This window comes from Oncorhynchus gorbuscha, linkage group LG26 (assembly GCF_021184085.1).
Source record: "Oncorhynchus gorbuscha isolate QuinsamMale2020 ecotype Even-year linkage group LG26, OgorEven_v1.0, whole genome shotgun sequence".
Classification (NCBI taxonomy): domain Eukaryota; kingdom Metazoa; phylum Chordata; class Actinopteri; order Salmoniformes; family Salmonidae; genus Oncorhynchus; species Oncorhynchus gorbuscha.
The window spans coordinates 11370665-11442487 of NC_060198.1; the positions used below are offsets into that span (position 1 = coordinate 11370665).

A 71823-nucleotide genomic window follows, 5' to 3' on the forward strand; every position below is an offset into this window, starting at 1 on the left:
CTGGTGCGTTCCATAAACCAAGAAATAAGAATACATTTGTAAACATTCTCATACTGCTTTTTTAAATGTAATTTTGTGTCTGTATAATCACACCCTCCCAACAGACATATCAGAAGCCTGGTGTTACTTTCCGTTTTCCCCAAAACGTATGGAATACTTAAGAAATAAGGCCAGAAGGGGTGTGGTATATGGCCAATATATCACGGCTAAGGACTGTTCTTAGGCACGATGCTCCGCTGAGTTCCTGGATCCAGAGAATGATGAAAGAGGGCTGTATACAGACCTTGGCCGTCGTATATTGCCGTTATTTCTTTAATAAATTGGTTACCAACATAATTAGAGCAGTAAAAAGAAGTGCTTTGTCATTGCTTTGTAGGCCGTCAATGTAAATAAGAATTTGTTCTTAACTGACTTGCTTAGTTAAATAAAGGTTAAAATAAATATATAAATGAAATAAAATAAATATATAAATGAATACCAGTATATAAATGATATATAAATGAAATAAAATAAATATATAAATGAATACCAGTATATAAATGAATACCAGTTGTATATGGTCTGATATACCATGGCCGTCAGCCAATCAGCATTCAGGGCTCAAACCACCCAGTTTATAATATAATCTATAAACCCCCTGCTATTCTCACAGAGGAACACATCCAGGCAGTTCTTTAACCTAAGCTCTCTCCATCTCTCAGGTATGAGAACTAGCTGACCATGCATCAGTCGGTGGAGGCGGACATGCCCGGGCTGAAGAGGCTGCTGGACGAGATGACCATGGCCAGATCTGACCTGGAGATGCAGATCAAGGGGCTGAAGAAGGAGTTCATCTATCTCAAGAAGAACCATGAGTGTTTTCTATCCAATGCTATCAGTTATATGCATATCCTGGCTTCTGGGCCTGAGTAACAGGCAGTTTACTTTGGGCACGTCTGTCAGGTGGCATCTAAGATTTGATACCAGTAACCCTCCGGTTGCCAGCTCACTTCTCGTCGGACCCGGGATTCAAACATGCAACACGTTTGCTGGCTCGCCTCTCTAACCACTAGGCTACCTGCCACCCCGAGGCACATTGGTTACACCATTGGTTTATTAAACTCTTATTCTACCAGGTGATTTGACTGAGAAGAGAACACATTCAAATTAAATCAAATCAAATCTAATTTTATTTGTCACATACACATGGTTAGCAGATGTTAATGCTAGTGTAGCGAAATGCTTGTGCTTCTAGTTCCGACCATGCAGTATATTCTAACAAGTAATCTAACAATTTCACAACAACTACCTTTTACACACAAGTGTATAGGAATGAATAATAATATGTACATAAAAATATGTGGATGAGCGATGGCCGAACGGCATAGGCAAGATGCAGTAAATGGTATAGTGTACAGTATATACATATGAGATGAGTAATGTAGGGTATGTAAACATGATATAAAGTGGCAATGTTTAAGTGGCTAGTGATGCATTTATTACATTCTATTTTTAATTATTAAAGTTGCTAGAGATGAGTCAGTGTGTTGGCAGCAGCTGGCTGTTTAACAGTCTGATGGCCTTGAGATAGAAGCTGTTTTTCAGTCTCTTGGACCCCGCTTCGAGGCACCTGTACTGACCTCCCCTTCTGGATTATAGCGGGGTGAACATGCAGTGGCTCGGTTAGTTGTTGTCCGTGATGATCTTTTTGGTCTTCCTGTGACATCGGGTGGTGTAGGTGTCCTGGAGGGCAGGTAGTTTGCCCCCGGTGATGCGTTGTGCAGACCTCACTACCCTCTGGAGAGCCTTACGGTTGTGGGCGGAGCAGTTGCCGTACCAGGCGGTGATACAGCCCGCCAGGATGCTCTCGATTGTGCATCTGTAGAAGTTTGTGAGTGCTTTTGGTGACAAGACCAATTTCTTCATCCTCCTAAGGTTGAAGAGGCGCTGCTGCGCCTTCTTCACGATGCTGTCTGTGTGGGTGGACCATTTCAGTTTGTCTGTGATGTGTACACCGAGGAACTTCAAACTTTACACCTTCTCGACTACTGTCCCATCGATGTGGATGGGGGGCTGCTCCCTCTGCTGTTTCCTGAACTCCACGATCATCTCCTTTGTTTTGTTGACATTGAGTGTGAGGTTGTTTTCCTGACACCACACTCCGAGGGCCCTCACCTCCTCCCTGTAGGCTGTCTCGTCGTTGTTGGTAATCAAGGCTACCACTGTAGTGTCGTCGGCAAACTTGATGATTGAGTTGGAGGCGTGCATGGCCACTCAGTCATGGGTGAACAGGGAGTACAGGAGAGGGCTGAGAATTCACCCTTGTGGGGATTGTTTTGAGGATCAGCGGGGTGGAGATGTTGCTTCCTAACTTCACCAACTGGGAGCGGCCCGTCAGGAAGTCCAGGACCCAGTTGCACAGGGCGGGGTCGAGACCCAGGTTCTCGAGCTTAATGACGAGTTTGGAGGGTACGATGGTGTTAAATGCTGAGCTGAAGTTGATTCTTACATAGGTATTCCTGATGTCCAGATGGGTTAGGGCAGTGTGCAGTGGGATTGCGATTGCATTGTCTTTGGACCTCTTGGGGCGGTAAGCAAATTGGAGTAGGTCTAGGGTGTCAGGTACGGTGGAGGTGATATGGTCCTTGACTAGTCTCTCAAAGCACTTCATGATGACGGAAGTGAGTGCTACGGGCGATAGTCATTTAGCTCAGTTACCTTAGCTTTCTTGGGAACAGGAACAATGGTGGCCCTCTAGAAGCATGTGGGAACAGCAGACTGGGATAAGGATCGATTGAATATGTCCATAAACACACCAGCCAGCTGGTCTGAGCAGCCTTGCGAGGGTTAACACGTTTAAATGTTTTACTCACATTGGCTGCTGTGAAGGAGCACCCACAGGTTTTGGTAACGGGCCGTGTCAGTGGCACTGTATTGTCCCCAATGCGAGCAAAGAAGTTGTTCAGTTTGTCTGGGAGCAAGACATTGTGGTCCGTGACGGGGCTGGTTTTCTTTTTGTAGTCCGTGACTGACAGTAGACCCTGCCACATACCTCTCGTGTCTGAGCTGTTGAATTGCATCTCTACTTTGTCTCTATACTGACGCTTAGCTTGTTTGATTGCCTTGTGGAGGGAATAGCTACACTGTTTGTATTCGGTCATGTCTCCTGTCGCCTTGCCCTGATTAAATGCAGTGGTTCACGCTTTCAGTTTTGTATGAATGCTGCCATCAATCCACGGTTTCTGGTTGGGAAGGTTTTAATAGACGCTGTGGGTACAACATCACCGATGCACTTGCTAATAAACTCTCTCACCGAATCACCGTATCCATCAATGTTATTGTCCGACGCTATGCGGAACATATCCCAGTCCACGTGATCGAAGCAATCTTGAAGTGTGGAATCCGATTGGTCGGACCAGTGTTGAACAGGCCAGAGCACAGGCATTTCCTGTTTTAGTTTCTGTCTATAGGCTGGGAGCAATGAAATGGAGTCGTGATCAGCTTTTCCAAAAGGAGTGCGGGGGAGGGCTTTGTGTGCGTCGTGGAAGTTAGAATAACAATGATCCAGGGTTTTGCCAGCCCGGATCTCATATTTGATATTTTCATAAAAATTTAGGGAGCCTTGTTTTCAGATTAGCCTTGTTAAAATCCCCAGCTACAATAAATGCAGCCTCAGGATATGTGGTTTCCAGTTTACATAGAGTCCAATGACGTTCTTTCAGGGCCGTCAATGTGTCTGCTTGGGGGGGATATACACGACTGTGATTATAATCAAAGAGAATTATCTTGGTAGATAATGCGGTTGGCATTTGATTGTAAGGAATTCTAGGTCAGGTGAACAAAAGGACTTCCTGTATGATGTATGATGTTATGATGTATGATGTTATGATCACACCACGTCTCGTTAATCATAAGGCATTACCAGAGAGATGTTTGTTTCTGTCAGCGCGATGCGTGGAGAAACCTGTTGGCTGTACTGACTCTGATGACGTATCCTGAGTGAGCTATGTTTCCGTGAAACAAAGAACGTTACAATCTCTGAAGTCTCTCTGGAAGGCAACCCTTGCTTGGATTTCGTCTACTTTGTTTTCAAGAGACTGGACATTGGCGAATAGTATCTTCGGGAGCGGTGTGCGATGTGCCCATCTACGGAGCCTGACCAGAAGACCGCTCCGTCTGCCCCTTCTGCAGTGCCATCGTTTTGGGTCGCCGGCTGGGATCCGATCCATTGTCCTGGGTGTTGGACCAGACAGAGCACCCGCTTCGGGAATGTCATATTCCTGGTCGTAATGTTGGTGAGTTGACGTTGCTCTTATATCCAATAGTTCCTCCCGGCTGTATGTAATACAGTAACACTAAAGATTTCCTGAGGTAACAATGTAAGAAATAACACATAAAAAAAAAATACTGCATAGTTTCCTAGGAACGAGAAGCGAGGCGACCATCAATGTCTTATTTATAGCAACCGCCTACAAATAGTTGCAGTGGAGAGGTGAGGGAATGAAAGATGATCATCCCGGTTGGAGGGCCAGATTTGGGAATTTAGCTACGACACAATCATTGCACACTAGATTGTGTGGTCTGTCATCTTTTTGGAGGGGAGAAGACAGGCAGAGGTCACTTTACATAGTTCATGCTTCATACGCTTTCTCCTTGGGGTTACTGCATGTTCATTCCTATCAAACGTGCACATTCTTTGCTTGTGTCTGATAAGCAGAGTAGCAGCAGCGTGTATAATGATATTGTGTGTGAGTGTATGGGCGTGCGTGTGTGTGTGTGTGTGTGTGTGTGTGTGTGTGTGTGTGTGTGTGTGTGTGTGTGTGTGTGTGTGTGTGTGTGTGTGTGTGTGTGTGTGTGTGTGTGTGTGTGTGTGTGTGTGTGTGTGTGTGTGTGTGTGTGTGTGTGTGTGTGTGTGTGTGTGTGTGTGTGTGTGTGTGTGTGTGTGTGTGTGGTTGTGTGTGTGTATGTGTGGTGTGTGTGTGTGTGTGTGCTTGTTTATCGATGTGAGAGTGCATAGAGTCAGTGCAGAAATAATAAAGAATACATAAAAAGGGTAATGCTTATTGTCCGTGTAGTGATTGTTAGCTTTTCAGTAAAATCTCACAGGCAGATTTTCGTGAATAGATTAAATGGCGAGAATCTGTCAAGGCTCACATAGAATAATGTGATTACAAACTGCAGTAGTTCCTGGTCTGGGGTTTTCATAATTTATTATTTGGATGAATCAGGATTGGGGCAAAGGCGATGCGTAAACTGGTGCAGTGATTTTCAAGCCTGTGTGCGGACAATACATGGTTTCCACTAGATTCCACAGCCACAAAGTCAAACTTGGCTATATAATTTTATTTTGCTTTTTTGTCATGATAAACACTTATCAAGTGTTTATCATGACAGGGAGGGCTTTGGGAGTGCGGGCTTTGGTGGAGAGTGGAGAGTTTCCATTTGCGAGGGAGAAGACTTTGCTTCCTTCCTTTTCACGAAGGTAATCATAATTGTTAATGGAATTTCCTCCAGAAGTAAAACAGGAAATTACAAACTTTCATGAGAAACCTCTGTGATCGAGGGCGGTGCAGTTGCCATACCAAACAGTGATGCAGCCAGTCATGATGCTCTCAATGGTACAGCTGTATAACTTTTTGAGGACTTGAGGGCCCATTCAACGGAGGAAGAAGGGCCCATCCTGAGGAGGAAGAAGAGGAAGATGTGCTGTCACGCCTTCTAAGAACACTAAGGTAACCTGCCTTAATGACTACCGACCCATAGCACTCATGTCTGTAGCCATGAAGTGATTTGAAAGGCTGGTCATGGCTCACATCAACCCCATTATCCCAGAAACTCTAGACCCAATCCAATTTGCATACTGCCCCGACAGATCCACACATGATGCAATCTCAATTACACTCCACACTGCCCTTTCCCATCTCAACAAAATAAACACCTATGTGAGAATGCTATTCATTGACTACAGCTCAGCGTTCAACACCATAGTACCCTCAAAGCTCATCACTAAGCTAAGGACCCTGGGACTAAACATCTCCCTCTGCAACTGGATCCTGGACTTCCTGACGGGCCGCACCAGGTCATAAGGGTAGGTAACAACACATCCGCTACGCTGATCCTCAACACGGGGGCCCCTCAGGGGGGCGTGCTCAGTCCTCTTCTGTATTCCCTGTTCACTCATGACTGCATGGCCAGGCACAACACCAACACCATCATCCGATCCTCGTTTGCTAAGTCAAACGACACCGCTGGTTCTGCTCACACTGCCCTACCCTGTGCTCTGACCTCTTTCTCCCCTCTCTCTCCAGATGAAATCTCGCGTCTTGTGACGGCCGGCCGCCCAACAACCTGCCCGCTTGACCCTATCCCCTCCTCTCTTCTCCAGACCATTTCCGGAGACCTTCTCCCTTACCTCACCTCGCTCATCAACTCATCCCTGACCGTTGGCTACGTCCCTTCCGTCTTCAAGAGAGCGAGAGTTGCACCCCTTCTGAAAAAACCTACACTCGATCCCTCCGATGTCAACAATTACAGACCAGTATCCCTTCTTTCTTTTCTCTCCAAAACTCTTGAACGTGCCGTCCTTGGCCAGCTCTCCCGCTATCTCTCTCTGAATGACCTTCTTGATCCAAATCAGTCAGGTTTCAAGACTAGTCATTCAACTGAGACTGCTCTCCTCTGTATCACGGAGGCGCTCCGCACTGCTAAAGCTAACTCTCTCTCCTCTGCTCTCATCCTTCTAGATCTATCGGCTGCCTTCGATACTGTGAACCATCAGATCCTCCTCTCCACCCTCTCCGAGTTGGGCATCTCCGGCGCGGCCCACGCTTGGATTGCGTCCTACCTGACAGGTCGCTCCTACCAGGTGGCGTGGCGAGAATCTGTCTCCTCACCACGCGCTCTCACCACTGGTGTCCCCCAGGGCTCTGTTCTTGGCCCTCTCCTATTCTCGCTATACACCAAGTCACTTGGCTCTGTCATAACCTCACATGGTCTCTCTTATCATTGCTATGCAGACGACACACAATTAATCTTCTCCTTTCCCCCTTCTGATGACCAGGTGGCGAATCGCATCTCTGCATGTCTGGCAGACATATCAGTGTGGATGACGGATCACCACCTCAAGCTGAACCTCGGCAAGACGGAGCTGCTCTTCCTCCCGGGGAAGGACTGCCCGTTCCATGATCTCGCCATCACGGTCGACAACTCCATTGTGTCCTCCTCCCAGAGCGCCAAGAACCTTGGCGTGATCCTGGACAACACCCTGTCGTTCTCAACTAACATCAAGGCGGTGGCCCGTTCCTGTAGGTTCATGCTCTACAACATCCGCAGAGTACGACCCTGCCTCACACAGGAAGCGGCGCAGGTCCTAATCCAGGCACTTGTCATCTCCCGTCTGGATTACTGCAACTCGCTGTTGGCTGGGCTCCCTGCCTGTGCCATTAAACCCTTCAACTCATCCAGAACGCCGCAGCCCGTCTGGTGTTCAACCTTCCCAAGTTCTCTCACGTCACCCCGCTCCTCCGTTCTCTCCACTGGCTTCCAGTTGAAGCTCGCATCCGCTACAAGACCATGGTGCTTGCCTACGGAGCTGTGAGGGGAACGGCACCTCAGTACCTCCAGGCTCTGATCAGGCCCTACACCCAAACAAGGGCACTGCGTTCATCCACCTCTGGCCTGCTCGCCTCCCTACCACTGAGGAAGTACAGCTCCCGCTCAGCCCAGTCAAAACTGTTCGCTGCCCTGGCCCCCCAATGGTGGAACAAACTCCCTCACGACGCCAGGACAGCGGAGTCAATCACCACCTTCCGGAGACACCTGAAACCCCACCTCTTTAAGGAATACCTAGGATAGGTTAAGTAATCCCTCTCACCCCACCCCCCCTAAGTTTTAGATGCACTATTGTTAAGTGACTGTCCCACTGGATGTCATAAGGTGAATGCACCAATTTGTAAGTCGCTCTGGATAAGAGCGTCTGCTAAATGACTTAAATGTAAAATGTAAATCATCAAGTTTGCCAATGACACAACAGTGTCTGATCACCAACAATGATGAGACAGCCTATAGGGAAGTCAGAGACCTGGCCGTGTGGTGCCAGGACAACAACCTCGCCCTAAACGTGATCAAGACAAAGGACAAAGGAGATGATTGTGGACTCCTGGAAAAGGAGGACCGAGCATGCCCCCATTCTCATCGACGGAGCTGTAGTGGAGCAGGTTGAGAGCTTCAAGTTCCTTGGTGTCCACATCACCAACAAACTATCATGGTCCAAACACACTAAGACAGTCGTGAAGAGGGCACGACAAAGCCTATTCCTCCTAAGGAGTCTGAAAAGATTCGGCATGGGTCCTCAGATCTTCAAAAGATTTTACAGATGCACCATCGAGAGCATCCTAACTGTTTGCATCACTGCCTGGTATGGCAACTGCAACTGCTCCTCCGACCGCGAGGCACTACAGAGGGTAGTGCATACGGCCCAGTACATCACTCGGGCCAAGCTTCCTGCCATCCAAGACCTCTATGCCAGGCGGTTTCAGAGGAAGGCCCTAAAAATTGTCAGACTCCAGCCACCCTAGTTTAAGACTGTTCTCTCTGCTATAGCACGGCAAGCGGTACCAGAGCGCCAATTCTAGGTCCAAAACACTCCTGAACAGCTAATCAAATGGCTACCCAGACCTCTCTTTTACACTGCAGCTACTCTGTTTATTATCTTCACATGGTCACTTTAACTACCTACTTGTACATATTGCTATAGTGATTTTAATGCTGCTGTTTAATTATTTGTTCATTTTATTTTTTATTTTCAATTTTTTTACTTTACACTTATTTTTCTTAACTTCTTAATAAGATCCAACACTTTTTTCAATTTTTGCCTAAAATGACATACCCAAATCTAACTGCCTGTAGCCCAGGACCTGAAGCAAGGATATGCATATTCTTGATACTTGAAAATATTGATATTTGAAAGGAAACACTTTGAAGTTTGTGGAAATGTGAAATGAATGTAGGAGTATATAACACATTAGATTTGGTAAAAGATAACACAAAGAAAAAACATGCATTTTTTTGTATTTTATATGTACCATTTCTTTGAAATGCAAGAGAAAGTCCATAATGTATTATTCCAACCCAGGCGCAATTTAGATTTTGGTCACTCGATGGCAGCAGTGCATGTGCAAAGTTTTTGACTGATCAAATTAACCATTGCATTTCTTTTCAAATTGTTGTTTCAAGACTTCCCAAATGTGCCTAATTTGTTCATTAATAACAAAATTGTGCACTCTCCTCAAACAATAGCATGGCATTATTACACTGTAATAGCTACTGTAAATTAGACAGTGCAGTTGTATTAACAATAATTTAAGCTTTCTGCCAATATCAGATATGTCTACATCCTGGGAAATGTTATTTTTTTTCTTACAATCTCATGCTAATTGCATTAGCCTATGTTAGCTCAACACTAACACTAATTAGACATTACGATCAAATATTTTTGTATGATCATGACCAAGCTTACAAAATATAGTGCTGGGTGAAACAGACAATGTTTTTTCACAGCAGAACATATGCTACTCTGTGATAATGGTAGAATAATATGATCATGTGGGTTCAAATATCTATGCCTAAAATGTAATCCCATGGCTACAGACAGTACAGTCAGTACATTGGCACAATGCATAAAGAGTTGTTTATTTAAAATTTGATCTGTTCTTTTCATTGCACTATATCAACAGAGATAGAGTGCTTCTTTTGTCTGGCCCTCCATCCTTCATCACCTATCCACACCCAAACAATAAATCTCTATGGCCACACCTTACTACAAGTCAACCTGTGGAAGGGACACCGATCTCAGGACAAAAATTGATAATACATATAGGCCTAGGTTTTCAAATTTAATAATGAATGTATTGGTTTTACTTCTCCATCTCAACCATTAATCTATAGTACTGAGCCAGTGGCACAAATTAAACTAGACAAGTCGGTCTTGACTGTTAAGTCTTTACTGAAGACTCATCTCTTCAGTGGGTCATATGATTGAGTGTAGTCTGGCCCAGGAGTGTGAAGGTGAACGGAAAGGCTCTGGAGCAACGAACCTCCCTTGCTGTCTCTGCCTTGCCGTTTCCCCTCTTTCCACTGGGATTCTCTGCCTTTAACCCTATTACAGGGGCTGAGTCACTGGCTTACTGGTGCTCTTCCATGCCGTCCCGAGGGGTGCGTCACTTGAGTGGGTTGAGTCACTGATGTGATCTTCCTGTCTGGGATGGCGCCCCCCCTTGGGTTGTGCCATGGTGGAGATCTTTGTGGGCTATACTCTGCCTTGTCTCAAGATGGTAAGTTGGTGGTTGAAGATATCTCTCTAGTGGTGTGGGGGCTGTGCTTTGGCAAAGTGGGTGGGGTTATATCCTGCCTGTTTGGCCCTGTCCGGGGGTATCATCTGATGGGGCCACAGTGTCTCCTGACCCCTCCCATCTCAACCTCCAGTATTTATGCTGCAGTAGTTTGTGTCGGGGGGCTAGGGTCAGTCTGTTATATCTGGAGTACTTCGCATGTCTTATCTGGTGTCCTGTGTGAATTTAAGTATGCTCTCTAATTATCTCTTTCTCTCTTTCTTTCTCTCTCTCGGAGGACCTGAGCCCTAGGACCATGCCTCAGGACTACATGGCATGATGACTCCTTGCTGTCCCCAGTCCACCTGGCCATGCTGCTGCTCCAGTTTCAACTGTTCTGCTTGCGGCTATGGAACCCTGACTTGTTCACCGGACGTGCTATCTGTCCCAGACCTGCTGTTTATAACTCTCTAGAGACAGCAGGAGCGGCAGAGATACTCTTAATGATCGGCTATGAAAAGTCAACTGACATTTACTCCTGAGGTGTTGACTTGTTGCACCCTCGACAACTACTGTGATTATTATTTGACCCTGCTGGCCATTTATGAATATTTGAACATCTTGGCCATGTTCTGTTATAATCTCCACCCGGCACAGCCAGAAGAGTACTGGCCAACCCTCATAGCCTGGTTCCTCTCTAGGTTTCTTCCTAGGTTTTGGCCTTTCTAGGGACTTTTTCCTAGCCACCGTGCTTTTACACCTGCATTGCTTGCTGTTTGGGGTTTTAGGCTGGGTTTCTGTACAGCACTTTGATATATCAGCTGAATGAAGAAGGGCTATATAAATCGACTTGATTTGATTATCACAATCTATGCATGCAACCACTCACTTACATTACTGACTACACACACCATTGTTACTTGTTTATAGTTTACTTTAGCTAACTTTTTATGGCTGCAGGGGCAGTATTGAGTAGCTTGGATGAAAAGGTGCCCATTGTAAACGGCCAGCTCCTCAGTCTCAGTTGCTAATATATACATATTATTAGTAGTATTGGATAGAAAACACTCTAACGTTACCAAAACTGTCAAAATATTGTCTGTGAGTATAACAGAACTGATATTGCAGGCGAAACCCTGAGGAAAATCAAAACAGGAAGTGACCTCTATTTTGAAAACTCCATGTTCCATAGCCTCCCTTTGCTGGATTTAAAGGGATATGAACCAGATTCCTTTTCCTATCGCTTCCTCAATGTGTCAACAGTCTTCAGACATAGTTTCAGGCTTTTATTTTGAAAAATGAGCCAGAACGATAACATCGCGTCAAGTGGTCACATGAGTTTTTCTCACGCAACGGAATTTGGTTAGGTATTGCCCTCTCCTACTGTGAGAGACATTTGCGGTTGATATATTATCCATTATATATTTTAAATACAACCTGAGGATTGATTATAAAAAACGATTGACATGTTTCTGTGGACATTATAGAAACTATTTGGAATTTTCGTATGCGTTGTCGTGACCGCTCTTTCCTGTGGATTTCTGAACATAAAGCGACAAACAAACTGAGGTATTTTGGATATAAAAAAGCTCAGCTCAGCTGGGATCATAAGTTTGGTTCCTAGACATTTCGGCATATAGGATTTTGTGGCATTATGATGGATTAATGGTCGGTATTCACTGTCTAGTCTTATAAGTGTTCGGTATAGTGCCTTAGAGACGTATCAGTGATTTTGGTTGTCCAATGAGGTCGTCAAACAGGTGCGTTTCATGGAGAAGTATGCCATTAGGCTTAATACTAGTGTCGTTAAGCTAACTGGTAAGTGTATTTTGTTTGTGAGAACGTGGAGTTCGTGTTTTGATAGTCTTTTGTTCGTTTTTTTGAGTTGCGCTGTTTGTTAGGCCCAGTGTTGGTAGACTTTTGTTTGGTAAACTTGCAACTGCAGTGGATAGTTGCTTGTGTATTGAGTTGGAGAGTAACATTGGTTAGTTTCCAGGCCCCTGCCTAGACTGGAAACTCCTGCTCTACTCACTGTTGGGATATCGGTCGGAGGTGAGGACAATCTGCTGTGTACCTCCGTGGGAGATTTGGGTAGGGTATGCTATTTGCTACCCAGAGCTACAGTTGAAGTCAGAAGTTTACATCCACTTAGGTTGGAGTAATTAAAACTCGTTTTTCAACCAAAAATTTCTTGTTAACAGACTATAGTTTTGGCAAGTCGGTTAGGACATCTACTTTGACAAGTAATTTTTCCAACAATTGTTTACAGACAGATTATTTCACTTATAATTCACTGTATCACAATTCCAGTTGGGTTAGAAGTTTACGTACACCAAGTTGACTGTGCCTTTAAACAGCTTGGAAAATTCCAGAAAATGATGTCATGGCGTTAGAAGCTTCTGATAAGGCTAATGGCAAGGAAGAAGCCACTGCTCCAAAAACACCATACAAAAGCCAGACTACGATTTGCAACTGCACATGGGATAAAGATTGTACTTTTTGGAGAAATGTCCTCTGGTCTGATGAAAGAAAAATAGAACTGTTTGGCCATAATGACCATCGTTATGTTTGGAGGAAAAAGGGGGAGGCTTGCAAGCCGAAGAACACCATCCAAACCATGAAGCACGGGGGTGGCAGCATCATGTTGTGGGGGTGCTTTGCTGCAGGAGGGACTGGTGCACTTCACAAAATAGATGGCATCATGAGGCAGGAAAATTATTTGGATATATTGAAGCAACATCTCAAAACATCAGTCAGAAAGGTAAAGCTGGGTCGCAAATGTGTCTTCCAAATGGACAATGACCCCAAGCATACTTCCAAAGTCATGGCAACATGGCTTAAGGACAACAAAGTCAAGCTATTGGAGTGACCATCATGAAGTCCTGACCCTCAATCCTATAGAAAATATGTGGGTAGATCTGAAAAAGCATGTGCGAGCAAGGAGGCCTACAAACCTGACTCAGTTACACCTGCTCTGTCAGGAGGAATGGGCCAAAATTCACCCAACTTATTGTGGGAAGCTTGTGGGAGGCTATCCGAAACGTTTGACCCAAATTCAACAATTTAAAGGTTATGCTACCAAATACAAATTGAGTGTATGTAAACTTCTGACCCACTGGGAATGTGATGAAAGAAATAAAAGCTGAAATAAATCATTCTCTCTACTATTATTCTGACATTTCACTTTCTTAAAATAAAGTGGTGATCTTGACCTATGACAGGGGATTTTAACCAGGATTAAATGTCAGGAATTGTGAAAAACTGAGTTGAAATGTATTTGTCTGAGGTGTATGTAAACTTCCCGACTTCAACTGTATCTCCTTTCTTTTCCCCTGTCAGGCTTAGCGACGTGTTCCACTTTGGAATACGTTGGGCATTGTTATTTTTGTGTGGTGTCCGTGGACGGAGCAGTTGTCTCAGGGGCACATCTGTGGCTTGTGGGGAGTCTTCCAGCATGCTGGGGGGGTTTTCCATGCCAGAGGGCTACAGTGTGTAATTACCCACTGCAAATCTGCACAAAGACTAGGGTTGAGTTATTGTAGGATTTGGGGAAGCTCCTTTTATATCTCATCTCCTGTGGTGCCCAGTGTGATGGGCGTTTCTCTTGTTGTTGTCTGGTGTGCTCAGAAGAGGGGAAGGGCAAGATTATTTTGAGTTCCTTGTGACTATGGGTTCTAATGTACACAAGTTCATTTGCGTTCCATCAGAGGAACTGTTAGAATGATGTACTAAAGAACAGCTGTTGATGATCGCTGAACACTCCCAGGTTGAAATGAGTGATAAATGTTAAGTTGATATTGAAGACTAATCTGATTTGAGAGGGGTATACTTGAAGTTGCCACTGGGGCAGCCTCTGCCGAGGACTCGCCACCTCCCCAGCCGTCTCCCCATTTCATTACAATAGCCTGTTAGCCATAGCAGTCTTCTTTTGAATAGCAGAAAGATTTGCTTCTGTTACGGCTCGAGCATGATCGTGTAGAGCATGAAAATGAATTGGAATTGAAACAGGATTTGGAGCATGCTGAAATCAAGCCCCAACCCTTCGAGGTGTATGTCTGGTCAGGTGTAGTACAACACCTATTGTGGTCTACACCGACCATAACCCTCTCACCTTCTTGAGGTCTATGACTTGTCCTAACCGGTGAGATGAGATGGTGTTTGTTTTTACAGGCATTTAATCTCGATGTGCAGCACATCAGGGGCACTGATAATGTTGTTGCTGACGCTCTCTCTCGTGCACCCTGTTCCTGAACACTTCTGGTCCTATTGATGGGTGGACACACGTTTTCTCGAGCATGTTGGGGGGGGGGGGGGGGACCTCCCACTCTGTCTACCAAATTCTTTCTTTGCTCTTGTATTCTTTAATAGGAAGTCGGTGGGCGGAGCCGGGAGCTTGTGTGGGTCCCAGGGAAAAAGACACCTTTCCCTGTAAATCGTGGATACCCTTTCCAAACAGACATTGTTGATTTTTGTTTGTGCCATTTTGTCTTGTTAGTTTTGGCACCTCTCAACGCTAATCATCTATGCCTGCAACCACTCACTTACACTACTGACTACACACACACCATTGTTACTTGTTTATAGTTTACTTTAGATAATAAATTATTTTGTTATTCCTTGTTCTCTGCTTGGCACCCTTTTTGTTCCTGGCGATGAGCTGGTTTGTGACATAAGCAGCAGATACGTTTCCTTCAAATGTTGCTATTTTGTGTAGAAAACCAAACACAATTCAATATTATTGTTGTAATACAACAGCCTAAAGTGAAGGCTCTTACAAACCTTTGTAACAGTTCAACCTTAAAATGAGTAAAACATCCATAGCAGTTGTTTTCGCGCTGCCAGAGGTGGAACTGCATTTGCTCTGTCAAAGCCAAAGCAGCTCTTGGCATTATACCTAAAGCAGACATTGACTTTGGCTACAGGGAGTCCCAGTAATATAAATCCCATGCAACCTTGTTTACAAGTTCAATAGCTGGAATATGAGCAGGGCCAGCTCCAGTTTTCCTGTTCACCTCATGGCTAAATGTGTAGAACTGCATGAAATGTTTGATAAAATTGCCATTGTTCTCTATGCCACATGGCAAAATGTGTAGAACTGCAGAAAATGTTTCTCTCCACTGTCAAGAAGGGGGCCACTAAATGTTTTGCCCGCTTGATGGGAGGCCCCCCAACCAAATCTCGCTTTGAGCCTCTAAATCTACACCTCGAAAATCTTCATTTTGTTGAATGATTTTTCAATTTGAGCATAATTCTTTCTATATAGCCTACACTTTCTCGTTCTGAACTACTAACAAGAGTGAGGCTTGGCTCTGTGAAAATGCCCGAAAGAGCAGCTGCTCACCGATTTGACAGCGCCCAAATCAGTTCCACCTCCAACACTGCCAAAACATCTGGTGTCTGGTTTTGCCGGTTAACGCCTGATCTGATTGAATATAGGCATTGAACAAATTCAATAAAACGATGCATAACAACTACCTCTGCGATGCTTTAGGTTGTATGATATTCAGAGGCTGAGATTTTGCAAGTCAGAAATGTTTTTTGGACTTTACTTTAAATGGGAAATCTGTCTCCGTCAATTGAGCTATTCACTTACTGAAACCTGCACAAAAACCATAATGCATTTGGCTGTCTTGATAGTCACAGGTGTTCTGAATAAGAAATTATAATTGCTCCTTTTACAATATTACAAACTATTTGGTAGGAAGAATTACATCAAATATGGGTTGGACTAGATTTTTTAAATAATTATTATCATGAAATTGCATACCCAAAATTATATGTCATGTTAAACTAAGTAGAAGTGTAGGAACATAGCTTTAAAACAGAAATGTCAGGGCCAAATTTCTGGTCCTAGTCCGCCCCTGCTTGCACAATGTACTTTTAATGAAATCTCAACTGCAATTCAGCTCATTTGGTTGTACTATTCATTAGATGAAGCACAATGATAACACATACAATTGTGCAGAAAAACACAATATCTGTCATTGTTTTCTCATTTGAACTTTGTGCTAAATGGTTGAAAGTGCAGTTATATATATAATTCATTTAGGTGACAACCAAGTTCCATTGGAATTCCATTGGAATTTGGTTGTGTTTTTGGATGGTTGAAAGCATAGTGATAACACATTGGGAATTCAACAAACTTTTGGATGTCTTTTTGAATGGGTGAATGTCGGTTAAATTCTCATTGATCAACATCTCAACCAAAAATCCCCAATTGTCCATGTTGAAATGACGTGGTGTGCCCAGTGTGATGTCACTGCAACATATATGTTAATGGTATGTTAGCTATGGTCACAATTTACCTACAAAGGTTAAATATGACTTTTTTATTACGTTTTCCACCAATGCCACTATAATCCACTTTACCACAAATTATTAACATGTGGACATAAATGATGCAATGTTCTTTGGCTTTAACCAAATACAAAGAAACTTTTTCACATACTAAATGTGAGACTCAAATGGTAACCTCTGGAGTATAATTATGAAAAGGAAATGCTCTGGTGAAATGGCAATATACAAACAAGCGACAGCTTGTTCTTGCACGCTGCAGATGCCAAGTTCCCTGCCAAGGTGTTAAGGGAAAAGAACAGTACTATAATCCCATCTGAGGTGAGTTTTCCTGGGGTAAGATGCCCGGAGTAATGACTCATCCCATAGGGGCTATAAAGTGGTACTTTTGTCGGTCCTTCAAACTCTTACAAGAGATTGAACATAAAGTTGAGTGAAACTTAAAACAATGGTACCTGAGTCTGTGCATAAAATCCGAAAAACTACCAAGGAACAATGGACTGTTTAATGAAAAGGACAGGAGATGTTCTTGCAAGATATCAGTGTGTGGGACAAAGACAAGTCTGTTCAGGGAGAATGTTGTCTGGGTGTCAAGCAAAATATCATCTTGTACGATGAAGTTTCTTTGCAACTTGTTGTCTTAGTAACATAACAGGTTCAGGTAAATAGCCATTCTGTGTGTCATGGCAAAGCTCACCTGTCAAATTTAAACTGTGTGTTGACTGACTGACTGACCTACCTGGGGAGAATAGAAGCAGGTTTGTCTATGCTTTCAACCAGACGCTATTATGGCGGAGGAAATCCATCTGTTTATGGTTGTGTGCAATTTTATATGTTTGTGCAGGCAGACACCATCTATGGAGTGAGATGGGGGGGGGGTGGAGTTGCACGACAATGGTATATTTCCAATATTCACACAAAGTACATATCTATCTATCCTCATCCATCTCCTTCTGCATGCTAGCATCTGCCCGCAGGGTGTCAAAGTGGGTGGAGGAGCCCTGCCCTGCCCTGCATACCTCCCTGTATTCCTCCCTTCTCTACTCCTCCCTTCTGCCTCCCCCACCGGTGTCCTCCTCCCAACCTAAATCCCAACCTTAAGCCCTGTGCAGCATATAAAGGGAACAGTGGCTGGGCCAGGCACCACATTCTCTCTCCTCTTCATCCCAGGCAGGCAGACTCCTTCTCAGCAGCCATGTCCTTCTCCAGATCTAGCATGTCCTACAGCAGCAGCGGTGGTGGAGGTGGTACCATGTCCATGAGGTCTGGAGGTGGAGGTGGAATGGGTATGGGCTCCTCACGCTTCTCCTCGATGGGTGGTGGTGGTGGTGGAGGAGGCCGCGTCACTGCCATGAGGGCCGGCAGTGTGTATGGAGGTGCAGGAGGCTCTGGGGTGCGCATCTCTAGCTCCTCGTTTGGTTCCGGCGGCGGAGGAGGTGGTGGTGGTTATGGTTTCGGCATGGGAGGGGGAAGTGGTGGCGGTGGAGCCGATCTCCATGTGTCTGCCAACGAGAAGGCCACAATGCAGAACCTGAACGACCGCCTGTCCAACTACTTGGAGAAGGTGCGCTCTCTGGAGGCGGCCAACGCCGAGCTGGAGCTGAAGATCCGTCAGTTCATGGAGAGCAAGACGTCCCCCAGCGCTCGTGACTACTCTCGCTTCTACGCTACTATTGTCGACCTGCAGGACAAGGTACGAGACATGTGTCCTTGATAGCAAAATAACTAAATAATGACATCTCAGCATGTCAAAACATGGTAAATTCTGCAGAGTGGCAATGTTATGCTTTGTTAGAGAGTACAGATACATGTTACACATGTCATCAGCTTGTATTCCAACAAGTTGCTAAGAATGATATGAATATGATTTGCTAAATGATACACATTTGTTATAATTGATTCAATCAAGCTATTGCACCAAAGATAGATGCAAAGACAGTATGCATATTTGCAGCTGAAACATTGAAAATATAGCAGACCATTGAAACCAATCCTTCCTGTCTCTTAAGAGCCCCTAGGCGATTGCAATTGGTTCAAAATGTTTCTTTGTGTCATGCTTTACAATGTTCACAAAGACAACAGGTTCCCTGTAATGCTTCTATGGGCTATCATTTACAGTGCAGCTGAAACTCAGAACTCAATGATTACAGTGTGGTATCACAGTTTGTGCGTACTGCATTAGTGTGAAATTCCATGCATGCCCCATCCTGAAATGTTTTGCCATCCTCCCTCCACCTCTCAGATCCAGGCTGCCACTTGCTTGAATGGAGGCATCTATCTGAGCATCGACAATGCAAAGCTCGCTGCAGACGACTTCAGAACCAAGTAAGTATATCAAACACCATCCACAGATACAGTACACTGCTGGTACATTCCATATACCAAATGGAATAACCCCAAATCTGTAAAAATCCTCATACTGCATTTTACAGAATGTTGTGTTGAATCTATAAAAAAGGAAGCTAAATGACATTACCCTTCACCTCCACAATAACCACACCTTCCCAACAGACATATCAGAAGCCTGGTGTTACTTTCTGTTATTTTCCCAAAACTAAATGGAATACTAGAATCTATAACCCCCTGCTATTCCCACAGAGAAACACATTCAGGCAGTTCTTTGACCTAAGCTCTCTCCATATCTCAGGTATGAGAACGAGCTGGCCATGCGTCAGTCAGTGGAGGCGGACATCGCCGGGATGAAGAGGATGCTGGACGAGATGACCATGGCCAGATCTGACCTGGAGATGCAGATCGAGGGGCTGAAGGAGGAGCTCATCTATCTCAAGAAGAACCATGAGGAGGTGGGTGTGGGCTGATGGAACATATCCATACAGTCCCTTAATGTATTACATCTATTGACCATGTCAACCTGCTATGGGTCTCCACTAGAGTCTCCACTAGAACACCACTGCTGGCTTTCAAGCACATCTGTATCAAGCAATGGTGTTCAAATGTATAATGAAGACAGAGGGCAGGTCAAGTTGTTACCATCAGGCAGAGGTTAGTCACTTCTTCATTCTTTAAACTAACCCCGATGTGTTTCTCCACAGGAGCTGCTGGCCATGAGGTCACAGATGACTGGACAGATCAACGTGGAGGTGGACGCAGCACCACAGGAGGACCTGTCCAGAGTCATGGCTGAGATCCGTGAGCAGTACGAGTCCGTTAGTGCCAAGAACCAGCGCGACCTGGAGTCCTGGTTCCAGACCAAGGTAGAACCTCTACAACCTCTAAACTATGTTCATGGTGTATATGTTACTTCACTTCTAGTTGGTAACGTTGTCACATTCTATCATGAGCTGAAATGTTGGTTTGTTCCTGTGATGATTGACCACTGATTTACAGACAGAGACATTGAACAAGGAGGTGGCAACCAGCACAGAGGTTCTCCAGACCTCCAAGTCAGAGATCTCAGAGATCCGTCGCACACTGCAGGGCCTGGAAATCGAACTGCAGTCCCAGCTCAGCATGGTGAGACGTAATTACAAACATCTGACCAAGGACCAGAGTTTAGGGGACATTACCAACACAACTTTCTGCAACTTTCTTCAATAATCAACAATTGACTCTCACCATTTTCTACCATCCCTCAAGTATCTCACTTTCACCTGGTCTCTAATACTGTCCTTCAAGTTGCTATAGCCAGGCACCACTCCATTACTATAGCTAACCTCTACCTGCCTGCACATTCAATTACTAGAGCTAACTTTTTCAGTATGACTTTAAACATTTCAAAATCCCAACCAACTCCCACAGTTTTTGACCCATCATCTCTATCCTTCCCGGCCAATAGAAAGGCTCCCTGGAGAACACGCTGGCGGAGACGGAGGGCCGTTACTCCATGCAGCTGGGACGCCTCCAGAACCAAGTGACCAGTCTGGAGGAGCAGCTAGTGTCTCTCCGCAGCGACATGGAACGCCAGGGCCAGGAGTACAAGATGCTGCTGGACATCAAGACACGCCTGGAGATGGAGATCGCTGAGTACAGGAGGCTGCTGGACGGAGAAGCTAGCGGGTACGGCAGGATGGGAAGAGGGGTGACAAGGGTCCTTGAAACAAGTGAAAATGAATGAATGTTTCCTTCAACATTTGACTTTATAAACAATGTTCTTTTGAAGTTGACCTTAATATGAGCCATTGTTACTTTTGACATGAATCTATTGGTGTTTGACCTTTAATAGATACTTATTATGATCATAGATCATAGATGCTAACTATGCTAACCTTGGGTTTCCTTTCCTCACAGCCTCGGCCTCAGCTCCTCAAAATCTGTCCACAGCTCCTCCAGCTCCGGCCCCAGGTCCTCCACCAAAGGCAAGGTGGTGATCGTCACAGAGGAAATGGTGGACGGCAAGGTTGTTTCCTCAAGTGGAACCAAACACACCACATAAGGTCCCACACACGCAGCGAGCACTGCAACAAGCAACGGGTTAACCCCATAGAAATATAATTACTAGAATGGGTATATGAAATGAGAGGCCAGCACATAGAATATTGCTGTTCCCCAGTGCTTAATTCATACAACCTAAAATACAACGTTTCAACTTATAAAAAGTATTTGTCAGATAAATAACATTGTTTGTTGAGGCCAGCTCTGGTTAACTCTAGTTTAAGATGTGCATACCATCCTCATATTCTTTCTAGAATGGCTAAAACCCCTCGGATCATTGACTTGAATGGGGATTTATTTTTTGCTAATTCTATTTCTATGGTTAAAACCTCCAGAACATCATATTCTACTACATATGGATGTCTGACCCCATTGTCAATGTAATAAAGATGCTCTGACCTGCTGACACCATCATTCTGTCTTCTGTGTCTTTCAACTTGATTTATCTGATCTGGCGTGCTCCCATACATCTGACTATCATATGAGGCCAAATCTATGGTCTTGAGAAAGTACATGTGTCATTATGATCTTGAATAGTGTAATAATGACAATCAATTCTACTGAGTTTAATACTTAGCATTAAATGTATGAACGCTGAATTAAAGTTGTCAGCAAAATTATACAATTCAATCTCAATTAATCAAACTCCAAACATGTTAAGCATTAGGTTCAGAGGTATGTACTGTATGGGGGTGTTTGTGGAGTCAGCTGTAGAGCTGTACACCATGTTTTGGTTGAATGATGAAAACAATTCATTTGAAATGAGAACACCAAATGTACCTGCTATGACATCCATACTCAGACATTCTTATAGTCTGTCTATGATAAAGCATGAATATCTCTGAAACAAGTAAAACCACACAGTCCATTCTCATTCAACCACATAATCTTTATTGACGGTTGTCTTGACAAATTATTACTTGACATTCTGGGTTGTCTCTGTCATAACTACCATGTAGGTCTATGTAGAGGGGTCAGGAGTCAGATCCTAATAATAAATAACTAAACCAGATCTGGGCAAATTCTTCCATGGAGGGCCACATTCGTATATATTTTTGCCTTTGCGGGCCAGAATCATATTACAGGATTATACATCATGTCTATGACTCTGTTGACAGATATATCTACTGTAAATCACGTCCAGATATGCTACTTATTTTACTTTTTTAACATGCACAGAAATAAACCACAACCATGTTCTCCTATTGGTAGGTATTTCCATTATTAAACATGCAATGAACTACAGGGAAGAAAAAGTACACTGTGCATTCAGCACCACGGACAGAACTCTTGTTAAAGGGTATGCACAAAAACAAAAGAAAGAGAGCTCAACATTACCTTTAAACTACTCAATCAGTGTGAGGAGTGAAGTCTCTGATGGGCATTGACTAGAGCAGGGAAGTCAGGTATAGTTTCTGACGTCGCTATGCGTAGAATTGCTGAGAGGTGAGAGTCAGCAAGAGAGGATCTGTGCCTTGATTTGTTGTATTTTTTCACTGAAAATGTCTGGTCACCTACACTACTGTTGAAAAGTTTGGGGTCACTTAGAAATGTCCTTGTTTTTGAAAGAAAAGCTATTTTTTTGTCCATTAAATAACATCAAATTGAGCTAACATAATTGCAAAAGGGTTTACTGATGATCAATTAGCCTGTAAAAATGATAAACTTGGATTAGCTAACACAACGTGCCATTGGAACACAGGAGTGATGGTTGCTGATAATGAGCCTCTGTACGCCTATGTAGATATTCCATAAAAAATCTGCCATTTCCATCTACACTTGTCATTTACAACATTAACAATGTCTATACTGTATTTCTGATGAATTTGATGTTATTTTAATGGACAGAAAATGTGCTTTTCTTTCAAAAACAAGGACATTTCTAAGTGACCCCAAACTTTTGAACAGTAGTGTACTGCTGACCCAAACAGTACAAACATCTTCTGAGTATGACTCCTAATCTTTGGAAAGTTTTGTTCATCAAGAGATGCATAGAACCTCGTCAGTGACATTGTTTTGAATAGTTCTCCAATCTCTGCATCAGACTGAAGATCGATGAGGTCAAGTTGCAGGTCAGTGGGAGCGTTATCCACATTGAAGGTGAAAGGAGAGGAAACCAACAGCATGTCATTTTCCAACACTTTGAAATCCTCAAAATTACAAGAAAACACCATTCAAAGCAGGCAGCAGTGGTGTATACTTCTCCCACTTGTCATCTGATAGGGAACAGACTAGTAGTGTCGGAAGGTGGGTGAGATTGTTGGCTTCTACTTGACGGGTCAGGAGGAGTAATTATCCCTTGAAGGCTTTAACAAGGCTGTACATCTAATGTGCAAAAAGACCCTTCCTTCCCTTGTAGTTTGGAATTCAGTTCATTCATGAGGGCCATGATGTCCACAGTGAAGGCAAAATTAGCCACCCTTTCTTTATCTTGCAGTTGATGTCACATCTGCTCCTGCAATGCCCTCTGCTGCTCATCCTGTGTCTCCTTGACCTGCCGCCACTCCCCCAGTACTCTCTCTCTCTCTGTGTGTGTGTGATTGTGTGGGTGGAGACAGGTGTGCTGGAGTCAGAGCAGATCCCACCAGCTGCAACCTGTTCTATAATCAAGACCTCTACAAATACTCAGCCCTGCCACTTCCACGCTGATAGATCGTAATCTCTGCTCAGTCAGTCTACGGTTCTAGCCGTTTGTTTCTATTTAGATCCTGTTGTGCCTGTTTTCCATGCCTGATGCTGTTTTGTTCTCCGCTACAGTTCCGCCAGCTCTGACTCTGGTCCCTGTCTCCAGTCCAATGTCTCATCATCCTGCTACTCTGTCCTGGATTCCCCTCCGGACCTGCTTACCCTGTCCCAACCCCTCTCGCTCCAGCCTCAGTCTCTACTCAGCCTCTACACCTGGTTTCCTGCAACCCGTCCAAGCTTCCCCTGACCTGCACTCCATCTTCCCCCTGTGTTTCAATAAATACCTTGGTTACTTCATCCCAGTCTCCTCATCTGAGTCTGCTCTTGGGTTTCCCTGTTCCACATATTTTCCTTTCATTTGCTAAAACCCAGCAATCTCCGACTTCAGGTCCCACACCCTTTTAAGTACCTTCCCCAAACTCAGCCATCTCACATGTGTGTGGTAGGGTAGATCTGCATGACCCGACTCTGTCTCTTCCAACAATGAGACAAACTATTGATGTTTACCACTTTAGTGACTGTTTAGGCACCCATCAGTGGTCACACGGGTAACTTTTCAAAAATCAGTCCCTGCTTTGCCACACACTTATCCTCCTCCAATAAATATGTCTCTGTGGTTGTGCTCTTCATTGACTGCACTGAAGCAAGCCCCTCTGTAATTTCAAAGTCTGGGGTTATGGCTCGTAAGAATATCAACAACTGCAACTGAGTCAAGTAAACATTATTTCATGAATTTGCCCTCAGCAAAAGGCTTGATTTGTTTATTAATTTTGTGGGAGCTTTTTGTAGCTCTTGCAATTCCGTCATTTGCTGAATGCAGTTTTGTGAAAAGTCCTTGCTGCTTTTGCAACTGAGAAAGAAACTCTCTTGCCTTCTGCTCTGAAGACATATTCCTATTTTTCTGCATGCTTCGTCTTGAAGTGTCGGGACAAGTTGTAGTCTTTCAAGACACACTAAGCACACAGCTTTCCCTGATACCTCAATAAATAAATATTTTGATGTTCACTCTTTCTGGAACACCCTACAATCATTGTCTACTTGATGCACCTGTACTGACCTCTCCTTCTGGATAGTAATGGTGTGAACAGGTCATGGCTCGGGTGGTTGATTTAAAAAATGTTTGACCTTCCTGTGACATTGGGTGCTATAGGTGTCATGGAGGGCAGGTAGTTTGCCCCGGGGACCCTCTGGAGATCCTTGCGGTTGAGGGAAGTGCAGTTGCCGTACCAGGCTGTGATACAGCCCAACAGGATGCTCTCGATTGTGCACCTGTAAACGTTTGTCAGGGTTTTGGGTGACAAGCCAAATTTCTTCAGCCTTCTGAGGTTGAAGAGGCACTGTTGCGCCTTTTTCACCACTCTGTCTGTGTGGGTGGACCATTTCAGTTTGTCTGTGATGTGTATGCAGAGGAACTTAAAACTTTCCACCTTCTCCACTACTGTCCCTTCGATGTGGATGTGGAGGTGCGCCCTCTGCTGTTTCCTGAAGTCCACGATCATCTCCTTTGTTTTATTGAAGTTGAGGGAGAGGTTGTTTTCCTGACACCACACTCCGAGTGCCCTCACCTCCTCCCTGTAGGCTGTCTCATTGTTGTTGGTAATCAAGCCCACTACTGTTGTGTCGTCTGCAAACTTGATGATTGAGTTGGAGGCATGCATGACCACGCAGTTGTGAGTGAACAGAGAGTACAGGAGAGGGCTGAGCACGCACCCTTGTGGGGCCCCAGTGTTGAGGGTCAGCGAAATGGTGATGTTGTTTCTTATCTTCACCACCTGGGGGCAGCCAGTCAGAAAGTCCAGGACCCAATACCACAGGGCGGGTTTGAGACCCAGGGACTCCAACTTGATGATGAGCTTGGAGGGTACTATGGTGTTGAATGCTGAGCTGTAGTCAATAAACAGCATTCCTACATAGGTATTCCTTTTGTCCAGATGGGATAGGGAAGTGTGCAGTGTGATGGCAATTGCATTGACTGTTGACCTGTTGGGGCGATATGCAAACTGAAGTGGGTCTAGGGTAGCCGGTAAGGTGGAGGTGATATGATCCTTGGCTAGTCTCTCAAAGCACTTCATGATGACAGAAGTGAGTGCTACGGGGTGGGATTCATTTAGTTTAGTTATCTTTTCCTTCTTGGGTAAAGGAACAATGGTAGCCATCTTGAAGAATATGGGGACAACAGACTGAGATAGGGAGTGATTGAATATGTCCGTAAACACACCAGCCAGCTGGTCTGTGCATGCTTTGAGGATGCGGCTAGGGATGCCATCTGGGCTTGCAGCTTGAGAGGGTTAACACAATGAAATGTTTTACTTACATCAGCCACGAAGGAGGGGGGGACGCAGTCCTTGATATCGGGCCACAATGGTGGCACTGTATTATCCTCAAAGTGGGCAAAGAAGGTGTTTAGTTTGTCTGGAAGCATAACGTCGGTGTCCAAGACGTGGCTGGAATTATTTTTTGTAGTCCGTTATTTCCTGTAGACCCTGCCACATACGTCTCGTGTCTGAACCGCTGAATTGAATTGCGAATCCACCTTGTCACTGTACTGGCATTTCGCTTGTTTGACTGCCTTGCAGAGGGAATAGCTACACTGTATATATTCAGACATATTCCCAGACCTCTTTCCATTGTTAAATGTGGTGGATTGCTCTTTCAGTTTTGTGCAAATTCCGCCATCCATCCACGGTTTCTGGTTAGGGTAGGTTTTGATTGTCACAGTGGGTACCACATCTCCAATGCACTTCTTTATAAACTCACTCACCGAGTCAGCGTATAGGTCAATGTTGTTATCTGAGGCTGACCAGAACATATTCCAGTCCGCGTGATCAAAACAATCTTGAAGCGTGGCATCCAATTGGTCCGAACAGCATTGAATGGTTCTCGTCACTGGTACATCCTGTTTGAGTTTCTGCCTATAAGGCAGAAGGAGCAAGATGGTGTCGTGGTCGGATTTGCCGAAGGGAGAGAGGGGGAGGGATTTGTATGCATTGCGGAAGTTAGAGTAGCAGTGGTCGAGGGTATTGCGCATGCGCGTAGCAAATCAATATGCTGGAAGAATTTAGGTAGACTTGTCCTCAAATTTGCTTTGTTAAAATCCCCAGCTACAATAAATGCAGCATCAGGATATATGGATTCCAGTTTGCATATAGTCCAGTGTCTGTTTGAGGGGGAACGTACACAGCTGTGATTTTAACTGATGAGAATTATCTTGGTAGGTAAAATGGCCGGCACTTGATAGTAGGGTGAGCTGAAGGACTTGAGATCCTGTATGTTGCTATGATTACACCATGAGTCGTTAATCATAAAGCACACACCTCCGCCCTTCCTTTTCCCAGAGAGGTGTTTATCTCTGTTGGCGCGATGCATGGAGAAGCCTGGTGGCTGAACCGATTCCAACAACATATCCCAAGAGAGCCATGTTTCCGTGAAACAGAGAATGTTACAATCTCTGATGTCTCTCTGGAAGACAACCCTCGAATTTCATCTACCTTGTTGTCAAGAGACTGGAAATTGGTTAGTAGTGTACTCTGGAGCTGTGTGCGATGTGCACGTCTACGGAGCCTCGCCAGGTAACCGCTTCGTCTGCCCCTTCCGCGAAGTCGATGTTTTGGATTGCCGACTGGAATTAGCTCCATTGTCCTGGGTGGTGGACCGAACAGAGGATCCGCTTCGGGAAGTCGTATTCCTGGTCGTAATGTCAGTAAGTTGACGTTGCTCTTATATCCAGTAGTTCTTCCCAGCTGTATGTAATAAGACTTACGATTTCCTGGGGTAACAATGTAAGAAATAATACATAAAAAAAACAAAATATTGCATAGTTTCCTAAGAACTCAAAGTGAGGCAATCATCTCTGTCGGTGCCATGCCGTAAGTACTATTTACAAGTGTGTGTCAAAGGCGAGTTTTCAATAAGCTTTTAATTTGAATAACAAATACGATTTAAAAATGTTACTATCGAAAATTCTTTATGTGATTCTCATCAACGGAGCTGTAGTGGAGCAGGTTGAGAGCTTCAAGTTCCTTGGTGTCCACATCACCAACAAACTATCATGGTCCAAACATACTAAGACAGTCGTGAAGAGGGCACGGCAAAACCTATTCCTCCTCAGGAGACTGAACAGATTCGGCATGGGTCCTCAGATCCTCAACAGGTTCTACAGCTGCACCAACTGAGGCAACTGCTTTGCCTCAGACCTCAAGGCACTACAGAGGGTAGTGCATACGGCCCAGTACATCACTGGGGCCAAGCTTCCTGCCATCCAGGACGTCTATGCCAGGCGGGATCAGAGGAAGGTCCTAAAAATGGTCATACTCCAGCCACCCTAGTTATAGTGTTCTCTCTGCTATAGCACGGCAAGCGGTACCAGAGCGCCAATTCTAGGTCCAAAAGCATCTTAACAGCTTTTACCTGCAAGCCATAACACTCCTGAACAGCTAATCAAATGGCTACCCAGACCTCTCTTTTATGCTGCAGCTACTCTCTGTTTATAATCTTTCCATGGTCACTTTAACACTATCTACTTGTACATGTTAATTTTATTTTTTTATTTTCAATTTTTTATTTATTTTTCTTAACTTCTTAATAAGGATCCAACCCTCAACACATTAGATTTGGTAAAAGATAACACAAAGAAAAAACATGATTTCTTTTGTATTTTATATGTACCATTTCTTTGAAATGCAAGAGAAAGTCCATAATGTATTATTTCAGCCCAGGCGCAATTTAGCTTTTGGCGACTAGATGGCAACAGTGCATTTGCAATGTTTTTGACTGGCCCAATGAACCATTACATTTCTGTTCAAAATGTTGTATCAAGACTGCCCAAATATGCATAATTTGTTTATTAATAACTTTTCATGTTAAAAATTGTGCCCTCTCCTCAATCAATAGCATGGTATTCTTTCACTGTAATAGCTCATGTAAATTGGACAGTGCAGTTAGAATGACAAGAATTTAAGCTTTCTGCCAATATCAGATATGTCTATGTCCTGGGAAATATTTTTACTTCCAACCTTATGCTAATCGCATTAGCCTATGTTAGCTCAACAATTTAGTGGACGGGACACCGATCCTGAATCAGTTTTATCGCCAATTAGACATTAAGATAAAATATTTTTGTATGATCATGACCAAGCTTACAAAATATAGTGCTGGGTGAAACAGACAATGTTTTTCACAGCAGAACATATGCTACTCTGTGATAATGGTAGAATAATATGATCATGTGGGTGTACATATCTATGCCTAAAATGTTATCCCAGGGCTACAGACAGTACAGTCAGTACATTGGCACAAAGCATAAGGAGATGTTTAATTAAAATTTGATCTGTTCTTTTCATTGCACTGTATAAACAGAGACAGAGTGCTTCTGTTGTCTGGCCCTCCATCCTTCATTACCTATCCACACCCAACAATAAATCTCTATGGCCACACCCTACTACAAGTCAACTTTTGGAAAGGACACCGATCCCAGGACAAAAATGTATAATACATAAAGGCCTAGGGTTTCAAGCTTTTAATTCCCGTTTGTGGACAACTTAATAATGAATGTGTTGGATTCACATCTCCATCTCAACCAAAATAATAAGACTAAGCCATTTGGATCAGCTCTCCTTCAAATGTTGATATTTGGTTGCACTGACCAAACATAGTTCAGTATCACTTTTTGCATGACAGTAAATAGCCTAATAACTTGTCGATAACAAGTATGTTGGATTTACTTCTCCATCTCAACCGTTAATCTATAGGACTGAGCCGGTGGCACAAATGAAACTAGCTCAGTGTGACGACCCTCCCACTCGGTCTGCCGAATTCTTTCTCTTTCCTCTTGATTTCCATATGGATGTCGGTGGGCGGTGCTTGTAGGGTCGTCAGCGAAATTGGACACACCATGGACACACCATTGTTACTTGTTTATAGTTTACTTTGGTTAATAAATGTTTTTGTTATTCCTTGTTCTCTGCGTTGGCACCCTTTTTGTTACTGGCGATGAGCTGGTTTCTTGACATAAGCAGCAGGTACATTTCCTTCAAATTTAGCTATTTTGTGTCGACGTCCAAACACAATTCAATATTATTTTTGTAATACAACAGCCTAAAGTGAAGGCTCTTACAAACCTTTGTAACAGTTCAACCTTAAAATGAGTAAAACATCCATAGCAGTTGTTTTCGCGCTGCCAGAGGTGGAACTGCGTTTGCTCTGTCAAAGCCAAAGCGGCTCTTGGCATTATACCTAAAGCAGACATTGACTTTGGCTACAGGGAGTCCCAGTAATAGAAATCCCATGCAGCCTTGTTTACAAGTTCAATAGCTGGAATATGAGCAGGGCCAGCTCCAGGCATAAGCGACGTAAGCCATCATTTGGGGCACCCTGACCAACTGTGAAAATTTGTGTTTTCCTGTTCACCTCATGGCTAAATGTGTAGAACTGCATGAAATGTTTGATAAAATTGCACATTGTTCTCTATGCCACATGGCAAAATGTGTAGAACTGCAGAAAATGTTTCTCTCCACTATCAAGAAGGGGGCCACTAAACGTTTTGCCCGCTTGATGGGAGGCCCCCCAACCAAATCTCGCTTAGAGCCAACTCTGAATGTGAGATGTAATCTACACCTCGATAAGGATGATAAAAATCTTAATTTTGTTGAATGATTTTTCAATTTGAGCATAATTATTTCTATATAGCCTATTTTTGGGACTTCAATTGAGCTATTCACTTAGTGAAAACTGCACAAAAACCATAACACATTTGGCTATTTTGATAGTCACAGGCGTTCTGAATAAGAAATTATAATTGCTCATTTTACAAGATTACAACATATTTGGTAGGAAGAATAACATCAAATATGGGTTGGACTAGATTTTTTAAATAATTATTATCATGAAATTGCATACCCAAAATTATATGTCATGTTAAACTAAGTAGAAGTGTAGGAACTTAGCTTTAAAACAGAAATGTCAGGGCCAAATTTCTGGTCCTAGTCCGCCCCTGCTTGCACAATGTACTTTTAATGAAATCTTAACTGCAATTCAGCTCATTTGGTTGTACTATTCATTAGAGGAAGCACAATGATAACACATACCGTTGTGCAGAAAAACACAATATCTGTCATTGTTTTCTCATTTGAACTTGAGCTAAATGGTTGAAAGTGCAGTTATAATTAATTTAGGTGACAACCAAGTTCCATTGGAATTCCATTGGAATTTGGTTGTGTTTTTGGATGGTTGAAAGCATAGTGATAACACATTGGGAATTCAACAAACTTTTGGATGTCTTTTTGAATGGGTGAATGTCGGTTAAATTCTCATTGATCAACATCTCAACCAAAAATCCCCCAAATGTCCATGTTGAAATGACGTGGTGTGCCCAGTGTGATGTCACTGCAACATACATGTTAATGGTATGTTAGCTATGGTCACAATTTACCTACAAAGGTTAAATATGACTTTTTTATTACGTTTTCCACCAATGCCACTATAATCCACTTTACCACAAATTATTAACATGTGGACATAAATGATGCAATGCTCTTTGGCTTTAACCAAATACAAAGAAACTTTTTCACATACTAAATGTGAGACTCAAATGGTAACCTCTGGAGTATAATTATGAAAAGGAAATGCTCTGGTGAAATGGCAATATACAAACAAGCGACAGCTTGTTCTTGCACACTGCAGATGCCAAGTTCCCTGCCAAGGTGTTAAGGGAAAAGAACAGCACTATAATCCCATCTGAGGTGAGTTTTCCTGGGGTAAGATGCCCGGAGTAATGACTCATCCCATAGGGGCTATAAAGTGGTACTTTTGTCGGTCCTTCAAACTCTTACAAGAGATTGAACATAAGGTTGAGTGAAACTTAAAACAATGGTACCTGAGTCTGCGCATAAAATCCGAAAAACTACCAAGGAACAATGGACTGTTTAATGAAAAGGACAGGAGATGTTCTTGCAAGATATCAGTGTGTGGGACAAAGACAGGTCTGTTCAGGGAGAATGTTGTCTGGGTGTCAAGCAAAGATCATCTTGTACGATGAAGTTTCTTTGCAACTTGTTGTCTTAGTAACATAACAGGTTCAGGTAAATAGCCATTCTGTGTGTCATGGCAAAGCTCAATATTCACACCAAGTACATATCTATCTATCCTCTTCCATCTCCTTCTGCATGCTAGCATCTGCCCGCAGGGTGTCAAAGTGGGTGGAGGAGCCCTGCCCTGCCCTGCATGAGGTAATACCTCCCTGTATTCCTCCCTTCTCTACTCCTCCCTTCTGCCTCCCCCACCGGTGTCCTCCTCCCAACCTCCCTCCCACCTTAAGCCCTGTGCAGCATATAAAGGGAACAGTGGCTGGGCCAGGCACCACATTCTCTCTCCTCTTCATCCCAGGCAGGCAGACTCCTTCTCAGCAGCCATGTCCTTCTCCAGATCTAGCATGTCCTACAGCAGCAGCGGTGGTGGAGGTGGCACCATGTCCATGAGGTCTGGAGGTGGAGGTGGAATGGGTATGGGCTCCTCACGCTTCTCCTCGATGGGTGGTGGTGGTGGTGGAGGAGGCCGCGTCACTGCCATGAGGGCCGGCAGTGTGTATGGAGGTGCAGGAGGCTCTGGGGTGCGCATCTCTAGCTCCTCGTTTGGTTCCGGCGGAGGAGGTGGTGGTGGCGGTTATGGTTTCGGAATGGGAGGGGGTGGCGGCGGCAGTGGAGGTTATGGTTTCGGCATGGGAGGGGGTGGTGGTGGCGGTGGAGCCGACCTCCATGTGTCTGCCAATGAGAAGTCCACAATGCAGAACCTGAACGACCGCCTGTCCAACTACTTGGAGAAGGTGCGCTCTCTGGAGGCGGCCAACGCCGAGCTGGAGCTGAAGATCCGTCAGTTCATGGAGAGCAAGACGTCCCCCAGCGCTCGTGACTACTCTCGCTTCTACGCTACTATTGTCGACCTGCAGGACAAGGTACGAGAGCAAAATAACTAAATAATGACATCTCAGCATGTCAAAACATGGTAAATTCTGCAGAGTGGCAATGTTATGCTTTGTTAGAGAGTACAGATACATGTTACACATGTCATCAGCTTGTTTTCCAACAAGTTACTAAGCGTGATATGAATATGATTTGCTAAATGATACACATTTGTTATAATTGATTCAACCAAGATATTGCACCAAAGATAGATGCAAAGACAGTATGCATATTTGCAGCTGAAACATTGAAAATATAGCAGACCATTGAAACCAATCCTTCCTGTCTGTTAAGAGCCTCTAGGCGATTGCAATCGGTGCAATTTGTTTCTTCGTGTCATGCTTTACAATGTTCACAAAGACAACAGGTTCCCTGTAATGCTTCTATGGGCTATCATTTACAGTGCAGCTGAAACTCAGAACTCAATGATTACAGTGTGGTATCACAGTTTGTGCGTACTGCATTAGTGTGAAATTCCATGCATGCCCCATCCTGAAATGTTTTGCCATCCTCCACCTCTCAGATCCAGGCTGCCACTTGCTTGAATGGAGGCATCTATCTGAACATCGACAACGCAAAGCTCGCTGCAGACGACTTCAGAACCAAGTAAGTATATCAAACACCATCCACATAAACAGTACACTGCTGGTGCATTCTATAAACCAAATGGAATAACCCCAAATATGTAAAAACCCTCATACTACTGTTTATTTAATTTTGTGTTGAATTTATAAAAAAGGAAGCCAATGGCCATTACCCTTCACCTCCACAGTGGCGTGCCGTGGGCCTGGGGCCTGGGCCTTCAGTGAGGTCCTACACAGTCCCACCCGAATTAATCCACCTCTTATTGCCATCATTATGATGCCATGGCTCTAGACACTATACATTTAGACAGAAACGCAGTATAACCAGGCGTTGCGTCACCTTGAAATTGACATTTTTCTTCAGAGAATTGCAGGGGAAGAGTACAATACAATACAGTACAATACAGTACAATACAGTACAATACAATACAATACAATACAATACAATACAATACAGTACAATACAGTACAGTTCAACTAATAGGCAAGAACATAGCCAAGTGCAACAGAGTTATATTAATATTCTTCTTCTATCCATTTCTGGTCCACAAACTTTGAGCTTTAAGTCCCCCCCAAAAAAATACAGTTCCTGTTTACCCATGAACATGACACAATCAATGAGTCTTTTCAATATTTCCCTATTTTTCTTCACCTTCTCATTGTGCAGCTCCGTTGCCCTGCGCGCTTGTTCGTTGAGTTGTAGATCCACTCGGGTGTCCCCAAAAGTTTTCAAAAGCACCATTGCTTGTAAGTGGCCAGCCGTACTTTGGTGTCTCGTTGCTGCCTTGGTTAGACAACTCAAGTTTGCAAAGCCAGTTTGGCTTCAAACACCAAATCGATCACTTGCAAATAATAGGCATTCCCAGCAGTACAGTTTTCAGTGCTTCTCGGAGCCTGTGAGCCATTGATAGTGCTCGTAGTTGGAACTTTGAAAGTGGCGAACGAACCCCTTTCCCGCCTGTGACAGGTTTTGTAGCGTCGGCGTCGGGCGACCTCTCCTTACAATGTCTAACTTTTCTTGAAAGGTTTGTCTTGAGAATGGTGTTATAATTGTATCCTCGACCAAATCGATATCTTCTCCTCCTTCCGCCATTGTGGGTTGAAAAACAGCTTAGTAGTACGCGAATTAATTCGTTCATCAAATTAATTTTCCTAGTTCTGAGGTTCTGCATAGACCTGGCCATAGGACCTGCACATCAATATTGGTAATCCAATCAAAAGACGTGCACGCACTATGCCTGCTAGCTGGCTCTTGTGTAACACTGGAGCCAGCAAGCAGGCGTACAATAGCCAACTCTAAAGCTGATTGGTTGACACTAAATATTCATTTCATTTCACTTTAAGCTACAAGCGCCCGCACTGTTGATTCTGAAGGCCTGAGGGCAGATTTTAGACCCCTGGCAACACATGATGGCTGAATATGATTGGATAAAAGATCTAACATGAAGACCAGCCCTCCAAATCTCAACCTGGGGCTGGAAGCAGTGCAACCAAGAGGAAAGCTATGAAATGAAGAGTGTAACTCTTACTCTGGGGAATAATTTAATACATATTTGTGGGGAAATATATTTAAAAATATATATATTCTGATGATGTTTAGGCCAGCAGAGAAGGCCTTGCTGGCCCCTGACGGCCCACCACTGCACCTCCCAACAGACATATCAGAAGCCTGGTGTTACGTTCTGTTATTTTCCCAAAACTTAATGGAATACTAGAATCTATAACCCCCCTGCTATTCCCACAGAGGAACACATTCCGGCAATTCTTTGACCTAAGCTCTCTCTGTCTCTCAGGTATGAGAACGAGCTGGCCATGCGTCAGTCAGTGGAGGCAGACATCGCCGGGATGAAGAGGATGCTGGACGAGATGACCATGGCCAGATCTGACCTGGAGATGCAGATCGAGGGGCTGAAGGAGGAGCTCATCTATCTCAAGAAGAACCATGAGGAGGTGGGTGTGGGCTGATGGAACATATCCATTAATGTATTACATCTATTGACCATGTCAACCTGCTATGGGTCTCCACTAGAGTCTCCACTAGAACACCACTGCTGGCATTCAAGCACATCTGTATCAAGCAATGGTGTTCAAATATATATATATATATGCCATTTAGCCAAAGCGACTTACAGTCATGTGTGCATACATTCTACGTATGGGTGGTCCCGGGGATCAAACCCACTACCCTGGCGTTACAAGCGCCATGCTCTACCAACTGAGCTACAGAAGGACCATGTATAATGAAGACAGAGGGCAGGTCAAGTTGTTACCATCAGGCAGAGGTTAGTCACTTCTTAATTCTTTAAACTAACCCCTATGTGTTTCTCCACAGGAGCTGCTGGCCATGAGGTCACAGATGACTGGACAGATCAACGTGGAGGTGGACGCAGCACCACAGGAGGACCTGTCCAGAGTCATGGCTGAGATCCGTGAGCAGTACGAGTCCGTTAGTGCCAAGAACCAGCGCGATCTGGAGTCCTGGTTCCAGACCAAGGTAGAACCTCTAGAACCACTAAACTGTGTTCATGGTGTAGATGTTCCTTCACTTCTAGTTGGTAACGTTGTCACATTCTATCATGAGCTGAAATGTTGGTTTGTTCCTGTGATGATTGACCACTGATTTACAGACAGAGACGTTGAACAAGGAGGTGGCAACCAGCACAGAGGTTCTCCAGACCTCCAAGTCAGAGATCTCAGAGATCCGTCGCACCCTGCAGGGCCTGGAAATCGAACTGCAGTCCCAGCTCAGCATGGTGAGCCGTAATTACTAACATCTGACGAAGGTCCACAGTTTAGGGGACATTACTACCACAATTTTCTGCAACTTTCTTCAATAATCAACAATTGACTCTCATCATTCTCTACCAACCCTCAATAATCTCACTTTCACCTGGTCTCTAATACTGTCCCTCAGGTTGCTATAGCCAGGCACCACTCCATTATTATAGCTAACCTCTACCTGCCTGCACATTCAATTACTAGAGCTAACTTTTCAGTATGACTGTAAACAATCCAAATTCAAAACCAACTCCCACAGTTTTTGACCCATCATCTCTATCCCTCCCGGCCAATAGAAAGGCTCCCTGGAGAACACACTGGCGGAGACGGAGGGCCGTTACTCCATGCAGCTGGGACACCTCCAGAACCAAGTGACCAGTCTGGAGGAGCAGCTAGTGTCTCTCCGCAGCGACATGGAACGCCAGGGCCAGGAGTACAAGATGCTGCTGGACATCAAGACACGCCTGGAGATGGAGATCGCTGAGTACAGGAGGCTGCTGGACGGAGAGGCTAGCGGGTACGGCAGGATGGGAAGAGGGGTGACAAGGGTCCTTGAAACAAGTGAAAATGAATGAATGTTTCCTTCAACATTTGACTTTATAAACAATGTTCTTTTGAAGTTGACCTTAATATGAACCTTTAATAGATACTTATTATGATCATAGATCATAGATGCTAACTATGCTAACCATGGGTTTCCCTTCCTCACAGCCTCGGCCTCAGCTCCTCGAAATCTGTCCACAGCTCCTCCAGCTCCGGCCCCAGGTCCTCCACCAAAGGCAAGGTGGTGATCGTCACAGAGGAAATGGTGGATGGCAAGGTTGTTTCCTCAAGTGGAACCAAACACACCACATAAGGTCCCACACACGCAGCGAGCACTGCAGCAAGTAATGGGTTAACCCCATAGAAATATAATTACTTGAATGGGTATATGAAATGAGAGGCCAGCACATAGAATATTGTTGTTCCCCAGTGCTTTATTCATGCAACCTAAAATACAATGTTTCAACTTATAAAAAGTTTTTGTCAAATAAATAACATCGTTATTTGTTGAGGCCAGCTCCGGTTAACTCTAGTTTAAGATGTCCATACCATCCTCATATTCTTTCTAGAATGGCTAAAGCCCCTCAGACACCCATCATGGATCATTGACTTGAATGGGGATTTATTTTCTGGTTATTCTATTTCTATGGTTAAAACCTCCAGAATAACATATTCTACTACATCTGGATGGAACACCAACAACAGACCCCATTGTCAATGTAATAAAGATGCTCTGACTTGCTGACACCATCATTCTGTCTTCTGTGTCTTTCAACTTGATTTATCTGATCTGGCGTGCTCCCATACATCTGACTATTATTTCGGCTGTTATCTTTTGCACATGAGGCCAAATCTATGGTCTTGAGAAAGTACAAGTGTCATTATGATCTTGAATATTGTAATTTATGACATTCACTTGTACTGAGTTTCATACCAGGCAAAACAAATTGAAATATTGACAGTAGAAAAATGTCAGCAAAATTATATACATGTATTTCTACCTCTTTTCAGAGTCTACATTGTATGGAGGGTGTTTGTGGAGTCAACTGTAGAGCTGTACACCATGTTTTAGTGGACATATTTAGATTTGAAAACAATACATTTTAAATGAGATGCCAAAATGTATCTGCTATGACATCCGTACTCACATATTCATATATTCAGTCTATGATTTACATTTACATTTAAGTCATTTAGCAGACGCTCTTATCCAGAGCGACTTACAAATTGGTGCATTCACCTTATGACTGACATGATAAAGCGTTAATATCTCTGAAACAAGTGAAACCACACAGTCCATTCTCATTCTACCACATAATCTTTATTGATGGTTCTGTTGACAAATTATTACTTGATCTCATCCACATCCACATCGAGGTTCTATGTGTTCTCCATCATAACTACCATGTAGGTCTATGGAGGTAGCTGAGTTGCATGAGCCTCCTATTCTTTATACTGAAGTCAATATAGCCAGACAAGGACGGAAAATAGCTGTCCTCCGGCTACAGGAAGTACAGTTCCCGCTCAGCCCAGTCAAAACTGTTCGCTGCTCTGGCCCCCCCAATGGTGGAACAAACTCCCTCACGACGCCAGGACAGCGGAATCAATCACCACCTTCCGGAGACACCTGAAACCCCACCTCTTTAAGGAATACCTAGGATAGGATAAAGTAATCCTTCTACCCCCCCCCCCCTTAAAAGATTTAGATGCACTATTGTAAAGTGGCTGTTCCACTGGATGTCATAAGGTGAATGCACCAATTTGTAAGTCGCTCTGGATAAGAGCGTCTGCTAAATGACTTAAATGTAAATGTAAATGTACACCAGTGTGCTACCCTGGAGTGTCCTGTTGAGACTACTTTAGGCCTTCTTTGCGAAAATGTGTTTTAGGTCATCAGGTATTTGGTGATGTGAGTATATTTAGTATAGTTTTACATAAAAAAGCATATCTTTAGAATTTTGAATTATTTATTATTTTTCTGATAATCACTGAGTAGGGTGGGTCCTCCTATTCCTCTTCTGAGGAGCCTCCACTGTTACACAACATCAGTAGGTATTGGAGTTAGAGGATGGTCATTTCGCGTTGACAGATATGACTGTGGGAGACTTAGGAGATTTGGAAAACTCATACAAAGATTTGGAAAGTAGAGTGTTCTACTCACAGTGGTGGACAGCCATAAATCAAGATGCAGACCACATATACACTACATGGCCAAAAGTATTTGGACACTCGTCACTTGCTCGTCAAACACCGCATTCCAAAATCATGGGCATTAATATGGAGTTGGTCCACCCTTTGCTACTATAACAGCCGACACTCTTCTGGGAAGGCTTTCCACTAGATGTTGGAACATTGCTGCATTTACTTGGTTCCATTCTGCCACAAGAGCATTAGTGAGGTCGGGCACTGATATTTGGTGATTAGGCCTGTGATTCATCACTTCAGAGAACACGTTTCCACTGCTCCAGAGTCCAATGGCGGCGAGCTTTACACCACTCTATCAGAAGCTTGGCAATGCTCATGGGGGTCTTAGGCTTTTGTGCGGCTGCTCAGCCATGGAAACCTATTTCATAAAGCTCCCGGCTAACTGTGTATGTGCTGACCTTGCTTCCAGAGGCAGTTGGAACTTGGTAGTGGGTGTTGCAATCGAGGGCAGACTATTTTTATGCGCTTCAGCACTCGGCGGTCCCGTTCTGTGAGCTTGTGTGGCCTACCACTTTGCGGCTGAGCCGTTGTTGCTCCTAGACATTTCCACTTCATAATAACAGCACTTACAGTTGTCCGGTGCAGCACCAGCAGAAATTTGACAAACTGACTTGTTGGAAAGGTGGCATCCTATGGTGGTGCCACATTGAAAGTCACTGAGGTCTTCAGTAAGGCCAATCTACTGAATTGTTTGTTTATGGAGATTGCATAGCTGTGTGCTTGATTTTATACACATGTCAGCAACGGGTGTGGCTGAAATAACCACTAATTTGAAGGGGTGTCCACATATTTTGGCCATGTAGTGTATGATAGATGATATAGTGTTTCAGATGAATTTATTATATATAATTTAATTGCATTGGCCTGGCACCTTGTTTGTGTGAACACGCCAATGCAAACTCACTGACTGACTGCACCCTTCTGATTTAGCATTTCTCAGAAAAGTCCATCATTTCACAAATGTAATAAGACACATGCGACAGCACTTGGGATTTGAATGGGGTTGGGGGTTGAGACAGGGGTTGAGTTCTGGGTGAATCTAGTGACTGGCAGTGGCTCTATGTGTTGTTGTGCTTGGCTCGGATCTATGTGACTGGGTTGTAATTCAGCCACAAACAACCAGGAAATATGTTATGAATAATTAAAGGGTGAGGCTAAGGTGAGGAGGTATATTTTTGTTTTTACAAACTTTAGACAAGTCTTAGGGCAACATTTATCTATTGTTTTTGGACTGAGGCTGGAGCACTCAAGAATACTCAACTCCACTTGGAAAGTCATTCTGGCATGTCTTTGGCATTAATATATGTGTAATTCTCCCGCTGATAAATAAAAAGTTTAACCTGGGCTTCGCTCCTTTCATATTTATTTTGATCCTGACAAATTCCCCAGTTCCTGCCGGTGACAAGCATACCCATAACATGATGCTGCCATCACAAAGCTTGAAAATACAAAGGGTTTCACCCTGTGTTGTGTATTCAGGATCAAAATATATAATGGAGCAATGCCCAGGTAAAATGTTAGAGGTAAATGGTAACCTCTGGAGTGTGACAAAAAAGATACAGTGGGGAGAACAAGTATTCGATACACTGCCGATTTTGCAGGTTTTCCTACTTACAAAGCATGTATAGGTCTGTAATTTTATCATAGGTACACTTCAACTGTGAGAGACGGAATCTGAAACAAAAATCCAGAAAATCACATTGTATGATTTTTAAGTAATTCATTTGCATTTTATTGCATGACATAAGTATTTGATCATCTACCAACCAGTAAGAATTCCGGCTCTCACAGACCTGTTAGTTTTTCTTTAAGAAGCCCTCCTGTTCTCCACTCATTACCCATATTAACTGTACCTGTTTGAACTCGTTACCTGTATAAAATACACCTGTCCACACACTCAATCAAACAGACTCCAACCTCACCACAATGGCCAAGACCAGAGAGCTGTGTAAGGACATCAGGGATAAAATTGTAGACCTGCACAAGTCTGGGATGGGCTACAGGACTATAGGTAAGCAGCTTGCTGAGAAGGCAACAACTGTTGGCGCAATTATTAGAAAATGGAAGAAGTACAAGAAGACGGTCAATCACCCTCGGTCTGGGGCTCCATGCAAGATCTTACCTCGTGGGGCATCAATGATTGTGAGGAAGGTGAGGGATCAGCCCAGAACTACACGGCAGGACCTGGTCAATGACCTGAAGAGAGCTGGGACCACAGTCTCAAAGAAAACCATTAGTAACACACTACGCCGTCATGGATTAAAATCCTGCAGCGCACGCAAGGTCCCCCTGCTCAAGCCAGCACATGTCCAGGACCGTCTGAAGTTTGCCAATGACCATCTGGATAATCCAGAGGAGGAATGGGAGAAGGTCATGTGGTCTGATGAGACAAAAATAAAGCTTTTTGGTCTAAACTCCACTTGCCGTGTTTGGAGGAAGAAGAAGGATGAGTACAACCCCAAGAACATCATCCCAACCATGAAGCATGGAGGTGGAAACATCATTCTTTGGGGATGCTTTTCTACAAAGGGGACAGGGCAGACTGCACCATATTGAGGGGAGGTGGATGGGGCCATGTATTGCAAGATCTTGGCCAACAACCTCCTTCCCTCAGTAAGACCATTGAAGATGGGTCGTGGCTGGGTCTTCCAGCATGACAAAGACCCGAAACACACAGCCAGGACAACTAAGGAGTGGCTCCGTAAGAAGCATCTCAAGGTCCTGGAGTGGCCTAGCCAGTCTCCAGACCTGAACCCAATAGAACATCTTTAGAGGGAGCTGAAAGTCCGTATTGCCCAGCGACAGCCCCAAAACCTGAAGGATCTGGAGAAGGTCTGTATGGAGGAGTGGGCCAAAATCCCTGCTGCAGTGTGTGCAAACCTGGTCAAGTACTACAGGAAATGTATGATCTCTGTAATTGCAAACAAAGGTTTCTGTACCAAATATTAAGTTCTGCTTTTCTGATGTATCAAATACTTATGTCATGCAATAAAATGCAAATGAATTGCTTAAAAATCATACAATGTGATTTTTCTGGATATTTGTTTTAGATTCTGTCTCTCACAGTTGAAGTGTACCTTTGATTTTTTTTAAATACAGACCTCTACATCCTTTGTAAGTAGGAAACACTGCCGATTTTGCAGGTTATCAAATACTTGTTCTCCCCACTGTATATGGAAATATTCAGATGCCAAGTTCCCTGCCAAGGTGTTAACGGAAAAGAACACTACTTTAATCCCACCTGAGGTGAGTTTTTCTGGGGTACGATGCCCTGACTAATGACTCTATAAAGTGGTAAAAGGAAGGAAAAAAATACTTTTGTCGGTCCTGCAGACTCCTACAGTAGATGGGACACACATACAGTTGAGTGAAACCTGAGTATATGCATAAAATCTATCAAGGAACAATCGACTGTTGTGATTAAGGGAAAAGACAGGTCTGTTCGGGGAGAATGTTGTCTCGGTGTCAAGAGAGATCATATTGTACTGCGACGTTTCTTTGCAACTTGTTGTCTTGGTAACTGAACAGGTACAGGTAAATAGCCATTCAGTGTTTCAAATATGCTCAGAAAACATCTGTCACCTGTCACAGCATGTCAAAGTTAAACTGTGTGTGTTGACTGATTAAATTACTCACCTGGGGCTAATAGACGCAGGCCTGTCTATGCTTTAAGCCAGATGCTTTTAAAGGAGAGGAATTCCATCTCTTTATGGGAGTGTGCACTTCTATATGTTTGTGTGAGTGCCTGCAAGCACCCTGTCGGCTGACACCACCTATAGAGTGAGATGGGGGACAGTGGAGTTACACAACAAGAGTATATTTTCAAAATTTGCATATCCACACATACAGCACATATCTATCCTGGGGGGCTGCCCTACATGTGGTAATACTTCCCTGTATACCTCCCTTCTGCCTCCCCCACACATGTCCTCCTCCCACCCTCCATCCCTCCTTCCACCATGTGCAGCATATAAAGGGAACAGTGGCTGTGCCAGGCACCACATTCTCTCTCCTCTTCATCCCAGGCAGGCAGACTCCTTCTCAGCAGCCATGTCCTTCTCCAGATCTAGCATGTCCTACAGCAGCAGCGGTGGTGGAGGTGGCACCATGTCCATGAGGTCTGGAGGTGGAGGTGGAATGGGTATGGGCTCCTCACGCTTCTCCTCGATGGGTGGTGGTGGTGGTGGAGGAGGCCGCGTCACTGCCATGAGGGCCGGCAGTGTGTATGGAGGTGCAGGAGGCTCTGGGGTGCGCATCTCTAGCTCCTCGTTTGGTTCCGGCGGAGGAGGTGGTGGTGGCGGTTATGGTTTTGGAATGGGAGGGGGAAGTGGTGGTGGCAGTTATGGTTTCGGCATGGGAGGGGGTGGTGGTGGCGGTGGAGCCGACCTCCATGTGTCGGCCAACGAGAAGGCCACAATGCAGAACCTGAACGACCGCCTGTCCAACTACTTGGAGAAGGTGCGCTCTCTGGAGGCGGCCAACGCCGAGCTGGAGCTGAAGACGCTACTATTGCCGACCTGCAGGACAAGGTACGTGACATGTCTCCTTGATAGAAAAATAACTATATGTCAAAACATGGTAATGTCTGCAGAGTGACAATGTCATGCTTCTTTAGAGAGTACAGGTACATGGTGTACACATGTCAGTTACTGAGAGTTATTCATGACTATTGGAAAATGCAAAATTCTATGCATTTGTCATAATTGATTCAACCAACATATTGCACCAAAGATAGATGCAAAGACAGTATGTATACTTGCAGCTGAAGCATTAAAAATATAGCAGACCATTGAAGCCAATCCTTCCTGTCTGTTAAGAGCCTCAAGGCGATTACGAAAGGTGCCATTTGTTTCATTGTGTCATGCTTTACAATGTTCACAAAGACAACAGGTTCCCTGTAAAGCTTCTATGGGCTATCATTTACAGTGCAGCTGAAACTCAGAACTCAATGATTACAGTGTGGTATCACAGTTTGTGCGTACTGCATTACTGTGAAATTCCATGCATTCCCCATCTTGAAATGTTCCTCTCAGATCCAGGCTGCCACTTGCTTGAATGGAGGCATTTATCTGAACATCGACAATGCAAAGCTCGCTGCAGACGACTTCAGAACCAAGTAAGTATATCAAACACCATCCACAGATACAGTACACTGCTGGTACATTCCATATACCAAATGGAATAAGCCCAAATCTGTAAAAACCCTCAATGTTTATTTCATTTTGAGTTCAATCTATGAAAAAGGAAATGAAATGACATTACCCTTCACCTCCACAATAACCACACCATCCCAACATACATATCAGAAGCCTGGTGTTACTTTCTGTTATTTTCCAAAACTTAATGGAATACTAGATTCTGTAATCCCCTTCCTATTCTCACAGAGGAACACATTCCGACAGTTCTTTGACCTAAGCTCTCTCCATCTCTCAGGTATGAGAACGAGCTGGCCATGCGTCAGTCAGTGGAGGCAGACATCGCCGGGATGAAGAGGATGCTGGACGAGATGACCATGGCCAGATCTGACCTGGAGATGCAGATCGAGGGGCTGAAGGAGGAGCTCATCTATCTCAAGAAGAACCATGAGGAGGTGGGTGTGGGCTGATGGAACATATCCATACAGTCCCTTAATGTATTACATCTATTGACCATGTCAACCTGCTATGGGTCTCCACTAGAGTCTCCACTAGAACACCACTGCTGGCTTTCAAGCACATCTGTAGCAAGCAATGGTGTTCAAATGTTTAATGAAGACAGAGGGCAGGTCAAGTTGTTACCATCAGGCAGAGGTTAGTCACTTCTTCATTCTTTAAACTCAATACTATGTGTTTCTCCACAGGAGCTGCTGGCCATGAGGTCACAGATGACTGGACAGATCAACGTGGAGGTGGACGCAGCACCACAGGAGGACCTGTCCAGAGTCATGGCTGAGATCCGTGAGCAGTACGAGTCCGTTAGTGCCAAGAACCAGCGCGACCTGGAGGCCTGGTTCCAGACCAAGGTAGAACCTCTAGAACCTCTAAACTATGTTCATGGTGTAGATGTTCATTGACTTCTAGTTGTTAATGTTGTCACATTCTATCATGATTTGGTTTGTTCCTGTGATGATTGATGAGTTAAAGTGGTGTAATGTTCTTAAGTAAAAATCCTTTAAATACTACTTTAGTAGTTTTTGGGGTATCTGTGCTTTACTGTTTATATTTTTGACAACTTTTACTTTTACTTCACTACATTCCTAAAGAAAATAATGTACTCCATACATTTGATCTGACACCCAAAAGTACTTGTCACATTTTGAATGCTTAGCAGGACAGGAAATTGGTCCAAGTCATTCACTTATCAAGAGATCACCCCTGGTAATATGCTATTGTCTGTGATCTGGCGGACTCACTAAACACACATGCTTCTTTTGTAAAAAAAAATAAAAATAAATGGATGTTGGCATATGCCCCTGGCTAAAAAAAACTTGAACTCTTAATACTTAAGTATATTTTAGAAATTACATTTACTTACATATATTTAAAACCAAATAGTTGTAGACTTTTACTCAAATAGTATTTTACTGGGTGACTTTCACTTTTACTTGAGTCATTTTCTGTTAAGGTGTGTTTACTTTTACTCAAGTATGACAATAGAGTGCTTTTCAACCATTAACAACATATTATTTTTTATAGACGGAGACGTTGAACAAGGAGGTGGCGTCCAGCACAGAGGTTCTCCAGACCTCCAAGTCTGAGATCTCAGAGATCCATCGCACACTGCAGGGCCTGGAGATCGAACTGCAGTCACAGCTCAGCATGGTGAGACATAATTACAAACATCTAACCACAGACAACAGTTTAGGGGACATTACTAACACAACTTTCTACAACTTTCTTAAAAAATCAACAGTTGACTCTTTCATCATTCTCTTTTCCAACCCTCAACTATCTCACTTTCACCTGGTCTCTAACACTGTCCCTCAAGTTGCTATAGCCAGGCACCACTCCATTACTATAGCTAACGCATTCAATTACAAGGGCTAACTTGTAGCAACGATAAAAACATTCCCTAACCAGAAACCGTGGATTGATGGCAGCATTCGCGTGAAACTGAAAGCGCGAACCACTGCTTTTAATCAGGGCAAGGTGTCTGGCAACATGACTGAATACAAACAGTGCAGCTATTCCCTCCGCAAGGCTATTAAACAAGTCAGTACAGAGACAATGTGGAATCTCAATTCAATGGCTCAGACACAAGAGGCATGTGGCAGGGTCTACAGTCAATCACGGACTACAAGATGAAATCCAGCCCAGTCACGGACCAGGATGTCTTGCTCCCAGGCAGACTAAATAACTTTTTTGCCCGCTTTGAGGACAATACAGTGCCACTGACACGGCCTGCAACGGAAACATGCGGTCTCTCCTTCACTGCAGCCGAGGTGAGTAAGACATTTAAACGTGTTAACCCTCGCAAGGCTGCAGGCCCAGACGGCATCCCCAGCCGCGCCCTCAGAGCATGCGCAGACCAGCTGGCCGGTGTGTTTACGGACATATTCAATCAATCCCTATACCAGTCTGCTGTTCCCACATGCTTCAAGAGGGCCACCATTGTTCCTGTTCCCAAGAAAGCTAAGGTAACTGAGCTAAACGACTACCGCCCCGTAGCACTCACTTCCGTCATCATGAAGTGCTTTGAGAGACTAGTCAAGGACCATATCACCTCCACCCTACCTGACACCCTAGACCCACTCCAATTTGCTTACCGCCCAAATAGGTCCACAGACGATGCAATCTCAACCAAACTGCACACTGCCCTAACCCACCTGGACAAGAGGAATATCTATGTGAGAATGCTGTTCATCGACTACAGCTCGGCATTCAACACCATAGTACCCTCCAAGCTCGTCATCAAGCTCGAGACCCTGGGTCTCGACCCCGCCCTGTGCAACTGGGTACTGGACTTCCTGACGGGCCGCCCCCAGGTGGTGAAGGTAGGCAACAACATCTCCTCCCCGCTGATCCTCAACACGGGGGCCCCACAAGGGTGCGTTCTGAGCCCTCTCCTGTACTCCCTGTTCACCCACGACTGCGTAGCCACGCACGCCTCCAACTCAATCATCAAGTTTGCGGACGACACAACAGTGGTAGGCTTGATTACCAACAACGACGAGACGGCCTACAGGGAGGAGGTGAGGGCCCTCGGAGTGTGGTGTCAGGAAAATAACCTCACACTCAACGTCAACAAAACTAAGGAGATGATTGTGGACTTCAGGAAACAGCAGAGGGAACAGCCCCCCCCCCTATCCACATCGACAGAACAGTAGTGGAGAGGGTAGCTAGTTTTAAGTTCCTCGGCATACACATCACAGACCAACTGAATTGGTCCACTCACACTGACAGCGTCGTGAAGAAGGCGCAGCAGCGCCTATTCAACCTCAGGAGGCTGAAGAAATTCGGCTTGTCACCAAAAGCACTCACAAACTTCTACAGATGCACAATCGAGAGCATCCTGGCGGGCTGTATCACCGCCTGGTACGGCAACTGCTCCTTCCTCAACCGTAAGGCTCTCCAGAGGGTAGTGAGGACTGCACAACGCATCACCGGGGGCAAACTACCTGCCCTCCAGGACACCTACACCACCCGTTGTTACAGGAAGGCCATAAAGATCATCAAGGACATCAACCACCCGAACCACTGCCTGTTCACCCCGCTATCATCCAGAAGGCGAGGTCAGTACAGGTGCATCAAAGCTGGGACCGAGAGACTGAAAAACAGCTTCTATCTCAAGGCCATCAGACTGTTAAACAGCCACCACTAACATTGAGTGGCTGCTGCCAACACACTGTCATTGACACTGACCCAACTCCAGCCATTTTAATAATGGGAATTGATGGGAAATTATGTAAATATATCACTAGCCACTTTAAACAATGCTACCTTATATAATGTTACTTACCCTACATTATTCATCTCATATGCATATGTATATACTGTACTCTACATCATCGACTGCATCCTATTGTAACACATGTATCACTAGCCACTTTAACTATGCCACTTTGTTTACTTTGTCTACACACTCATCTCATATGTATATACTGTACTCGATACCATCTACTGTATGCTGTTCTGTACCATCACTCATTCATATATCCTTATGTACATGTTCCTTATCCCCTTACACTGTGTATAAGACAGTAGTTTTGGAATTGTTAGTTAGATTACTTGTTGGTTATCACTGCATTGTCGGAACTAGAAGCACAAGCATTTCGCTACACTCGCATTTAACATCTGCTAACCATGTGTATGTGACAAATAAAATTGGATTTGATTTGAACTTTTCAGTATGACTGTAAACATTCCAAATTCAAAACCAACTCCCACAGTTTTTGACCCATCATCTCTATCCCTCCCGGCCAATAGAAAGGCTCCCTGGAGAACACGCTGGCGGAGACGGAGGGCCGTTACTCCATGCAGTTGGGACGCCTCCAGAACCAAGTGACCAGTCTGGAGGAGCAGCTAGTGTCTCTCCGCAGCGACATGGAACGCCAGGGCCAGGAGTACAAGATGCTGCTGGACATCAAGACACGCCTGGAGATGGAGATCGCTGAGTACAGGAGGCTGCTGGACGGAGAGGCTAGCGGGTACGGCAGGATGCGATTGGATGTCTCCGTCAACATTTGACTATAAAAACAATGTTCATTTTAAGTTGACCTTACTATGAGACATGGTTACTTTTGACATGAATCTACTGCTATGTGACCTTTAATAGATAGTTATTATGATCATAGATTCTAACTATGCTAACCATTGGTATCCCTTCCTCACAGACTCGGTCTCAGCTCCTCGAAATCCGGTCACAGCTCCTCCAGCTCCCACATCAGCTCCTCTAGCTCTGGCCTCAGCTCCTCCACCTCCACCACCTCCACCACACGCAAGGTGGTGATCGTCACAGAGGAAATAGTGGACGGCAAGGTTGTCTCTTCAAGTGAAACCAAACACGCTTAAGGTCCCACATACACACACAGAAAGCACTGCAGCAAGCAATGGGTTAACCCCATAGACATATAATTACTAGAATGGGTATAGGAAATGAGAGGCCAGCACTCTGAATATTGTTGTTCCCCAGTACTTTATTCATGCAACCTAAAATACAAAGTTACAACTTATACAAAATATTCGTAAGATGAGAAATCCCTGTCTTCCTTATCTGTATTATTTGTTGAGGCCAGCTCTGGTTAACTCTAGTTTAAGATGTGCATACCATCCTCATATTCTTTCTAGAATGGCTAAAACCCCTCAGACACCCATCATGGATCATTGACTTGAATGGGGATTTATTTTCTGGTAATTCTATGTCTATGGTTAACCTCCAGAACAACACATTCTACTACATCTGGATGGAACACCAACAACAGACCCCATTGTGAATGTAATAAATATGCTCTGACTTGCTGACACCATCATTCTGTCTTCTGTGTCTTTCAACTTGATGTATCTGATCTGGCGTGCTCCCATACATCTGACTATCACATTGGCTGTTATCTTTTGCACATGAGGCCAATTCTATGGTATTGAGAAAGTATATGTGTCAGTATGATCTTGAATAGTGTAATTTATTACATTCGCTTCTGCTGAGTTGAGCTTAATTCTTTGCATTATTGAATTGCGGATAGAAGAAGTCTGATTGCTAGTGTCACAAACGGGCTTGTAGCCCATAACAAAGAGGGTGACAACGTGGAGATGAGGAATAACAAAAGTACATACATTAACTAAAGTAAACTATATACAATTAACAATGGTGTGTGTTGTCAGTAGTGTAAGTGAGCGGTTGCATTCATCGATGGTGATAATGAGGGGTGTTGAGACGTGCCAAAACAAAGAAACCACAAAACGCCAGAACCAAAAATAATAGTGTGGAGAGAGTTTCCTCAGTGAACGGGGGGAAAAGGTGTATACATCTCCGGGACACAACTGATCCCAGGTGCGTCCCACATCGCTGACAACCCTCCCAGCTCCGTCCCCCGACATCCCACCAAGGAAAACAGGAGCAAAGAGAAAGAATTTGGCAGACATAACGGGAGGGTCGTCACACTAGTTGTCAGCAGAATTACATAATTATGTCTCTATTTTAATCAAACTCTCCGATTTTCAAGTATTAGATCCAGAGTTATATGTACGTATGGAGACTGTTTCTGAGGTCAGCTGTAGAGCTGTACACCATGTTTTGGTTGAAAGATGTCTAATTGAAAACGATTCATTTGAAATGAGAACACCAAATGTACCTGCCATACATCCATACACACATATTCATGTAGTCAGTCTATGATAAAGCATTAATATCTCTGAAACAAGTGAAACCACACAGTCCATTCTCATTCAACCACATAATCTTTATTGATGGTTCTGTTAATAACTTATTTGAAAGACTCAGTGGTTTCCATCACCTTTCCATCCACAGTGGTCTGGGTCACGATGATCGTCTTGGTAACCACTGTGGAGTCAAAAATGGACAAGGAGTAAATCTCTTTGCAATACTCACATACTGAGCACTTTAAAGCATCATTTTAGAATCATTTTTGTTTCTTAACATCTTCATTAGTTCACTTTTGATACAGTTCAAAATAATGGTCAACTTTCAACTGTTGAAGATACAGCATATTGCTTTCAGCTTAAAATCAAGCAAGACCAAGTATCATCAGTCTCATGATGATGCGTTTGGGAAGAAGTCTACAAAGGCCTATTGCCAGCTGTATACAATGGCTCACCTTGGGTGGAGCTGTCGTCCTCTCCGTCCAGCAGCCTCCTATACTCTGCAATCTCCAGCTCCAGCCGGGTCTTGAGGTCCAGCAACATGTCGTACTCCTGCTTGTTGTGGGTGATGTTGGCGTGGAGCTGGGAGAGCTGGAGCTCCAGGCTAGTCACCATGCTCTGGAGCCCTGCCAGCTGAGCAGAGTAGCGCTTCTGGGTGTCTGCCAGGGTGCCCTCCAAGGAGGATTTCTATCGGGGGAGGAGGGAGTGGGTGAAGGGTGAAATAGCACCTAGACGCTGATCTTGGGTCCGTATTTCCTCCCCACTAATGGTAAAGTTTAGGATTAGATGAGGGGTAGCTGATCCTAGATCGTTACCTAAGGAAAACTTCCCCCTGGAGTAAACTAGTGGGTATACTGGTGCCTTGTCCAATGATATACTGCCACAGTATGTGACACTGTTGCACAAGTTTTGCTTCTGTTCAAGGGGGATAGGGTGGGTAACCTCTCCATTGCACTACACATATGCATAATATTATATTATTGTATAACTCGGTTGCACAAAAGTGTGTGAGAGGTTGTGAATCTGGTGCTCCAATAGACTGTTCGGTCAGGGCCAGACATGAGGTGGGCATGTTGCCAAGTTCAAAATGTCAGTAAGGTATTTATGGGTGTCAGAATAACGATATGCAGAGACCTGGCTAAAATCCATGCCTGAGTTTTCACTTCCAATTCTATTATGGCTTTTGTGTGTGTGTGTGTGTGTGTGTGTGTGTGTGTGTGTGTGTGTGTGTGTGTGTGTGTGTGTGTGTGTGTGTGTGTGTGTGTGTGTGTGTGTGTGTGTGTGTGTGTGTGTGTGTGTGTGTGTGTGTGTGTGTGTGTGTGTGTGTGTGGTCTTGTACCATGCTCAGATGGGACTGCAGTTCAATCTGAAGCCTCTGGAGGGTGTTCTTGGACTCCTTCAACTCTGTGAGGCAGCTGACCAGCTGCTCATTGTTTGTCACGACTTCAATCTCCACTGTGGCCAGCTATACAGGTAAAAAAAAACACATTAGTCAACACAGTTTACCTCAGAGCCAACTCACTCAGTCTCTAAACTGATTTCCATGCTTCAATAGATCATTGACTTCATCCTATATACGATAATATACGTTCTTCATGCTTTAAACATGTTTTTTAATTAACACTTCAAATGTAACACTTTTAATTTTAATACAAGTTTTTTTAGGGCAGCTGACATGGTCTGAAACTGAATTGCATTATTCTTATGAGGGGAAAAAAACCTTTAGAGAGTAACTCTTTTGGGTAAATGACAACATATAGTAAGTATCTTGGTCATTCGGCTCACCTTGCCCTGGTACCAGGCTTCCAGCTCTTTGCGGTTCTTGACGGCCACAAACTCGTAGTGCTTCCTAATCTCGGTCATGGCTGCGTTCAGGTCCTGGGATGGGGCAGCATCCACCGATACATTCACCTGGCTGCCCACGTGGGACTTTACCATGGCAATCTCCTATAGGTCAGAGGGCGTAACCTCAGTTAGTAACCATAACAACCAACAGCAGCTTGACTGCGATTAAACAGGTCTCAACGTTTTAGATCAATCACACTTGTGATTACATGTTTTTCAACCAGAGGATTTGAAACCTGAGGGATTAAGTGATTGTCAACTAATCTAATGTCTCTTACTGGTCAATATATAACCCATTAGGCACCATACATGAACTGTAATGTGTGTGTTTATGGATGTAAGAGTCCCACAAAGGATAATAGTGAGTGAATGGAAGAAATAAAGAATACTAGGAAGTGTGAGGAGGGGGAGAGGAACTGTGTTGTAAAAAAAAAGACACCCATCCATCTGTGTAAAGGAAATCCTGGTGTGATATCAGCAGAGGTTAGTTAGATGTCATATTTGTGTATTAAACATGAACTGCTCCAATAATGATATCCTTCCGCCTAGCAACTGTTGTGGATGCCTACTGAAGTGAGTTGTCTGCTGCTGTAAGTGGAATGAAATACATGCAAGGTCCAATGTATATCGTCACTGAACACTAAGCAAATAATCAATATATTTCCCTAGTACTGTTTGCACTATTAGGCCAGCACTAACAAGTAAACATATGCATGTCATTCCTATTCAGGTTCACCAGCACAAACATATCTGTTATACTGCAGGTGTGGCTGTGAGGAGGCAGGTGACAACGCGTGGGCGTCGGTGGATATCAAAGATCAGAAGGCATTTTGTTAGATTTGTGTTGCTAACGCTGTGTGGTTTTGAATGGGTGTACAGTGAAAAGCAGCTCCCCTGTGCCATACAGTGTGGTTGTCCTGTGACTAACTGTTGGCCCCGGTTACCTCCTGGTGGCTCCTCTGGAGCACGACGAGCTCGTCCTTCAGGCCCCCGTGACGCATCTCCAGGTCAGAGCGGCCCAGGTTCATGTCACCCATGACCCTCCTCAGACCACTGATGTCTGCCTCCACTGCCATCCTCATGGACTGCTCGTTCTCATACCTGAGCAGGTCAAAGGTCATGCTAAGGTCACACAGGCAGATTGTAGTCTTTTGCAATATGTGTTCAGATTGTGGTCTTTTGCTTCGTCTATGGAGTAGGGATGGCTAGACACGGGCCCTGTCTGAATACCCACACTAGCGAACTAAATAGTGGGCGAAGAAGAACGTTTTACAGTGTGTCAAATTTGAAAATAGACATCGAAATGTGTCATCTAATGCGCGAATGCATTGACTCCCACCATTTGTTCATTTTGGCACAGCGTATCAATGAATATGTTGTCAAACACATGAGACTGAAAAGACACATGAATTCTACTAGATCAAACGCCAAAACGAGTAAGCAGTTTAAGTATGTAATACGCTAGTATGGGTATTCTGACACGACCATTGATCAGTTTGGCCTTTTCCTCACTAGTAGTTATGGATAGGATTTAGCTTGGCTAGGCTGATTCTGGTTCTGTATCTGAAAAGGGTAACTTCTACTCAGAGTGTGTTGTATAGAGCCTTGAGTGACAGACACATGTTTTATATGAATAGTGTGTCGTGATTCAAAGTAGTTAGTAGCCCCTTACTTCATCTTGAAGTCCTCAGCAGCAAGCTTGGCATTGTCAATGTCCAGCAAAGTCTTGGCATTGGACCTGGATGCCAAATGGATCTGTGTAACAGAAATCACAATGGCACGGTGTTCATTTTCACTCACATCAGTATACACACATTCTCAAGTGACTGTGACCTGCAGCAGGAATGCCAGAAAGGAGACTTGGGTTGTAAATCCCAATTGGCACCCTATTCCCTATATAGTGCATTACTTTTGACCAGGACCCATAGTGCACTTTTTTAGGTAATAGCATGCCATTTGGGACTCATATTTGGTTGTAAATAAATTTGGTTGTAAATATGAATATTGACGCGTGAAGTTGTAGTTACTGACATTCTTTTAGTACGTATCTGCATTGGCCTTCAAGGGACAGAACAAAAAATGTTCTCTGCCAGAATTCATTTGGGCTGAAATACCCCCATCCCATCTCACACACATTTCCCTCCTCACCCCCATAGATAGGAACAGATGCAACAACTAACTGCCTGTATGTAACAGTATAATTTTAAACCGTCCCCTCGCCCATACCCGGGCGCGAACCAGGCACCTTCTGCACACAACGACAACAGTCACCCTCGAAGCATCGTTACCCATCGCTCCACAAAAGCCGCGGCCCTTGCAGAGCAAGGGGAACTACTACTTCAAGGTCTCAGAGCAAGTGACGTAACCGATTGAAACGCTATTTAGCGCACACCGCTAACTAAGCTAGCCGTTTCACATCCGTTACAAGTACACAGAGGAGCCAGCAAATAAATCAACAGTGAGGATGGAGTTAGTGCTTCTGGGAATAAGTTAACATGGTCAGGTGTCAAACAGCCCTAATTCTAACACACACACCCTTCCCCCTACCCCTCTCACCTTGTCCTTCAGGCCAGCGATGGTGGCAAAGTAGGCACTGTGGTCGTGGCAGATAACCGTGCGTGACGCATACCAATCCTTGATTTTCTTCTCCAGCTCAGCGTTCTCCTCCTCCAGACATCTCACCTTCCCCAGGTAGGAGGCCAGGCGGTCGTTCAGGTTCTGCATGGTGGACTTCTCGTTGGCTGACACGTGGAGGTCCAGGCCGTCAGCCAGGTCTAAGCCACCCCAGGAGGAAGATGTGCCGCAGAATCCCCCAGCTTGGGAGGTGGAGATGCGGGAACCGTGGCCACTGGCACCCCCATACATGCTGAGGGCCCTGGAAGAGGTGTAGGATCTGGAGGTGAACGACATAGCGGTGGATGGTGGATGGAGGATTCTGTCTGGCACAGGTACGTTAGCAGATGCTGGCTGGATCAGACTTGGACAAAGGATCTGCAGTGACAAGCGTCACTCTGGTGGCAAGGTTATATACCTGAGGAGGAAGAAAAAGGGGCTTGGCCAGTAGTTTGTTGATGACAGTGGACATCCCAAGAATGTGAACAACCTGCTCACTCTCTCCCACCTCCTTCCATTCCACTTTCTTCAGGGTGGTGTGGGTCAGCCCCATTTTCTGGTGGAACTCGCACTTCATCTTTTTCTTGTTCCTTAACAAGCATTCCTGGAAAAGCTCTTGTTATGCTCATTCACCTGGAGTCCCTCTGTTTTTCACAATGGAGTTAAGGGAGGGGTTGGGGGGGGTAAGTACTGAGTGCAGTCTAACAGGTGACACTTTTACTCATGCCCACTAACCCACTTATCAATAAGTAAAGTTGGCCAGTAAAATGACTTAGGCTAATGATAAAAGCTAAAGCTTGATATTGTGGTTGGTGTTGTTCGACATTCTTACCAGAAAATCTAAAGTAGTGAGAAAAGATCATGCTGTGGTATTAACCTCCATCGTGTAGCAGGAGAAACAGAGGTGTTTCAAAGTATATTGTCATCAATTATTTCATAGACAAAAAGACACTGTTGTACTGATAACATGTTGCGTGTGTGCATTGCGATGGTCAAGGGGACGTATTGAAGTCAGTGGAGGTTGGTGAGGGGAGGACGGCTCATAATAAGGGATGGAATGGTATCAAACACTTGAAAACCATGTGTTGGATGTACTTGATACCATTTCACAGCCAATACCATGAGTCTGTCCTCCCCAATTAAGGGGACACCAGCCTCCTGTGATTGAAGTTGCAATCACAGATTTACAATTCCAAAATTATTTTAGTAGATGAAAAAAATGCAATTGGATGTATAGTATAATAACAATTGGATGTATAGTATAATAACAATTGGATGTATAGTATAATAACAATTGGATGTATAGTATAATAACAATTGGATGTATAGTATAATAACAATTGGATGTATAGTATAATAACAATTGGATGTATAGTATAATAACAATTGGATGTATAGTATAATAACAATTGGATGTATAGTATAATAACAATTGGATGTATAGTATAATAACAATTGGATGTATAGTATAATAACAATTGGATGTATAGTATAATAACAATTGGATGTATAGTATAATAACAATTGGATGTGTTCTCTGTTCATGGTAACAAAGGATGTCTGTGGGAAAGGATGTACATGTCGGGAACACTCCAGTTGTACACTAGATTAAGTTTCATCTTTAAGTCTACTGTAAATTATGCACATTGAAATAAGACACAAGACACATTTTTTTTTCATTGACAATGAATTCAAACGTTGACATTTTGGCTGCATCACTTCACAGGTCCCTATTTTGCATCCATTTCATGTTCCTTTTTAAAAATGTATATTTTAAACAAAGCATAGCGCTGTTCGCATAACTGTCTGGAGGTTGCAGTAGACGTTTCAGTAGACCGTGTGTGTGGAGCATTGTTCGTATGACTGTCTGGAGGTTTCAGTAGACGTTTCAGTAGACCGTGTGTGTGGAGTATTGCTGCCAACCTCTCAGAAAGATAAGATTTAAAAGGGATGTTTAAACACCCAGTTGGATGGGTTTTCTCTCTGAGACATTCTGTCCTTTAAACAACCCAAAAGGGTTGTGATCAACAGGTTTGAGTCAATATTGTAATGAAACGAGAGGGAGAAGCATGGAGGCCAGGGGTACTGCAATATAGAGAACAAACATTCAGTTATTCTACATACTGTAAGGTGCATGTTCCTTAAAATGCAGTTAGTAACATACATACATTTGGAGTTTATCCCGTTTCTGATGCAGGGTTTGCTATTGTTTTGCTCTGTTATTGATATTGAAACTCTCACTAGACTTAGCCTGCAATAGGTTACTTACTGCCTTCACACCCCTTGACTTTTTCCACATTTTACTGTGTTGCAAAGTAGCTTTACAATGGATTGAATCGTCATCGTTTTTTTACGTCAACGATCTACACAAAATACTATGTAAAGACAAAGTGGAAGATTTTATGAAATAACCTCCTGAGTCAATACATGTCAGAATCACTTTTGGCAGCGATTACAGCTGCGAGTCTTTCTGGGTAAGTCTCTAAGAGCTTTCCACACCTGGATTGTGCAACATTTGCCGATTATTCTTTAAAAAAATATGTCAAGCTCTGTCACTATGTGGATTCAATGTTTTTTAAACCAATAAAGTAGTTAGTGACACACGCCACATTTTTAACCATCTACTCCAGGTGCATCTCATCATGTCCACCTCAAACCGTAGAAATAGAGCACATGTATAGATAACCATCTCCTTGAAACAAGGAACTGCAGGTTGCAGAATAAGGTCCCCCATCTAATCACTTTAGATCTACTCTACTCTGTCGTCAGCGTTGCAGAGAAGAAGAAGGATGGAGACAGAAACAATACACATTTAAAGGCAGTTGATGGTTGGACTACTAGAGAATGTAGTTCTGCAAGCTCTCTTTTCTCTTTACTAAACCACACGTGTTCCACTAAGTGATTGGAAGAAGCTATAAGTACAGATGAAAAGGATTTGTGAGAATGTACGTGTTGCCCTGGATTTCTCTACTGCTTCTACTGGCATTCATACATTAAAAACATAAAAATACAGAACACTGTGATTTGTCAATGGACTACCGGCATGTGAATAATTGAGCTCTAGATGCAAGTCATGGATGGTTAGCAGAAAGGTATAAGTAAGTGAAATGCATTTTATGCATTTTTTAAAATCGGGGGAGGACCCCCAGGCCCCCCCACCAGATGTAATACTCCCCCCATATCTAACACAGAGTTAGTCCATTGAGTGAATCACAAAAGACTGTAAAGCTTAGTGATTCCAAAGCCGTTTGGTGCATTTACCTGCCAAAGAAAGGCAGCTTGCAGACAAAAAGTTGATATGATTTTATTAATGTGTTCTACATCAAAGCATCATTGTGTTACAAGTCCCTTTGATCTATTGCCAGTAGCTCTGATCTGTTCAATCCATCACACAGGAAATTTTTGTGCACCTGTTTCCAGCTTGACCAGATAAGGGAATGTAGTTTGTGCTGAGACATTAATAAGGACTGTAAATTAAATCACATTGTGATTCGTGTTATTATTATGTGGATTATAATTCATTGGGATTTTGGGGGGGTTGATACATTTTCCGTTAGGGCAAATCAAGTCATTTTAGAGTGGAAATTACCAACTTTAGAAGCCTTTTCAAACCTCAACAACTACAAGTTTACTTTACCTGCTGGAAATCTTTTCTCATCAATTTGACATTATTATTAAAAAAATATGATTATGATTATAAGCAAGCATACACATGGAGATAGGGAGCGAGGAAAGGAAGAAAGGAAGCTAGGAAAGGAGGAAAAATATATTGGAAAGGAGGAGAGGAAAATACATCTAAGGAAGAAAAGGGAGCAAGGAAAGGAGGAAAGGAAGCTACTGTAGGACAGGAGGAAAAGAAAGAGAGCTAGGAAAGCAAAGGAGGGGAGGAAAGGGGAAAAGGAGCAGGAAATTAAGATAGGATACCAAACAGATCCATTTCTAAAAGTAATTGTGATATATTCATTTATATCATTTTATTGAAATTTAGGATGTCTTAATCTGATCCATAAAACTCAACTCTCAAATATGTGGAGCAACTCACAAATGTAATGCAAGTCACAAATGTAATCCATGCAGTCACAAATGTAATCCGTGGAGTCACAAATGTTGTCACATTCACAAAAACATATTTGACCACTGTTGTGTTTGCAAAGCAAGAAATATGTTTGTAATATGTTCTGTGTGAAAACCTCTTAAGGATCCGCACCTTTTTACCCATTTTCGCTCAGGACCTGAAGCAAGGATATGCCTATTCTTGATACCATTTGAAAGTAAATACTTTGAAGTTTGTGGAAATGTAAAATTAATGTAGGAGAATATAACACATTAGATCTGGTAAAAGATAACACAAACATGTGGTTTTTTGTATTTTATATGTACCATCATCTTTGAAATGCAAAAGAAAGTCTATGATGTATTATTCCAGCCCAGGCGCCATTTAGACGTTGGCCACTAGATAGCAGTGTATGTGAAATGTTTTAGACTGATCGATGGAACCATTGCATTTCTGTTCAAACTTTTGTGTCAAGACTGCCCAAATGTGCCTAATTATTAATAACTTTTCATATTCAAAACTGTGCACTCTCCTCAAACAATAGCATGGTATTCTTTCACTGTAATAGCTAATGTAAATTGGACAGTGCAGTTAGATTAATTAACAAGAATTTAAGCTTTCTGCCAATATCATATATTTCTATGTCCTGGGAAATGTTCTTGTTACTTACAACCTCATGCTAATCGCATTAGCCAAGGTCCAGTTGGGGGGATCACCCAATCCTGTAGAGGTTTTTAAACTAGAAAAAATAATATCTTGCAGGTGGTGCTGTTTTTTATGATTCACAAAACAACCAAAATAGTTGGTGCTGTTTGTAATGATATAATGGTGTCATGATGTGATTGTGTTATGTAATTATCAGGAAGCCAAATTAGCCTTTTATTCAACCATCACTTCAATCTAGATGTAAAACTTATTTCCTTAATTGCTATTACAACATCCCATTTCTAAACAGGTTGAACTATACTTAAGCAATAAGGCCAGAGGGGTTTTGGTATATGGCCAATATGCCTCGGCTAAGGGCTGTTCTTACGCGTGATGCAAACCGGAGTGTCTGGATACAGTCCTTAGCTGTGGTACAGTATGCTGGTCATATACCACCAGTGGTGGTCAACTAAAAACAAATGTTTTAGATGCATGCCAGCAAGGCCACTACACAACAGAACACAACACTAAACAATACATTAATTGCACTATACTGATGCCCAAAAACCTGCATAATGCTGTCCCAACAGCAACGCATTCTTTTCAGCACCATGGAGTGAATCCTTACCACTGCTACACCTGGCTATCAGCGGAGCCTTACCTGGCAGCGACTTGCTTTTACAAATCTGGTTTCTACTGACAATTGATATGTACAAACTATGGCATAAGGGAACGACAAGTGGATCAGAGGCACCTGTAATTTTCATTAAGATGTTAATGAATGAGCTAAGATCAAATCAAATCAAATCAAATGTATTTATATAGCCCTTCGTACATCAGCTGATATCTCAAAGTGCTGTACAGAAACCCAGCCTAAAACCCCAAACAGCAAACAATGCAGGTGTAAAAGCACGGTGGCTAGGAAAAACTCCCTAGAAAGGCCAAAACCTAGGAAGAAACCTAGAGAGGAACCGGGCTATGTGGGGTGGCCAGTCCTCTTCTGGCTGTGCCGGGTGTGGAGATTATAACAGAACATGGCCAAGATGTTCAAATGTTCATAAATGACCAGCATGGTCAAATAATAATAAGGCAGAACAGTTGAAACTGGAGCAGCAGCACAGTCAGGTGGACTGGGGACAGCAAGGAGCCATCATGTCAGGTAGTCCTGGGGCACGGTCCTAGGGCTCAGGTCCTCCGAGAGAGAGAAAGAAAGAGAGAATTAGAGAGAGCATATGTGGGGTGGCCAGTCCTCTTCTGGCTGTGCCGGGTGGAGATTATAACAGAACGTGGCCAAGATGTTCAAATGTTCATAAATGACCAGCATGGTTGAATAATAGTAAGGCAGAACAGTTGAAACTGGAGCAGGAGCATGGCCAGGTGGACTGGGGACAGCAAGGAGTCCTCATGTCAGGTAGTCCTGGGACATGGTCCTAGGGCCCAGGCCAGTTGAAACTGGAGCAGCAGCATGGCCAGGTGGACTGGGGACAGCAAGGAGTCATCATGTCAGGTAGTCCTGGGGCATGGTTCTAGGGCTCAGGTCCTCCGAGAGAGAGAAAGAAAGAGAGAAGGAGAGAATTAGAGAACGCACACTTAGATTTACACAGGACACCGAATAGGACAGGAGAAGTACTCCAGATAAACAAACTGACCCTAGCCCCCCGACACATAAACTACTGCAGCATAAATACTGGAGGCTGAGACAGGAGGGGTCAGGAGACACTGTGGCCCCATAAGACAGACGTAGTCAATATAACTATTTGTTCAGCACTTTTGAAATGTACAGCGACATAATTCAGAACATGGGCAGTTCCGAACCAACTTGCCTAGTTGAATAAAGGTAAAATAAAAAATACATTAGTATTACTTTCTTAACTACGGTATACATATCTCCCTGGCATAATACATCATTTATGCAGCAGCGAACAATGCATTTCCTTTCCTGTGGCGGTCCTCATGAGAGCCAGTTTCATCGTAGCGCTTGATGGTTTTTGCGGCTGCACTTGAAGAAACTTTCAAAGCTCTTGAAATGTTCCGCATTGACTGACTTTTATGTCTTAAAGTAATGATGGACTGTCAATTCTCTTTGCTTATTTGAGCTGTTCTTGCCAAAATATGGACTTGGTCTTTTACCAAATAGGGCTATCTTCTGTATACCAACCCTACCTTGTCACAACATAACTGAGTGGCTCAAATGCATTAAGAAGGAAAGAAATTCCACAAATGAACTTTTAACAAGGCACACCTGTTCATTGAAATGCATTCCAGGTGACTACCTCCTGAAGCTGATTGAGAGAATGCCAAGAGTGTGCAAAGCTGTCATCAAGGCAAAATGTGGCTACTTTGAAGAATATCCAATATAAAATACATTTGGATTTGTTGCACAATTTTTTGGTTACAACATGATTCCATACGTGTTATTCCATAGTTTTGATGTCTTCACTATTATTCCACAATGTAGAAAATAGTCAAAATAAAGAAAAACCCTTGAATGAGTAGGTGTGTCCAAACTCTTGACTGGTACTGTATATGTATATATATATTCTTTTGCTAAACAGGTGGGGCTCAAAACAAGTGGGGCTCTGAATGACGGGTCGCCACTGTGTATGCCACAAACTCCTGAGGTGACTTATTGCTTTTATAAACAGGTTCCCAACGCAATTAGACCAGCAAACAAGTAGCTTTGCCTCATACCCATAGTATATTGTCTCATATACCACAGCTTTCAGACAATCAGCATCCAGTAGCCAAACTACCTGGTTTATACCTTGTTGGTAATTGTATTGTTGATCCAGGTACCAAAACAATCACGATCAACGATCATGTCCCACTTGGCAAAATAAAAAAGGATATGCCTTGGATTACAGAACAGTTGTGATATGATCTGGAAGGTTCCGTGGTTTTGATGTCTCTCTCTGCTACCACTAGAGTGTGCACTATGACCACAGGTAGTATGTCCACCAATCAGGTTGACTTGCAGTAGGGTGTGTCCATAGAGATTTATTGATGGGTGTGGAAAGGTGATGAAGGATGGAGGGCCAGACAACTCAGGCACTGTGTCTCTGTTGATACAGTGCAAATGAAAAGAACATGTTCGATTTTTATTAAACAACTCTTTATGCTTTGTGGTAATGTATTGTCTGTACTGTCTGTAGCCCTGGGATAACATTTTAGACATACAGTTGAAGTCGGAAGTTTACATACACCTTAGCCAAATACATTTAAACTCAGTTTTTCACAATTCCTGACATTTAATCCGAGTAAATAGTCCCTGTTTTAGGTCAGTTAGGATCACCACTTTATTTTAAGAACGTGAAATGTCAGAATAATAGTAGAGAGAATTATTTACTTCAGCTTTTATTTCTTTCATCACATTCCCAGTGGGTCAGAAATTTACATTCACTCAATTAGTATTTGGTAGTATTGCCTTTAAATGATTTAACTTGGGTCAAACTTCTCAGGTAGCCTTCCACAAGCTTCCCACAATATGTTGGGTGAATTTTGGCCCATTCCTCCTGACAGAGCTGGTGTAACTGAATCAGATTTGTAGGCCTCCTTGCTCACACACGCTTTTTCAGTTCTGCCCACAAATGTTCTATACGATTGAGGTCAGGGCTTTGTGGGCTTTGTGGCCAATCCAACACCTTGACTTTGTTGTCCTTAAGCCATTTTGCCATAACTTTGGAAGTATGCTTGGGTCATTGTTCATTTGGAAGGTTCATTTGCGACCCAGCTTTAACTTCCTGACTGATGTCTTGAGATATTGCTTAAATATATCCACATCATTTTCCTACCTCATGAAGCCATCTATTTTGTGAAGTGCACCAGTGCCTCCTGCAGCAAAGCACCCCCACAACATGATGCTGCCAACCCCGTTCTTCATGGTAGCAATGGTGTTCTTCAGCTTGCAAGCGTCCCCCTTTTTCCTCCAAACATAACGATGGTCATTATGGCCAAACAGTTCTATTTTTGTTTCATCAGACCAGAGGACATTTCTCCAAAAAGTACAATCTTTGTCCCCATGTGCAGTTGTAAACTGTAGTCTGGCTTTTTTATGGCGTTTTTGGAGCAGTATCTTCTTCCTTGCTGAGCGGCCTTTCAGGTTATGTCGATATAGTACTAATTTTACTGTGGATATAGATACTTTTGTACCTGTTTCCTCCAAAATCTTCACAGGATCCTTTGCTGTTGTTCTGGGATTGATTTGCACTTTTCGCACCAAAGTACGTTCATCTTTAAGAGACAGAATGCGTCTCCTTCCTGAGTGGTGTTATGGCTACATGGTCCCATGGTGTTTATACTTGCGTACTATTGTTTGTACAGATGAACGTGGTACCTTCAGTCCTTTGGAAATTGCTCCCAAGGAAGAACCAGACTTGTGGATGTCTACAATTCTTTTCTGAGGTCTTGGCTGATTTCTTTTGATTTTCCTATGATGTCAAGCAAAGAGGCACTGAGTTTGAAGGTAGGCCTTGAAATACATCTACATGTACAACTCCAATTGACTCAAATGATGTCAATTAGCCTATCAGAAGCTTCTAAAGCCATGACATAATTTTCTGGAAATTTCCAAGCTGTTTAAAGGCACAGTCAACTTAGTGTATGTAAACTTCTGACCTACTGGAATTGTGATGCAGTGAATTATACGTGAAATAATCTGTCTGTAAACAATTGTTGGAAAATTACTTGTGTCATCCACAAAGTAGATGTCCTAACCAACTTGCCAAAACTACAATTTGTTAAGAAGAAAATTGTGTAGTGGTTGAAAAACGAGTTTTAATGACTCGAACCTAAGTGTACGCTAACTTCCAACTTAAATTGTATGTACACCCATATTATTATACCAATTTCACAGATTAGCATATGTTCTGCAGTAAAAAACATTGGCTGTTTCACAGCTCCTTCAGGGTTATCTTTTGCAGCTCCTTCGGGGTTATCTTTGGTCTTTTTGTTGTCTCTCTGATTAATGCCCTCCTTGTCTGGTCGTGAGTTTTGGTGGGCAGCCCTCTCTTGGCAGGTTTGTTGTGGTGCCATATTCTTTCCATTTTTGAAAAATTGATTTTAATGGTGCTCCGTGGGATGTTCAAAGTTTCTGCTATTTTTATATAACCCAACCCTGATCTGTACTTCTCCACAACTTTGTCCCTGACCTGTTTGGAGATCTCCTTGGTCTTCATAGTGCCGCTTGCTTGGCGGTGCCTCTTGCTTGGCGGTGCCTCTTGCTTGGCGGTGCCTCTTGCTTGGCGGTGCCTCTTGCTTGGCGGTGCCTCTTGCTTGGCGGTGCCTCTTGCTTGGCGGTGTTGCAGACTCTGGGGCCTTTCAGAACAGGTGTATATGTACTGAGATCATGTGACACTTAAATTGCAAACAGCTGGACATTATTGAACTAATTATATGACTTCTGAAGGTAATTGGTTGCACCAGATTTGATTTAGGTGCTTCATAGCAAAGGGGGTGAATACATATGCACACACCTCTTTTCTGTTTTTTATTTTTTCGAATGTCTTTAAACCTGTTATTTTTCTGACTATTTTGTGTATGTTCATTACATGAGATGCAAATAAAAATCCATTGAAATTACAGGTTGTAATGCAACAAAATAGGAAAAACGCCAAGGGGGGTGAATACTTTTGCAAGGCACTGTACATCCAAAACGACAATGATGTAGTGTAGGCCTATAAACCAGTGAAATCAGCGTACACTAACCTTGTTTACATTGCAGGGTTTTACTCACAGGAGGCACAATACAATGGCGGATGTTGGGTATCTAAAGATTACGGTATGTGACTTAAAATTAAGTTAACAAAAGACACAATATTATTAATGAATGCACATTGAATTCATGCTTAGCATTCATAGCCATTAACGCCAAGAACCTCAAAGAGGAGTAATTCAAATATTTCAATTATACACTTATACAGTGCAATGAGTCTCACATAAAGCATACTGTATACTGTATTTCTACTAATTCCCAACACATATGATTGCCATACTCACACCATTGTACTTTTCAACCTTAGTTATTTACCATATTCACAGGTGATAAATAGCTGCGTTAAAGACAAAAACAAACTACTTTGTTATCTTTACTTTTTTTTATGCTTCTCAGTTGTTTTTAGGTTTTATGTTACAGTCCAATCACAAGCTACGTGAACGTTTATGTATGTGACAATAGACGCACCATTGGGTTTCAATGCTGCAGCCCAAACATATTTCACAACTTCACCTGCCACTCAGAGATTAAGGAACAGGCAATTACAGGCTTATGACAGGCATGGGAACGGTGTACCGAGCATCAGCTCTCACTGTGTCATTGGTTATTGTTGTTGATGACAACAACACTGTGACACTGTATCCATCTGTACTCATGATAGGAATCCAGACGATCCAGATTTCAACAATAGACAAAGAGACGTTCAAGAATGAGTAAAGAAAACACTCACACCCTATGATGAGATATTCACCATCTGGTACTATGTGATCAGGTGCAATCGCCATGGCAGCAAAGTTGTAAATAAATAGTAACCAGGGCCCATATTCCCAAAGCATCTCATATAATCATCTGAGGGCATTTCATAGAGAGATACAGTACATACTAGAGATAGATGGGTAGAAGTGATATACAGAACAGTAAACAGTTTTATTTCCAGAAAAATAGTGTGTACCCTTCCAAAAAATAATTGATGTGGCAAACTTCCTGCAAATTTGTGGTAAATTTAAAGTGTGCCAAAAAAAGGTTTTCAAATATTTGCCACCAGTGGCGAATCTGCGCAAACCTTTGGCAAACCTAGTGGCAAACAATTTGCCAGAGGATTTTTTATCTGGGAAATAATTATCTCAAGATTCGACATATTTGAATCTGTGGCAAACACGTGACAAGAATATTTATTGCGACTAGTGGCAAGCAGTTTACCAGAAGCCGTTCCTGGTGAAGACGTGAGTTCCAAGACCAGTAACTGTTGACGACCAGTCAGGGGGAGAAGAAAATTCAATTGGAAAATGGAAACCAGGCTATAGCACAGATATAGCAATGAGCCAGATATTTCACCGGATGTATAAATGTGAAGCATCCGGTTGGAGTTTTCACCCACTACCAAATGGTGATGAGAGGAAGCCCAGTGGCCGGCAGTAGAAGAAGATGGAGTGAAGTGCATTCTGCTAATCTTCTCATCGATGAAACATTTGACCTCCATACAGTTTTCTGTTTCCAAAACTAGAATCTGTAGCAAACAGTGGACTGCTTTTTGTAGACTTTATTTACCCTTTGCCAAAGTTTTTTTTAAATGTGCATTGTTTAGAAAGATTGCAGGGGCAAATTGAGTTATTGCACAAGCACACTTCACAGAGTAGGCATTCCCCAACGGAAATATGCAAATAAATAAATATTTGCCCATTATGATTAATTTGCTCCCATTGGAAACAACAGGGATTATCTTGGGTTAGTTATAAAAAGTCTTTGGCTATAGTCCCTGTCGGTATTAGATAGAAAGACTGCCCGCCTGTTGGGAAAACAACCTGTGGTTATCCACATTACCCCATTGGCTCACAGTGGAACTAACTCCGACCACCATTTTTTGTTCAAGCTAGCTAAGCCAAAATTTCACATAATAGATGAGGTATTCAACAGTAACCACATCCCTACTTACAAAAAAGGGATGAGAGCTGGTGGAGGACATGCAGCCACCTGTTCTTGTTCAGTTTCTGTATAGACCAACGCCCATTCCCCTTCCATCTCTCCATCATTTGTCAACCATTGTCTCTTCTATAATCTAATTTATGATATCTATAAAACAGTGAGGTATCCTTGATAATGGATATTGAAGTACAAGGAACGTGTCTCATACCAACATTTACATTTACTATAAACGCACGACTCAGATTCCATGGACCCACTACATTTTTTACCAAGTAGTAAAACCTATTTATCTTTAGACCGTAACACTACTAACAAGTGTAAACCATGGAAAAAAAGCACAAGGCAATCTGCCTTGTATGTGTTGTCATGCCAACAGTAAGCCAACAAATCCACTCGCTTCATAGTTCACAACATTGACAGTCTGTAAGACTCGGTCCTAAAGCACTCCCTCAGTCCCATGCGAAAACAACCCATTCCAAAGACTGTCCATTTCTCAAGGGTTCTTATCTTCCCTTTCTATCCCCCTGTGTTTAACTAAGCTGAAGGGCCGGGGAGAGAGAGGGGGATGGGGGGAAGAGAGTGCTTGGGTGGAGTAGTGTTTCTACAGTGACTCATTCTTAGCTACGGCTTAAACTCATTTCATGTAAACCCCTTTCAGACAAAGACAGACTTGAGTGCACCTTAGACAAACGTCAAGAGCTCAGTTCTGGCTTAGGCAAGTTGAGTCAATTCAGTCGAGATTGAGGGCTCAATTCAATCTGCATCACAGACGTTCAGCTTTACAGCGTGATTCAAATTGAAAGGAAATGTTCATGCTTTTTAGCCGAGACTGCACACACGGTAAACGCTGCATATGTTACCTTCACATTTCTATTGCTCAATCTGTAAAGCTTCAGCGACACAGATTGAATAGAGCCCTGCGTCTTTTGCATAAAGCATCCTAAACATACTGTCACCGTGTGCAGCCTGGTGACCTAGAGGCCGGAGAGGAGCACACGGTGACAGTATGTTTAGGATGCTTTATGCAAAAGACGCAGGGCTCTATTCAATCTGTGTTGCTGAAGCTTTACTTTATGGCGCACACCTGTCACCAGCGTTACGGGCATATTGACACTCACCTGGACTCCATCACTTCCTTGATTACCTGCCCTTTATATGTCCCTCCCTTTGGTTTCTTCCCCAGTCGTCATTGTTCCTGTTTCTTGTCGGTGCGCTGTTTGTGTTTCTTGTTTTGTTCGTTTATTAATTAAATGTATTCACTTCCTGAACATGCTTCCCGACTCAGCGTACATCGTTACACATACACTCTTAGAAAAAAAGGTTTCAAAAATGTTTCTTCGGCTTTCCACTTAGGATGACCCTTTTTGGTTCCAGGTTAAAAAAAGACATGGTTCCAGGTGGAACTCTTTTGGGTTCCATGTAGAACCCACCGTGTAAAGGGTTCTACATGGAACTCAAAAGGCTCCTACCTAGATTTTTTTTTTTTTCAAGAGTGTAGTCATAGCGGAGTTATACACAGTTACAGGCTGTGTTACTTCTTGTAGAGGTGAAGATATGAGAGTTGTGGTCATTCTTTGAAAGCTACAGTGAAATTATTGCTCACCCTCCAGCTTCTTTTCAATGTGTGTAAGGTTAGGATATCTCCAGTTTTTAGCTGCGCTGAAACACACAGAAACGGCACAGGGTTTCAATGCATTGTGAAATAAATGGACCCTCATTCAGTTTTATGCCAGACAGCTAAGGATCTCTTTGGGGTTATTAATTCCATTCATAGTAGCGCCATAGCTACAGCAGCTGCCATATTCTTCAAACAGAGTTGTATTGTAGAGTTCAGATAGGTCAGCCACACCTTTTGCGACTGCTATATCACATACTTTTCATCAGCAAATATCACCTTATTGTCTTGTTAATTTAGGATTGAGACTCGATATATACTCATAACAATCTCTACAGTATCTTTATGGCAGGAAAACATACATTCTACATGGGGAAAAAAAAGTTCCGGTCACCTCTGTAAACGTGAATGATTCATTCAGTGCAAGTGAAAACAGGCACCCAGACGTGAGCCTATGTCACTGTGTTGATTTTTACAGGTGGCAAGCTCCGTGTCTGTGTGAGTCAGTGACCGCAACCTTCTGCTGGTCCAGACGACTCACCGGCCCGCTATGCCCACTTCTCACCACCTGTGCCAAGGCCAGGTACTGGCAGCCGCCAGGTTGAGCAAGAGTGGAAAACTTCCATGAACCAGAGAGACTTCCAGAACCAGGGTTGATTCTATATTCGGTATTTTTTTTTGATCCAATGAATACAGAAGATTTACTGCAATTCAATGAATGAATTCATGCAAAATTACGTTGGGAGATGTTTTGAATACGAAATTGCATTGGAGATGTTTCATTTTCTACTATAGATTAAAACTAATCGTACACTTCACAGCCTGCACAGCCTGCACAATGTCTAAAGTCAGCGACATTGTGATGGGTATGCTGCTGTATGGATTGTTGGATTATTCTGTAACAAAGTTTTGCGTGTAATTCTTCTTCGTTTGCATTCAGGGAGTGGTTTCCCCTCGAATTTACAAACATCTCTCACATGTATGAAGAAAAAGTGAATGCGTTCCCCTCCCCCTCCAACTCAGGCACAACCTTATTAGTGATTGTATGAGGTATGAGGCCCCATTCCCCTCCTTTCTCTCCCTGTTTCTCAGCAGCTGATACCAGATGTGGGGTGGGAGCGGGCCAGTGTCCAAGACTGATCTCACACACAGTCACAACCCCCTCTGAGGCTCTCTCTCTCCCTCATCATCCTTCATCCCTCATACACTCTACCTCAACCCGACCAAAAAAAACATACTTTATCCGCACTGGGAGTCTCAGTTCACTAACACAGAAGACACACACTACACACTAACACACACACACACTAGCAAACTACACACTAACTCACACACTAGCACATTACACACAAACACACAGAGACACAGGACACGGTCCATGGGGCTGAAGGGGATGTTTGGAGTAGAAGGAGAACAATGGGCTGTGTACTTGGGCCCCTAAAAGGACCAGGCTGAGAGTATGGAAAACAATAGAGGTCTGGGTGACCTCATACAGTCATGTTTTCTACCATATCAATTATGTTTCAATCAATAAAGTGCTCAATAGTAATTGACTGCATGCCAACCCTTTCTGGGTAGATTCCTTGCGTCTTTATAAAATCCATATTTTTGATATACAGTGCATTCACATGTCTGAGATACATTTTATCACTCGTTGACGAATAAGCAAAATGGTCACTGATTACCTATGTACCAATAGGTAACTTGGAATAAGCATTTAATGGTTTCACCATGTTTCGTTTCTTTAATGAAAGACACCCACAGTTTTAATGATAGACCCAGTATGCTTAGCACTTATCCTGTAATAAGATGTTTACTTTAGGTGTGGCAGGTAACACTTTACTTTAGCTTGGAAAAAAGGGATACTTCAATGTATACCTAACTACAGGCAAATAAAAGAGCATGATATAGTTTGATAGACTGGCATAAAGTCCTAGTAATTAAATAGTCTGTGTTTCCTTCTCTGGTGAACTTCACCCCCCCCCCCACACACACACACACACACAGGCATTCCATTACAGTTTCATCACAGGGGTGGAAACTGAACCCTGGTCCTTAAATTCAAACAGACTGTGGTGGTGCCAAGGCTGTTGGAGAGTGTTGTAAAGTCACCCTCTCCTCCCCCTGTCCATTCCCTGTTCTCTCCTCCTCTCCTCTCCCACCTCCACGAGGCCCGCCCCAGGACTCAGACTATATCAGGATCCAGCCTTCCTCTGTCCAACTCCACACTCCTGGAGGCTCCAGCTCTACAACAGTCCTCTCTCCTCTCGTCGCCACTCCACTGACCTACAGCAGCCAGCAAGTCAGCATGTCTTACTACTCATACAAGAGCTCCAGCGGCGGCGGCGGCCCCATGAACTTCTCCGGGGGCTCCAACATCATGTCAAGCCGGGTGGGTTACGTGTCCAGCGCCCCCAAGGCCTTCAGCGTGTACGGAGGTGGTTCTGGCGGTGGCACTCGCATCTCCTCTTCCTCCGTCCGCTCAGTCTCCTCTGGGTACGGCGGCGGGGCCGGCTTCGGTGGCGGCTATGGATCCGGTGGTGGCGGCTATGGATCCGGCGGCGGCGGTGGCTTCAACCTGTCCAGCGCCCTGGACGGCGGCGCCATCCACCTGAACGAGAAGGCCACCATGCAGAACCTGAACGACCGCCTGTCCACCTACCTGGATAAGGTGCGCTCCCTGGAGGAGGCCAACTCCAAGTTGGAGATTCAGATCAGAGAGTATTATGAGAAGAAGGGCCCTGCCGCCGAGAGGGACTACAGCAAATACTGGGCCATCATCAACGACCTGAAGGACAAGGTAGTGTGCTGATCAAATCCATTATTTCGCATTTCTTGCAGTGTTAAGTAGGCAGTGCTGACAGGATACTAGGGAAAGGAACATTGGCTTACAGCACTGTATGTAGGAATGAGGAGCACAACATTTATAAAGTATACTTCAGGATTGACTTATAGTTTTTAATCGGAGTCCAGAGGGTTAGAAAAACAATGTGTTGTCACTGATGTTGGTAGATTATGAGATTGTTTTTTAAAAAATACTAATTAAACAAATGAAGCAAATGAATTACATCTCAAACATGAAGGTGATGAGGTCATTCAGGGAGGTGATACAGATGGCTTTTTCTAGTGAATATTGATGTTTATGTTTTATGCTTTTACTCCTGGAATGTGTGTTCAACAAGCTTTGGGATCGATGCAACAGCGTATCGAAATACTATCAGCTTCCAAGTTGACTGACTGCGACTCAACCATGGTGATCAATGAAAGTCTTTCATGTTTTCTTTTAGATCAACGGTGCCACATGCAACAACGCCAACATCCTGCTGCAGATTGACAACTCTAAACTGGCTGCTGATGACTTCCAGACCAAGTTAGGGCACTTCCT

At 43.5% G+C, this 71823-nt stretch overlaps 4 protein-coding genes and 1 pseudogene across 4 annotated transcripts in view; 4 read left to right on the forward strand and 1 right to left on the reverse strand.

Annotated features, from left to right (window-relative positions):
- The first annotated feature begins 17736 nt into the window (after window positions 1–17736).
- LOC124015701 (keratin, type I cytoskeletal 13-like) lies at window positions 17737–21407 on the forward strand. The gene is made up of 7 exons (XM_046331105.1): window positions 17737–18294; window positions 18844–18926; window positions 19249–19405; window positions 19655–19816; window positions 19950–20075; window positions 20398–20618; window positions 20850–21407. The coding sequence occupies exons 1-7, from the start codon at window positions 17797–17799 to the stop codon at window positions 20992–20994; spliced, it is 1392 nt and encodes a 463-aa protein (XP_046187061.1). The 5' UTR covers window positions 17737–17796; the 3' UTR covers window positions 20995–21407.
- A 10597-nt stretch (window positions 21408–32004) lies between these two features.
- On the forward strand, window positions 32005–37287 carry LOC124015754 (keratin, type I cytoskeletal 13-like). The gene is made up of 7 exons (XM_046331205.1): window positions 32005–32622; window positions 33153–33235; window positions 35007–35163; window positions 35546–35707; window positions 35841–35966; window positions 36288–36508; window positions 36703–37287. The coding sequence occupies exons 1-7, from the start codon at window positions 32083–32085 to the stop codon at window positions 36845–36847; spliced, it is 1434 nt and encodes a 477-aa protein (XP_046187161.1). The 5' UTR covers window positions 32005–32082; the 3' UTR covers window positions 36848–37287.
- A 5431-nt stretch (window positions 37288–42718) lies between these two features.
- Window positions 42719–49183, forward strand: LOC124015437 (annotated as a pseudogene).
- A 911-nt stretch (window positions 49184–50094) lies between these two features.
- Window positions 50095–54846, reverse strand: krt98 (keratin 98). Its single transcript, XM_046330624.1, has 7 exons — window positions 54435–54846; window positions 53551–53633; window positions 52823–52979; window positions 51819–51980; window positions 51373–51498; window positions 50489–50720; window positions 50095–50214 (listed from the first exon to the last, which is right to left on the reverse strand). Exons 1-7 carry the CDS (start codon window positions 54786–54788, stop codon window positions 50138–50140), a joined length of 1191 nt encoding a protein of 396 aa, XP_046186580.1. The 5' UTR covers window positions 54789–54846; the 3' UTR covers window positions 50095–50137.
- A 15773-nt stretch (window positions 54847–70619) lies between these two features.
- Window positions 70620–71823, forward strand: part of LOC124016294 (keratin, type I cytoskeletal 13-like) — a 4019-nt gene continuing 2815 nt past the window's right edge. The window contains exons 1-2 of the mRNA XM_046331841.1: window positions 70620–71238; window positions 71726–71808. Coding sequence (XP_046187797.1) covers window positions 70747–71238; window positions 71726–71808 — 575 coding nt within the window. The 5' untranslated portion in view covers window positions 70620–70746. The remainder of the gene's footprint in view (window positions 71239–71725; window positions 71809–71823) is intronic.

Bases quoted from the DNA above. Each gene is read 5' to 3' on its own strand.
- LOC124015701 (XM_046331105.1), top strand. From the start codon at position 17,797: ATGTCCTTCTCCAGATCTAGCATGTCCTACAGCAGCAGCGGTGGTGGA. The intron at 18,295-18,843 runs GTACGAGACATG...TCCACCTCTCAG, and splicing joins TTGTCGACCTGCAGGACAAG to ATCCAGGCTGCCACTTGCTT. The intron at 20,076-20,397 runs GTGAGACGTAAT...CCCGGCCAATAG, and splicing joins TGCAGTCCCAGCTCAGCATG to AAAGGCTCCCTGGAGAACAC.
- LOC124015754 (XM_046331205.1), top strand. From the start codon at position 32,083: ATGTCCTTCTCCAGATCTAGCATGTCCTACAGCAGCAGCGGTGGTGGA. The intron at 35,164-35,545 runs GTGGGTGTGGGC...GTTTCTCCACAG, and splicing joins TCAAGAAGAACCATGAGGAG to GAGCTGCTGGCCATGAGGTC. The intron at 35,708-35,840 runs GTAGAACCTCTA...ACTGATTTACAG, and splicing joins AGTCCTGGTTCCAGACCAAG to ACAGAGACGTTGAACAAGGA.
- krt98 (XM_046330624.1), bottom strand. From the start codon at position 54,788: ATGTCGTTCACCTCCAGATCCTACACCTCTTCCAGGGCCCTCAGCATG. The intron at 53,634-54,434 runs GTGAGAGGGGTA...TCTGTTACACAG, and splicing joins TCGCTGGCCTGAAGGACAAG to ATCCATTTGGCATCCAGGTC. The intron at 51,499-51,818 runs GTGAGCCGAATG...TTACCTGTATAG, and splicing joins AAGCCTGGTACCAGGGCAAG to CTGGCCACAGTGGAGATTGA.